Genomic DNA, 69,631 nt, shown 5'->3' on the forward strand with positions numbered 1-69,631 from the left:
GTGGGGAGGCAGATGTGAGTCTTCATGTTAATGCGGAGGGCCTGGAAGGAAGCAGGATTTCAGCGTGATGAGAAGCACTTGAAGAGAAACGCCCTGCGCCAGCCACGGCCAGCAGGACAGCACGAGTCATGGCTGGCAGAGCCACGTGGGGACAGACAGACACAGGCAGGGACACGCAGAGGTCAGGCTTTGGGCTTCTGTTTGTGGCACAGAGAATCCAACTCCTGTGGGCTGGGAGGGTGACGCGGCCCAAGCGCTCGATCCCCTCTGCCATGGGGCTCTCCCAAGCTGAGTCCTTTCCTGGTGGCTGTGAGGGATCAGAAGGGCTCCAAGAGCACCAAAAAAACCAGTCAATGGCAGATGGAGGGCGCAGACCTGGGAGGACGCCTCAGACATAAAGAGGGAGGTGAATCACCAACAAACAGAACCAAAGTTGAGTCAGCAACAGGAAGGCACGCGTGCGGGGTCAGGGACAGCATAGTCACTGCTGCCTTATCTGCACTTGCTCAAGAGGTACAAGCAGAAGAGAGGCCAAATGCCCTCAGACATCACCCAGCTGAAGGATGGGCTCAGTTTCACTGATCAGACCATCACACTTTTTGCCAACAGTGAAAAGCAGCCTCAGACAGCAGAGCCAAGGGGCCCAGGAGACATGAATCCCACCCCACCGAGCCCTCCCACTGCTTGATGCAATCAAGCATTCCATTCTCCTCTCATGTCCACGGCCACATGCTTCAAAGCTGAGGCAAAGTCCTGAGCCAGCAGCCCACACTGCTCAACCTGTCCTGTCCTGCTGCACAGCACCTTGTTGGTAGGCATAAGGTCTCTAATGCAGTTGTAAAATTGAGTTATAGAGCCTAATGCTTAAAAGTGATTTTTAAAAGTGAGCTCATCCGTAGAAAGCCTCCTGCTTACCCCTCTGCCCGACCCTTATGTCTATTGTAAGAAAAAAGTACTCTGATGATCTGAGTTTACTCAATCTTGGGACTGTAAAATTGGTTCTGTTTGTGATGGAGGAAGAAGGAATGGCTTTTCCTAATCATGATGAATCAAAGGGGAACCTCTGCTGGCCACGGGCTTTCCCTGCAGCGAACAGCAGGCACAGAAACGGCCTGAATAGTTTCTGCAAGTTCAGTAAACTTTTTCACATTGCATCACCTGAGACCACAGCCTTGCTTTTGGAAGCACCCACAAACAACGCACAGGAAGCCCCTATGCTGTGTTTCTTTTCCTCCTGCCTGGCAGACATCTCACTCAGAACCCTGCTCTGCTCAATGGCAGTACTGCATCCTTTGCACGTGAGCAGCACTGCTGGTTGGGCTGATCTGTTTTCAACACAGGGCTGGGGCAAAACACTCAGCCCTGGCCAAGGGAAGGCGGCTCATCGCAGAGTTCTCCAGCCTCGTGTTATTTGTCAGTTAGTTTGGCACCAGATCTCAGCAGGAGTCAGTGCAGCATCTCACTGCGGTGAGAAAGAACACACATTCAATGGTTTATTCCTCAGTTTTACCAGATCATTTGCCATGAGGTCTACAGGAAAGACAAACCCAGGGACAGCTGTGCTGAAGGATGAGGCCACTCACTTCCACAGTCCAACGCCTTTTAATACAATCCAAGATTCTACACGGTGACAAAAACAGCATCGACACAGGGCAGCAATTTCAAGAGTAGAGCTGGACACCAATTTGGCAGCACATCACCCGAGAACACGCTCATCTCAGCTCCGAATGGTTCAGTGCAATACCCACGGCAGCAGTGCTGGCAGAAGGGCACCCTGGGCTGTGAGGGGGGTTCCTGGGCCTCCCATCTGCCCCACAGTTGTGCTCCAGGTGTTGGCTGCAGCAGCTGAGCTCCTCCAGGGCCATGGCTGCAGGAGAGCTCTCGGTCCCACTCACTGTGGCATCAGCTTTGCGACAGTGACTGCACGGTCAGCTCACTCCCCATCAAAAACGTGGACATATTTCATAGGAGAAAGAACAAAACTTCAATGCACACACACAAATAGCAACTGATTGATACGTAAGTTATGCCACTTCTCTCATGGCAAAACACAGCTTTGCTATTGGCATTAATCTTTAACTCTTCGGAGAGCAGCACTGTCTGCCCCTTCGATTTGCCTTCAGTTATCTCAACATGGAGGAAGTTGAACTTTTCCTCCCTTCCTCCTGCCTTAAACATCCTTCATCAGAAAACAAAGCATGTCCAAGTGCAGGAATGGCAGCTTGTGGATCTATTGAAGAAGGCTGTCCAGCCTGGCCAGCAGCTGGAAACAGCTCCTGTGGCCTGGAAACCACTTTGATGCCATTTACAAACACATGCAAGTTTCCAGTGTCAGGGATTTTTGCTCTTTTCTGCCTTCAGTAGAGAATTACAAAACAAAACCAGCTCCCCAAGAAAGCAAACGGCTCCCGAAGAACTGTGGCAGCCAATGCTCAGCCTTCAGCTCTGCATCTTCACATCAAACTGTCCCTGCAGTGACAGCCGTATCCCTGCTGTCACTGAAAGCAGCAGGAGGGCACACAGAGTCATCTGTAACGGAATCAAAACCACTTTGCAGCTGGGGAACTTCAGATAGCTTCAACCCCCTGGGAAGGTGCCTGCTGAACCCATTTTCTTAGAAAGCCATTTGTTTGTGGCCTATCTGAAGGGTTTTGCATGTTAGCACATCAACTGTTGGCTCACTTACTTGGACTGCTGATATACTCATGGACAGTGACAATCATTGTCTACAGGGACAAAAAATGCCTCTCTGCTACTGCAAAGAAAGATCAACTCACAATACAGCTCCTCGAGGATGCCTCACAACTATTAACGACAACTACCCAAGGATTTGCACTGGAAAAGAAACAATTTTTACTGAACCAAAGGAATGTGTGAAGACGACAGAGCTTTGTATAACGTATCTGGTTAGACTACTGCAGCCTCTTACTTATTTAGGCTATTCAAAGGCAACACTACATTGCAGGATATCTGCAAGAGGAGAATGCAACAAACAGACTAAAACCACTGCTGCAATACGTGCCTCAAGATTGATGTGAGTAACAAACAGAAGGAAAATCACCTGCCAGCACACCTACCTGCCCCAAACGGCCCCCACAGCCTGCTGTGATCTGCAGAGCTGTGCAGGTCACAGCTCAGGTTGTGCTCCCAGCTGCAAAGCTGTCACTTGGTGTCACGTGTCCTTGGGGGGGATGCCAAAGACTGGTTGGCCATTCAGAGAAGTTACCCGAGAGAGGGCTCTTGTGCACCTCCACCAGAGGGATCAGAAGCTGCTCTTGTTTGCTCAAACGTCCCCATCTCTGTGTGCTACAACAGAGCAGGGAAAGGAACGGGGTTTTGTAGATATGGCTTACAAAGTGGTACAGCACTCAGGCCTTGCTGACACAGTTGCATCCAGTGGGGATGGAAAGGGACAAAAAGTTACCATGAGTGACTGTGGGAACAAATCTGCACAGAAAAACCTATTTGTTACTTTGAGAGTAATTCTGAAGTCCCACAAACCCCACCAGCACGCAGCTCTAGGGAATTTCTGACAGCTTAACAGAGCTGGACATCAATCTCATCATTTTCCTGCGCGGGCACTTCAAAGATGAGCTCAGAAAAGGAGATATGGACCAAGTTAAGAAATCCCACCTCTGTTTAAGAGATCCTACTAAATGCAGTATCTTTTCCAGCTAAATTGTCACAGGAAGATGATGGGATGCTACCTAGTGCAACAGGATACTGCCAGCTTTGAAAAAAAGGCATGAGCAGTGCTTATCAAAACCTGATATGATTGTCAGGATCCTTCCCATTCTATACCAGCCCCTCCAGTTCAATCAAGCTATGAAAACCTATGAAAAGAACACGCAGTATGAGAAATGTTGTAATTGGAAAATATCTGTGGGGCAAAAGATGACACCTTGGATTTGTATATGCAATCAAGTATTCCAAGGAGTTATTCTGAAAAAAATAAAATATTCAAAATGGCTTTTTAAATGTTTTTGTTTTTTTTTTTTTGCCAAGTTTGCTCATACGCTTTGCAAGCAGCAAAGACACAAGGTATTTTCTTTGCTAGCAAGCTGTACAAGCGAACATTATCAACCTGATTGACCCTGTCCAGCCCAAGTGATATTCCATCACTGTAAATTTTTAATGTTAACCCTTTATGGACTTCATGTGTAAGTAGCAATCGTGCTTTCCCCACCCCAACACAGACATTGGATTAAACAGCCAAAAAAGCCACCGGCGCTTTCTTCTTTCCTTGTGATATGGAGCAAGTGTCACCAAGAGTTCTCCTGGGAAACTTCTTCACTCCCAGAGTAAAGCTGCACAGAATATTTCCCTGCACATCCCTCCATTTACTTGAGGAGGGTGCATTCTGTACCCCAGTGCCTATTTCCCTACACATTCAGTGATACTGCACAGTTATTCGTACTGCTAATGCTTCAGTTCAGCTTCCGTGAACAACTCAATCACAAAGAAGTCTAAGCACTCCATACAATCTTGTGCTTTCTGCTGCCTGAAACTTGAGCCAGACTGAGCTATTATACTGATATGGAATAGGAATGTAAACAAAATCAAGGCTCTGAAATATCCCTGTCCAGTCTGGATGCCCTTTGCAGAGGCAGCCTCCACAAAGAGATGCAACTGGAATGTATCAAGGACTCAGAAGGGGAACTAGCAATCACAGTTCCTTCATAGTTGACTCCTAAAACAGTACTGATGGTTCATCAGTGGTACTCATGACTTGTCTGCAAAGTATCTGTTTACACTGGGGCAATGGCTCTGTGAACTACTGCCCTACGTCAAATCCGAGGCCTCCAGTGTTGCTATAAACGAACATCTGATATTTGTGGCTGGGGCCAGATGCTCTACAGTACACCTCAGCCAGATCAGCACCTCTGAGGAATTGTGCTGAACTGCAGAATTGTCCTCTGATACAGACCTGTGCACATTTAGGATTGTTTGAAATAACATAGTTTTCATTTTGCCTACTATCAAACACCTGAAGCCAGCCACGCTGGGTCTCTGGAGGTTCCAAGCTAAGGAGCTAAAAAAGTACAACACTTTCACCTGCCTTAAATAAGAGTAAACACAACTAAGCCCTGCATCCAGGTGCACTGCTTAGTAATTATTAAGGAACACTGAGTCCAGTGGGAATTATGTTCTAACTTGGCTCCTGCATTACAATTTGCCTTGGGAATCCTACCAGAACTGAAAGCTAGTTGAACAACGATAGTCATGTCAGCCATTCATGGTGTCCCTGAAGCCCCACACCTCCAAGACGGAGATCTGGAAGCTTTCAGAACACAGCGGTTGATTGTTGAAGGTGTTGCAGTGGCTGGTCCTCCCATGGTTCAGGTCTGCATCGAGGTAAAGAGCCTGGCCATCACCACCACCTGGGAAGAGAAAACCCCGAGTTAAAGCTGCCTTTGCATGTCTCAGGGTGAGAAACTGCTATAGAAGCCGATTTAAACACCAGAAGCCCTAAATCAGGCACGTCCGACGGGCGGGAGGTTGGCACAAAACAAACAGATGAGGACTTTTTGGTTCAGACAAGTCAGTCACTACGCCTAACTCGCAAGGAAATCATGTCAGTTTTCAAAGATCACAGTTTGAAAAGACAGCATATGCCAACACCTGCTGCCAAATCCGATGGATGTCAAGGAATTCTTCATAAGGCCAGAACAGCAGAAATGAAGACAAGTCTTACCTCAACATCTTTTTAAAGCTAAAACTCAAACAGACTGCTATAAAAGCTTGTTTTGCAGCAGCGAATCTGCCACAGCAAACACACAACACCACGTACCGATGTGGATTCACGAGGCAACGTGTGGAAAGCGTGGCAGATGTAATCTGTCCTGACAAAAAGCACGGATTTTCCTCATGCTGCTTTGCCTCTCCAGGCTGCAGCTGGGCAAACCAGAGGAGCAGCAAAATCTGCTGGAGGAAATTTGGAGACTGAAGCTGCTCATTTCCAGTGCCGTGCTTTGGCGACAGGTGAAGGCATCGATGCTACAGGTATGGCTCAACCTGCCAGTCTTATTACTGGTAACAACCATCACGTCACTGAAGCAATGGCTGCTTTGGTGCCATTAAAAGACACGACCCAATGTCTTGATTTGTATGGAGCAGTAAAAAAAAAAAAAACCACAAAGAAACACTGAAGTGATTTTCTTTATCCTTTGGCAATGTATGTGGTACAGCCACTGATGGTACCCAGCAGTGGTTGGTGATAAAAAGAAAGGGAGACTCAGAAAATTAATAGACGACGATGCAACTGTGGCCCAAACCAATTTTTCTTCCCTCAGTGTGGCCCTGGCAAGCCAAAAGGTTGGACATCCATGTCCTAAGTGATGTTTGCTTGTTGTCTTCAGGTGTAATTGAATAAGCTCAGATTCATTGCTTTTCAGCGATAGTATCAGAATAAGGTTTTTAAAATAGACCCATGCAATTCCTTAAGAACAAGAAAACTGACTCAGCTTCCTCCCTTCAGGCCTGTCTTTCAGTGCTGGATAATCCATCCCAACTGCACATTTTCCCTCTGTAAAGAAAAAGCTGAGGAAACTTAGCAATCAAAATCAAAGCTAGGAGAAGAACAGAACTGGCCTGGTATTCTTAATCATGATTAAACACATCAAAGCAAACTGCATTTTGATCACCTGTGTCACTTGGTCAATGCTCACAGAGCTTATGGCCAGAGATGCAGTAGGGTAAAATAGATTTAGAGACAAAAGTGCTTGGAAAATGAAAGACCTCCCAACTGCCTATAGGGCAACTGTGTAACAAAACAACAAAAAACAAAAACCATCTGAAGAATCAAAGGAGCAGAAAGTCTCCTCTACAGCTGGATTATGTGCAACATTCACTTCACTACTGCTCAAGCTTGTATTTCTTTTATTACTACCAATGGTGAACAGTTCAGATCTCTCAAATACCTGTGATCTCTAATTTTCAGTGCTTTCCAATTCAATTACATATGCATTTCACAAGCCCAGCTCATAGTGAAGCAGCCCAACTTATGGCTGAGTAGTGCATGTGCTGCTAAGTGGAAAACCAGCAGGCATTTGATGGTATTGTTTAAATCATGGGGTTAGTTGCACTCTAATGTGTGTCAAGTGAAGCTCTCTGGAAGTACAGCTACAGCTCTGTATCTGCCACCACTGAGGTGACAACTTTACTAAGCATCACCACAGATCTGATACAGTTCCAGAAGCAGGAATGTCTTTCACATTCTACTCTATGAGTCAAAGTCCTCAGTGCTGAGTTCCCCTTTGAGAGCTACTTCTCATCACCATGCAGGACGAAGGTATTGCTGTGCTCAAAGCTACAAGCTACTATCAAAGATCTTACTTACAAATGCACATTATGCAAGATGCCAAAAGAAAGCTTTTGTTGGTTAATATCATGTTTTGGCAACTTTTCTCTCCAAACAGTAATACTAATAGTACCAACAATACTGAAATGCCTATGTGGTAAATAAATGGGACTCTCTCATCTAATAGTGATGAGAGGTGGTGGGGAATACACACTCACACTCTCACACTGACTTACCTATAATGATGCATTCACTGCTGCCAGCCATGAACATGGAAGCTGTTTTGGATGGTAAGTTGAAGTGCCGAGCTGATAAGAAGGGAGAAAGGCGATCTGATGGGTCTGAGGGGGAGCCTCTGAAGGAGAGGGTGTTGGAAGCTGGCGAGGCATGATTTTCTGGCTCAGAACCACTTGCAGCCAATTCCGGGTGCTTGATGATCACCCACTCGTAGCGTTCCACCTCTGGCTGCAGCTATGCAGGTGAGGAGAAACAGAACTTTCTATTGGTGAGCAGTAACAGTGCTGAGAGCTCTGCAGGGAAAACAACACTCGAGCCCCTCAGGATTCCACCCACACCATCAGGGGTTAAGATCAGACCAAACCGTTGTTAGGTTGGATATCATTTCTTTTCTTCATATCTTTGCTTTTTAAGTGATTGAAAAAAACAACGCAGTGGTTCCCAAAGTTACTTTAATAACACTTGTGAAAAAGAGCTCTGAGCATCGGGCAAAAAAGGCTCAGCACAGAACTGAGAAGTAACATTTCCTCCACCCAACCTGAAGTGCTCGGCAGGCTTTAAGAACAAAAGTATATTAATGCAGCCTCTTCCACTGGAAGGGAAGCGTGAGTTAGTCCCACCAGTCCAGCACAGCCTTACAGCAGGGCAAGGAGCAAGGAAACTGGAACAGGCTGCCCAGAGAGGCTGTGGATGCCCCGTCCATCCCTGGAGGTGTTCAAGGCCAGGTTGGATGGGGCCCTGGGCAGCCTGGTTTAGCATTAAACGTGGAGGTTGGTGGCCGTGCATGTGGCAGGGGGGTTGGAGATTCATGATCCTTGAGGTCCCTTCCAACCCTGGCCAGTCTGTGATTCTGTGAAACCATACTCACCCTAAACACAAAGCACTCCCCAGTTCCAAAGAAACTCAGCTTGTTCCCACCTCGCCTGCGCTCGCTCCAGTCGGTGGACAGATAAGCACCGCAGACCTGGTGGGAACAGCAAGGTGTGAGCAGCAAGGTGGAAGAACAAAGCGTGTTTCAACAACTGAGAGCAACACTGCAGAGTCCAGAACTGAAGCTTTGATTTCCAAAAGCTCTACATCAGTGGATTAAAGCAGCACAAGTACTTATATCTAAAGATAGATTTAAACTGCTTTAATCTGCTGGGGAGAACCCTTCAAATACGAAATGTTTCATAAATTATTTTACATCTGTGAGGCCTTAAAGGAGAAACGTTCCAATGTACCCTCAGTGACCAAAACACAAATGATTCCCGACTTGTAAATCCTTACATTACTTCATCCTTTCAGCATCCAAAGTCACAGTACAAGCAGTTCTGGCTGACTGTCCTCCCTTGCTAGCACACAGTAGCCTTGAGTCCTCCCCATAACAAGCTATAGGTAAAACTGGCTCAGCTAGACTGATTTTAAAACTAGCTCCAACATTTAGAGCAGCCTGTTCAAACAGCATGGAGCTCAGTAGCTTCCATAAGAACAGGACAGCCTTACAGGTCTGATTTTTTCTGTGGATTGCCCCATTTGCACTAGAAGAGTTTCTCAGTACCAGCAACAAGCATTCCTACCAAGGGGAGACAGACCAAACAAACAGCAAAGGTCTAAGAACACCAGCAAAGCAATATACCACATTCTCAGAGCCATGGTTAAACAGTCGTTCACTTGCTGTTTGGACTCTGCCAGCATTACAAGCAGAGCTCCTAGGACAAAAGCTCTCAAGAACAGTTTTGTTAATCAGGTAAAGCACGTGAATGAAGTAAATACCCCAGAATGTCATTGGATGCATCCAAAGTTCACCAGAGTCAGAAAATGAGAAGGTTAGCTTTCTTCTTTCCAAAACACAAAGGATAAACATTGGAATAAAGGATGAATGTGACCCCCACCAAAAGCACACACACACACATTCCCAACAACCAACCAAACAGCAACACCCCACACTTCTCCCTGTTTCCACGGGGGCCTTCTTTTTGTTTGAGAGGTAGGAAACTAAATATGCTGTCAAAACAGCATCGCTTCACCAAGCTGGAAAGGACAAGAAGCAAAATAATGCCTTTTCTATTTGCCTGCTTCTCTTTAGATATAACGGACATCATATGAACCATTGGTTTGTAGCACAGGTCTGGGACTCCCAGAAACACACACAGCTATGAAACAACCTGCATCACTGGCATTAGCTGGATGTGAAAAAGAGCAGTGAGGAGCTTGTTCCGTGGGGCAGCCATTCTGGGGAAACAAGCAGAAATACAAACCTACGGGCTGTACCTACAGCTCCACATCACACACAGCTTCTGCAATTCACGCATGGCAGAGAACAGACCCTCATCACACACGGTATTTATGTGCAGTCCTTCTGAGGGTCTGGGAAACTTTCTTGTTGTAAGCTTTTTTTTTTTTTTTTTAATACCTATGCAATAAAACTAATGTGTTTGTTTTCACGTTATTTAGTCCACTATAATTCCTACCATACAATTTCTGCTATTTTCTCTCTTTGTGTCCTGGAGAAAATGAAAATATCCTCTATGAACCACAAGTTTATACATTTCCACAGCATCTCCTTCTGATTCTGTAACTAAGAGAGTCTGTCCAAGAGCTCAGTGTGTAGCTACTGCCCATCATCTCCCATTACTCACGAAGAACAGCAGACCACAACCTACTTTACAAGACTTACCCACGAACGTCTAAGGCCCATAAGCAACAAGAGGAATAAATTAAAGCACACAATTGTTAAAAACAATCAGAAAATCCCAACACTGGAGCAATTCCAGGCTCCCTGTTTCTTCAGTTTCTTCGAAACTGCTGCATGGAATGCTGTATTAAAACACAACTGCTCAAAACCTAATTTCTTCAGTCGCCTTTTACCTCACCTCTTTTGCTGTGGTCTTGATCAGAACAAGAGTAGGCTCGTGTCCCTCGCTGTGAGAATAGAACCTGAGGTGCAAAGCACACAAAAATAAGCACTCAACAACCGTCGCCAACAGCAGCTCTCCTCTCGTCAGCTTTTTGCAGGGCTTTTTGTGCTCCCTCAGAATAAGCCTAGCTATGGCCACAGCAGCATTTTACATAAGGCAATGGAAAGCAAGTTGCATCCTGAGGGCAGATGACTATCAACGCTTCAGTGCTGTGTGTCTGATACCAAATAATTATGATGCGTTTTTACTTTTCCTCATGGCTCTGGGACAGCTCACTATCTCAGTTTCAGAGTGGAAGTACTTACTAGGAGCTGTACACTCTCGTGTGTCAAGAGCAAGTAAAACTCATGTCTATTTTATCCCACTTTAATTATAACAATCAGAATCACGGACAGAAAGAAACTGTAAGGGAACCACCAGTTTTCACTTCCCTTACTTCCCTCTGATAATCACACTCAAACTAATCCCTCAAAAGAGCAGCCACCAATTTAAATCATTTATAACCAGTGGAGAACGAACCAGTCTCAGAGCAGAACATTCTGATGTACGTTTGACCTTTCCAATTGGTTGCAGACATATTAAAATGGTTCTCCACGTTCTGGCAAATGAGACGCCCTGATCAAATGCTGAAGCCAAGAGGAATCTGCCACATTTGTGTTCCACCTCTGACTGTTTTTCAGACAGCTTGACTACACCCATCCAGTCAGCAGCTCATTAACTGCTCTTTTTTGCCCATAAAGAAGCGCAGGGAAAGCTGTGGTTACCTGCTCAGACTACAGCCATGTTCCAAGGTGGTGAAGAGCAAGAGGGGCTGGCAAAGCGCAAAGCGCTCCGGGATCCACGACCAGATATCTCGCATCTCTTTCACACTGACAATCTCAGACTTGAAGTTCTCTGCGTGCACTGCCAAGTGCACATTCTGCCTGAGAAACACAGCACAGAACATTGAGAGACAACGACTGAACAAAACCAGCAGGCTGATCACTGGACAGCAACAAGAAAAGGGCTGAACGCCTAACGACTCTACAGATGTGTCAGTACCCAAAGCTCCAGCCCACGGGATTAGATTTAGTGAAGAATGTGAAACACAGCAGTACAACATAGCCTGTGACACGAAGCCATCCTTACTGGAACACCTGAAGCAGCTGTGGCCTGCACCTGTGCATACAGAGGGCATAATGGCGAGGCAGCTAGCAGCTAGGCACGGTCTTACCAGTGCTGGCACTGAAGTGCAAAGAACAACAGACCTGCAGAAACAGCCAGAAAAAAAAAAAAAAGAGAGAACATTTTTCCCCTCTATTTTGCTGCCTGTGTTATGGAATTAGGGAATTTGTAAAAAGAAATCTTAGAGGAATCAGCACTACCGTGCTAAGCAGTGCTAATCCAAGGCAAATACTTGAAGCTTCTACAAAGTTCCTCCAACTGGAAGCATTTCATTATGAATGATTTCACTTAATTAAGAAGTGAAGAAGTTCCCAGCCCTGCAGATGCAGACAAAATCTGAGCAGGTGAAGTGAAGGAATGCCAGGGACTCCCACTGGAAACCACCCCCATCCTCCACAAAGGGGCCTGGTACCTTTATGAAAACGGACTCATGGCTTTCAAACACTTGAAAGTACTGAAAGTAGTAATAAGAGCGGAACATCTCAACCAGCCTTCGGTTCTCAGATTAAACAAACACACAAACTTAGAGCCTGGGGATTAAATGAGGGTTATTGAATTCATGAGCGATGTTAAAGACTTTTAAAATGCAAATGTGACAGCCAAGAACATGGGAGAAGCGACAGATGAACTCACACAAGATATTAAGTTACTGAGTGGCAATTAGTTGCACCAAGTTTTGGGGAGTTTGCTCTGCATGCAAGAGTTCAGCTTGTGGAAGAACTGCAAGAGTTTTCCAATTCAGGGCTTCATGCATTATTTTTTTTTTAATAGTTTTGCATTTCCTTCCTCCTGCATTCACAGAACACAGAAGTCCTCAACGCTACACACCTGCACAGCTGGGCTGCTCCCTAAAACACATCACACATCTTTTTTCCTTGCCTGTGGCACAGAGAGATCAGCATTTGCACTGCACATTAGAGCAGAGCTTGCCAGGAACAACTGGAAAATGCTCACTGAAATGTAGCACAGCTGCCTTAATGCCAGCATTTCTAGCCAGGTGACTCCTCAAGTCACTTAAAACAACCCAGCACCACTGCTTCCTTCAGCAACATGGACCAAGTCACAGCTTGCACTGTTGCCCTGCATTATTTGTTAGTAAGAAACTCATTTGGACACCTTCTTAAACAGCCTCCAACAATCAGCGAGCTGTAAAATTTACAGTATTACTCTGCCTGGGATTTTACTTTTGCTTTTAATCACAGCACACTGAGACACCAGAGAGGTCAGCTAGCCTGATGCAAGCCCAGACTCAAATCCACATTGCCAGGATCTTACTGCAGGCCTCAGCCCTTCTGGTCCCATTTGGTCTCAAGGCTTGGTGGAACTGTGGAACACAGCTGGCAAACAAAGGCCTGGTTTGAGCTCATTCAAAAGCAGGGTTTTTCCCACATTTGAGGAATTAGAAGAACATTCAGCACCGTCAACTGGTTTATCACAGTGAACTTCCAGAGGAAAAACACAGTGATGGGGGAACGGCTGCTTACATGGGTTGACAGCGCCAGGACAAGGGGGAATGGTCTTAAACTGAGACAGGGGAGGTTGAGGTTGGATATGAGGAGGAAGTTTTTCCCCCAGAGGGTGGTGAGGCACTGGAACAGGTTGCCCAAGGAGGCTGTGGATGCCCCATCCCTGCAGGCATTCCAGGCCAGGCTGGATGTGGCTCTGGGCAGCCTGGGCTGCTGGTTGGTGACCTGCACACAGCAGGGGGTTGGAGCTGGAGGAGCATCGTGGGCCTTTGCAACCCAGGCCATCCTGTGATAACTGGACTAGCACTTTCCCATGTAGGTGGATATCATCTTTACCAGCAGAGCCTTCTGGTTCACTAAAACACACCTTGCATTCCATCAGCCCCATGAAACTATTCCAGGCTGCCCCTTCAATATCACCATGAATCATTTTACATTTCATGTCACCATTCAGAGAGTGAAACTGGGGTCACTGCTTGGCTGCAGAATTCTGTATGAAATGACTTATTTCCCCATCATAAATCACAGCTGTAGGTGCCTAAGACTGGAAATGTAATCCAGTGTTGAAACCAGTCCCCCTGGACATCAGCCCCCTCCAAACCAAATTCTGCACTGCTTTATAAATCCAATGGCTTTCAGAAAACTGCAACTAGAGTTGCAAGTGCCTGACCTTCATTCCTCCTCTCCTTCTTGGCAGCATTTCTGTTAACTTCAGAAAATATTTGTTAGTGCTGAAAACCATCTGCTTCAGCTGGGCAGCAGTGTTTCAAGCAGTACAGGAGTGAACAGCACACAAGCTGGCTAAACAGAGAGGTTTCATTTGATGCCAGATGCTGAAAATGAAGTTTAGCTGCCATCGCCACCACAAGCCTTTCAAAGTCATCCAGTGGAAAACAAAGCTAAGCACACTGGATGTGGACTGGCAGAGCATGGAGACGTGCCATGAAACCATCACCAGAACTGAACTGGAGTTGACTGAGATCTCACCCCTAGTGCTGTCCTCTGTTGGGGTGTTGGGAAGATACCTTCTTAACCCAAAGGACACAAGATATACTGGGTTAGAAAGTAGCACAATTTAAGGGTGTAAAGGCCTGGTGGAAGCGATAGGTTTCCTTTCAGTCATTAATGGTCAGCTGCAGGTGTTTAAGGCTGAAACACAATCTGGTGTTGCAGGCTGTCTGTTATGCCCTCTCATCCACACCCGGCCCCTCAGCTCTGAACTCCCTGCTTCCCAGCAGAAACTGATTCCTGCTTTTTGCTGCTTTCACAATCTTGTAACAACAGTAAATAAAAGATGGACCTTGCAGGTTTGCTTGGCTGGAATTAAAAGCACTCGGACTGAAAGGAGACAAAATCCACGACATATTGTATCTGAAACATGCTCTGGTGAGTTTGCTCTCAAGGTGTTCTTCCAGACACAACGCACATGGAAATTAGTCCCACTTTGATTTTACAAGTTAGTACAAATATTAGCGTGTATCTCTCACTGAAGTTAACCCAGGGCACCTGCAACAAGGCCAAAGATGGTCCCAGCGGCGTTAATTTGGAGCCACACATCTGTGGGACTTAATGCTCTCCTTCTTTGCAAGTTCTCTGCTTATCGGGCATTACAATCACTGGCTTTTGTTCTTAGAGAAATGCTTTTTGGGCCAAGACTGGATGAATGACTTAATTATCCATCAATGCTAGACGGCTGAGTAACTCTGACCTTCTTGACACAGAAGTATTTCTGCTTAGAAATAAATATAACGTAGCATAAATTGAGACAAGTTACTTTCAGGAGTGTGCCAAGTAGGATTCAGGCCAACAGTTTTTCAATCAGCTGCAGAAAGCTTGCAAAGAAAAAAAAAATAATCAAGCATGTCTTGCATACATTTGCAACAGCACATGCCAGGTCTGAATGTGGGCAATACCTAATGGTACAAAAAGCAACAGGGCCAACAAAAACAAAACCCGACAACAGAACCCCACACCCCTCGAACAAAAACCAACAGAACACGTGCCACAGTTTTTCTTTCAGCATCGTGATGACTTCAATTTGCTCGTTAGCACCAAGCTTTTCCATCCTGGGGCACACAGATTCGCACCACTGCATGCAAACCACCGTGCTGAGCAGCTGTGCCCACGACCCCCAGATCTCACAACTGTGCAGGTGCTTTGAACTAACTTTGTAAGAGCGTATGCAGATGTTATGCAGCAATCTGATGCTGTGATTGCTGCCTTGCTTTTCTTGCCCCAGCGTTAGCAATAGTGACAGCTTCAGAACAAAAGCCAGGCAAAGACAGAGGAAGCGAGCAGAGTGCAGAGATCCAAGTGTTGGAACCTACCTTTTTGGAGATGTAACACTGCAAACAGGAGGGGTGCAGTGGGTATGGAATTGACAGAAGGAGAATGTATGAGGAGGAAGACAAAAAAAGACAGAAAAAGATCAGTGATTTTCTATAGCCTTGACAAAGTGAACGTAAGGAGTCTGGAAAGAAACAAAAGTACAGTTTGATTTGAATCACCAAGCAAGAGGAAAATAAAAAGACAAGCTCTGTTAACGTATTTTCTACATTCTCCCGTCTGTTTTTTCCCCTTTTTGCCGCCTGCCCAGTTATTGGATTGGAAAATAATCCATCATCTCTTTGCACAGGCCAAATATGCATCTGGATGAGAAAACTGACATCCTATCGAGCACTGGAGAAAAGCTCACTTCTCCAGAAACCACATCTGCCGACAGCAGGATCCAAGCTGAGCCTACTTCACAGCAGCACCAAGCCAATGGATGACGGGAAGCTCTGGTACGTTTATGGAAGCAGTTGAGAGAAGATAAAAGTTATTCATTAGCAACACGGTTTGGTAAATCAGTTTCTACAGGAGTTACGTGGATATCAACCAACCAAGTTTTGCTTGGAAGGTACCTCTGTTCTGAGCAATACCTCCACAACACCTTTCAAGGCCAAGCTGGAGGGGGCCCTGAACAGCCTGATCTCGTGGATGGCAACGCAGGGTCCTTAAGGTCCCTTTCAACCTAAGCCTCCCCATGACACAACATTCAGTGCAACAGGGGCTCCTGCTTAACTTTCATTCTGTCGCTGAAGAATATTCTAACACACTCAGACAGATATTTACAGCTCTTCTGAACTTCAGCACGTGAAGAAAAGCTGACATTCCCAGATTGGAAGAGGCAGTGCTTCTTTTCGCAGGTCCTGAACTGAATGATCAGAACTCTGCCTAATGTGACCCTGCAGTTGCTAGAGGCCTTGAGCCTGGCAGAACAGTGTCCTCCAAGAGACAAGCAAAGTAAAGCATGAGCCAGCTGTACACTAAACTACAGTTGTAAAAATATACCCTTGGAAAAGACTGGGAGCTTCACGCATACTCTATACGTGTAAGAAGTTCTGCTATCACTTATGGTATTGCTCTTCATTTTCAAGAGGCTTGCAGTCAAACTGCTTTAAAAACTAACCTGTAAGCATGACTTCTCCCTTAATCTACCAGAGTAACTCTGCAGGTGAGCAAAACATTTCCACCTCAGATAGCATTTGTCTACTTACAGTAAAAGAACAGTGGAATATATGGTACCAGACACCGGGAAATTGATCTTTTATATGAATAATCTCGTATTTAAGAATTAATTATTGTCATGTTTGCTTGGGTACTTTTCTTGCCAATCATTTATTGGCTGTTTTTCCAGCTTTAAATGCTTTCCCGTTTAAAAAGCAGCCTGGGAAAGACCTTTTTGAGATGCAATAATTGCAATTAACATGAACCTCCAAAAAGAATTATAAACACACCATACTTCCCACTAGAATCCCAACAATACTTAATTCGGGGCTGCTGACTTTTTTCCTAATCAAGTGCACAGAAAAGTCAGCAGAGATACCAGGTGTGCAGCACTAGAGCACTCCTCCTTCTTCCCCGTCAGCCAACCCAAGGCTGTCTGACCACTCATCAGTAAGGAAACCTCAGGATCTCACGTTTGAGGAGCTCACTCGGACCGCCTGCAGGGAGACCCCTACCTTTTCTGTTTGACTGTGATGCCCTTCTGCTGTAAAGCTTTCTCATTGGCCATCTGCAGCAGCTGGATCTCCTTCCGTGAGAACAGGCGGATGGCAAAGGCTTTTTCCAGAAGCCTCTCAGGAGACACCGACTTGGCAATGTCTCTCACGAAAGCTCGGATATCCTGCTGCACGCTGTCGGACTCCATGGGCTGCCCAGCCCTGACTTTGTGAAAAAACTTCAGAATAGCCAACGCAACGCGATAGAGGACTTTGTAGCCCTCCACCAGAAACACATCGAAGACCCGAGCAACGTAAACCATGGGCAGCTCTCCAAAGAGCCACCGCTGCCAGTCGGAGTACACCTCCAGCACGTCCTCAGACACTGCCACCATCAGCTTGTGTGCTGCCTGGCAGTACTTGTTCACCAGGTCCCCAAAGGTCATGCAGGAGGACTCAAAGGCCAGGAACGTCTGGTCGATGAGCCGCTTGGACGGGTCGTTGCAAGCAAGGATGCGACAGACCTGTTCAAAGCACTCCGCCTCATCCCTGCTGTAGTGGAGAAGCAGAGCGATCACAGAAGGCAGCGCGGGGCAGAACGATATGTCTGGGAACTGATTTGCAATGCACAGTATAATCTTCCTAACTGCCCCAATGCCTTCTGCGTTCAAGCAGTACGTGGGAACGAGGCTGTCGTCCACAAACTCTGGCAGTGGAAGGGAGCTGCTGTTACGTTTTCCAACTATCTTCACCACAATGTCCCGGTAAACATTGGCATCTGGGGTCACAGTCCGACACGGGATATTGCTGATCAGCTTGTGGTACACCTTGGCTCTCAGCGAATGGCTCTTGGCCCAGTAGCCTTGCCGAGCCAGCTGCTTCAGCTCCTGGAACTCGGTGCAGGTCAGCTCCTTTACATCCTGGCTCTGGACAGTAACATCCATTTTGTCCCAATCCACAAAGCGGTTGTATTCATCCATGGCTCCAAGGGAAGCATAGGAGAAAAGCTATGAGAAGTGATCATTAAATGACTTGCTGCTTTTCCTGAGAACAATAATAAAAAGCAAGTTTGAGTAAGAGATGGCATCCCATTTTCTTCAGGAACACATGCGTACATTTGACTTGCTCTCATACTTCTTTTAATTATTTTTATGCTAAACTTCACTTCCATTCCCATTAAGTACTCATCAGTAACTCATTGATGGATTCTGAGCACATCTGCACATAAAGTGAGCTTCCTGACTGCAGCCCCAAGCAGAGGCATGGGCTTTTGCAGTAACTTCTCACTTAAGAGAACAGATGCATTCCGCTCAGAAATACACACTGCAAAGTTTGTTCTATTTGCAGTCTCTATTCCTAAGTTGCTGGGGGAAGTAACCACTATTTGTACTAAAAGTAGGCAATTTCATGAGCAGCTTAAACTGCTCCAATACTCTGCAGCTAGTGAAGAGATGCTGAACTCCTGCTAGACACAACCATGTACTCCCACATTTGCTTCTCCACATTGGCACTGGCTCTCATGCAGCCACACGGCCACCAAGATTGGTCTGTTGATCTGGTACAGCTTTCCATTTGCAGTGGACAAGCAAGATGTGCAGCCAGCTCAACATCAGCGTGCCAGTGCAAAGATGACTGCAAGGCAGAACCATCCTTTTAATGGCAATACAGGCTCACATCAGCTTAGAACAGCTTCACGAAACTGCCTCTTAAACCCCTTAAGCTCTGCACTGGACATCTGGTTCTGATCTTGTACAAATGTCAGTGAGCAAATCACCCTCTAGAGGGCCTGCTATCACCGTTAGAAAACTCAAACCATGAAGCTGATGCCTGATCTTCCTGCTCCCGTTCAGACCACACGTTGACATGATCTACTAGTTGACTCCTGCTCTGAAGTTTACCTGGGTCCCCACAGCCAGGGTGACCACAACCACTAATGGCCGTACTTGAATTATGTTTAATCAGTTAGTGCAAAAATAGAAGTGGAGATGCAGTAATACATTTTAGTGACAGCAGGAACGCCCTCATCGGCGCCAGGCTGAAGCTGGGGAGCACACCTGCACTGATGCTGCAGACTCTGCAAAGGCAAATAAGCCCTATGAAATGCAACAGGCCTACAACACTGACCTGTGCACCAGTGATATTATGCAAAAAGGGTAAAGTAACAAAACCAATTACTGAAATGCTTCTGAAAATTCTTTTATAACTGGTGTGTCAACAGACTAGCCAATGCATGGAACCTGACACGGCCTTTTGTACAACGGCTGCATTAAAATGATCTGAACTCAAATACTAATTTGGGATTTTTGGACCTCCACGCTGAAACTCCCAAATTTAACTTCCAGTTCAGAAGGTTGTCAGCAGCACACAGGAGCCTTTCACAAACAGCTGAGGGTGAAAATATCTTTCAGGTTATCTGAAAAGGATCTGCTTTTATAAAATCTCTTACATCACAAAATGTAAGAGCAATAGAGAAATGCTCACCATTTCTTCTTGTTGTACACTTATTTAAAGTTAATTCTTGAAGAGGCAATGTGTATTCCCCAAATCACTTCTGCAAGCAGGGTGTCAACAGTGTTTGGAAGCACTGTCTGTCTTCCCTTTCTGCCATCAGCCCTTGAGAGCCCTTTGTACTTATATCAGAAAGTGTTAAGTAAAACCTCTCTGAGTCAATGCATAAGACAGTCAGGTGACACCTGGGCTGTTCTTTTTCCTCATTTTCTATCACTCAAAGTCACAGGCATATTTAGAGCTTGCAACAAACAAACACCTTCCCTTCTGGAAGTTTCAGCCCATTCCAGAAACTAATTACTGCGACGAGCTCCTCAGCAAGTCACTGAGGTCAGCAGCTCGGGGTCAGAAATGAGACTGACAGAAGCTGTGATCAGAGCTTTCACTCTTACACACACTTTGCTGGGATAAATCTGCTGGCTATTTACGCAGGTCTGTCAGTTCATGCTTTTCAAAGACCTAAATTAAAACAAACCAACAAACAAAACAGCAAAGCAAACAGGCTTTGTCAAGGTCACCACAGCAGCTCTTAACGGCAAGCAAAACCAACAGAATCAGAGTGCTACAGTGTAATGGTGCATAGCTCCTGACACTGTGCCAACAGCTACAAGCAGCAGGCCTCCAACTGGGAGCATTTACTTGCCAGAGAAGAGCCTGAAACTTCAGAAAAGCTCTAGCCAGCCTTTGCGGTGTCCTCCTCCCATTCCTTTACAATCTTCTTTCATCCTCCACTCTACTTAGCTGTCACATACAGAGAAGGGGATAAGACAACTACAAGAAAACATTCCAGAACGACACATGCACAAATACATTGGTCCAAGGTCCCCAAAGGTCTCCCCCTGAGACTGATACATCCGCAGCGCAACAAAACCTCTCTCCTACTTGCTAAAGTAACTTCGGAGAAGTTAGCAACATATTGCAGGAGCGTCCTCTAACACAGCCTGCGGATAACAGAAGGGCTCAGCACTGGGCTGCAGAGAACTGGGATACTTTGAAGCACCTCAGAGCAGAACAAGGAGATTCAAAACATCAGCAAAAAAAAACTGGCAAAGCTTAAGAGCTGCACGCACCTCTTGAAGGGAAAGTCCCTGCTCTCCTCTCTAATTAGACTGACTTCTCCAAGCAGGAATCAGCACAGAAAAGAACAAATTTTTCTATCAGCAATTGCCACGCAATTCTGATGTTGCTGAATCTATGGACCTCTAATGGAGCTGTCAGCTCCACCAGCAAGAACAAGAGAGAAAGCAGAAGTGCTTACTGAAAATACACCAAAAATGGCTGCAGAACAGACAAAGGACTTTTCCAAGTTCGGTTTAGAACAGTGAAGCAAACAAATCATCATCATCATTCAAAACCGAGCACTGGCCATGGAACTGGAGCTGGCTTAATTTCAAGTCAGTGACTGCACTGTCAGGAAACATTTGGCTTGCCAGCCCGGCCACATTTTCATTCCATTCCCCTCTTTTTCCTGTTGTTACGTGGGCTACTTTCAGAAGACGTCTGAAAAATGAAGCTGTATAAAATATTGAGCAATGAAGTGAGGCAATCAGAAGTCAGATACTGCCTGCAAAGAAAAAAAATGAAATCAGTTCAAAATACATCATTCAGTACAGAAAAGGTTTGGACTTGGAAGCGGACGACCTTTAAGGTCCCTCCCAAGCCAAGCCATTCTGTGATCCTATGAATTATGACTTCCCTTCGTTAAAGAGAATATCAGGTTGCACTTTTACTAAAGTTAACACATGGACCACTCGAATTTCACTGCCAAAGAACTTTGTACGTTTTCCAAGCGGCACTTCAGTATATTTCAATCACAAACCGAACCAACCCCACCTCCAGTTCACTAAGATCATTGGTTTTTGCTTTCCAAACTGCAGGAATTAGCAAACTGAAGCATGTGAATTACGACTAATTCAACGTACATGCGTTTCTTTCAGCCCTGCACACATCCACAGCAGTGAAACAGCCGTATTCCAAACTTGTAAAAAATAGAGTCCAACTGTGCTGGAAAGCTGAGGTGACGCTGTTTGACATGAATTTAATAAACAGGACGGTTCCTCAAAACAGATATTACAGGGAAAAGGGCATAAGATCAGGAAACTCGTGTTCTCTATTTCAGCAGTCTTGCAGTTCTGCCTTCTGAAACTCTGATGACAGATGATAACCAGGATTCTCTGCCCTGACGCAGCGTTCTGGCCGCATAACAAGAAAGTAAACTCTGGCAATAATATTTAACCGTGCACTGCTACACTGGTTCTAATGAAGACCGTTTTCCCAGCACCTTTTGCTATGTACTGCACATATACACATAGATACAGACAATAAATATGTCAGCATGCTTTCTATAACGTGCTCCGCCATCCCTGGACAACGCTGAATCACACCTGAGGTTTTCACTTTATACACCAAAGAACAAAGCGATGCAGCAAGCTTGTAATGCTGCTGAGAAAAAGCAACCAGCAGGCTCTTAAGTCTTTCCTACCCAACTCTTGGGTGCATCTTTCAGTTCCTTCTGAGTCCAGGCCTACAGCAGTTTACCCTCACATCTCTGCTACATGGATCAGGAAACAAGACTGGAGTCACAGTGCCACCCTTCCTTCCCCCAGCACCTCCTGTCTCCTACTTACGGCTTCAGTGATTGCCCATTCCACAGATTAGCTGAGAAGAAAAAGGTAACAGACAAAACTCAAGCATCCCATTTAGCAACAAAACAAGCCGAAACGATCAGCAATTCGCACCGCGGTGCACTTTGAGCAATGATCCTTTTCAGCAGAGGATATGAGTTGCATGGATTGCTTTGATGAGTTAAATGCAGTTCGATCTCTTCATGCATCGCCCCGGGCGTTGTGTTCAGCACGAGCTGTGCTCCAGCTTCGGGAGCACAACCGACGCTCTAACGGCAGCCTATCAGTAACAACAGGAGCGCCTTTGCTCCCCATTGCATTTTCATACTCTTTTGAACCCTAAGAAGTATTCAACGCTCACTTCGCTGAGAAGAGGTAAAGACCTGACAGCGTTGGGTAGCACTGTTAACAGTACACAACAGGACACATCATTTTAAGCACCTGTATAATTTCTCTTGTTGTACGCCAAGCACAGACACAGAAGGTTTGCCTTGGAATCCTCTGCTTGCATCTTCAGAAAAGCACCACTGTCTTCTTTAACAGGGTCTTTTAATTACCCGTGACTGACCTACGGAGTCCTTTATAACAGTAAAAAGCTCAGAAGTGCAAGGAGTGATAACGGTCCGGTAATGGTCAGCATGCACGTGGGGGACAGCTGCAAGCACTTCCACAGGAGGCAGCCAGCCCTCCTTGCCACCTCCTGCCCTGGGACAGCACAGGCACCTCTCATGCTCACTGCTGACTCCATGAGCTGTGCTGATGGAAACCTTCCACTGAGGTACAACACTCCATCGCTCCCAAAACAAACGAGACAGAGTAAGAATTAAAGACTGAAGACTGTATGTTCACTGTACATTTTCTCTTCTAAACACCTGACTTCCTATCTTTCTCAGTTTGGGAACTGAGTCCACTACATGCAACCAAAGGCAAAGGGCAACCGTCACTGAAAAGCTCTGACACAAGAGCTAATCTGTATGCAATAAAGCAATCCGTTTTCCGCCCTCTAGCATTGAAAGCTTGCCACCAGTTTGACATTTACCACCTCTACATCTTAACCCATTACAAACTTTGAATGGCAGAAAAATCTCTTCAAACATCTCTGCTTTGAGACGTTCTCCTCTCACACACAGTGTCTGCATTTATTTATGCTGGACACAGATTTATTTCTCTTTTTCCTCCTATCTAAACTTCCCCCATGGGAATACCTGGAACCAAGCTTTATTTCTTGCCTTAGGTTCAGCACAAGCAGCTGACAGCACAAATGATGGAAACACAGATTTTTACAAGTAGAAAACAGAATAGGAGATATCAGAAAAGGGCATCACTCAGCTCACAGAATCACTGGGTTGGAAGGGACCTCAAGGATCACGAATCTCCAACCCCCTGCCACATGCAGGGCCACCAACCTCCAACCTTTAACACCAGCCCAGGCTGCCCTTGAACACCTCCAGGGATGGACGGGGCATCACAGCCTCTCTGGGCAGCTGTTCCAGCACCTCACCACTCTCTCTGTCAAGAACTTCCCCTGACATCCAAAGCTCCTGCAAGACATTTGTCAGAAAGCATTTCACAGACAACGGTGATGATTCAAGTGTATGAGGAAAACATCCCACAACACGTAAGATTTTTTTTTTTTTAAAAGCACATATATGTCCTAGATCTTTCCCTCCCCAGCTGAGCAGTTTGAAAGTGTACAGTTTTCATGACCAGGTGTCACAACAGCGAGCCCAGGGATCTCCTCTGAACTATTTTGCTTTGCTCAGGGTCAGCCTGTGCACATCAGTGCACCCCGCGCAGCCACAGAGCTGCAGAACACACTGCACACAAAGCACAGAAGGAGCAGAACCCCTGACCAACACAGCCTGCCTCCATCACTCTGCAAGTCATGCTAAACCATGCTGCTGTGCTTTCCTGTTCCTGCCTTCCTGTTTCACAAAACAGTAGCCTTTGCTGTGCAGGATTGAACAACAGGCTGGCAGGACATTGAGATCCAGGAGTCTTGCTTGCAGGCTGCAGGGAATCCCTGATGTGCAGAACCAGAGCATCACAGTCACAGCCTGCACCTTGTCAATACATTCTCCACTCACATATAGGTATAGTGTGCACACACGCACATAACCAATATAAACAAAAAGCTTTATTCTGGCAATCAAGATTGCTTAGGAGAAACCTAAGTCAGAAGATGGGCAGAAGAACCACTAACTGTGGGCTAATTGAGAACACAAGTCCTTACCCCACAAGGAGCCTGTGGAAATGCTGCATGCCTTCCTGCAGCTTGCAAATGGTAAGGCACACTCCACTCACACCAGTAGCTATCAGCAGATCTTGTTCATTTCAGGGCAGGTTCTACAGCCTCACATTTTCAACTGCCGGCTGAAAAGGGAGCAGGAAAATGCTTCTGTCTCAGACTACCTTATTACCCTCTGCACTAAGTGCTGAAGGTATGGAACTTGGAAAACAAAAGCTGATTTACAGTAGAAGAACATTACGAAAATTACAAAGTTAAAGCTGTCAACTGCAAAGAAACCATTCACTTCCAGCTCTGTAAAACTCTGTACATCTGCTCCAAGGCTGCCCCAAAGAAAAGCTTCAGTGACCTGCTGTCCCTGCTCCTTTTCTGAAACAACACCAGGTAGGCCACCCCACACCAACAAAACGTTCACACACCAACACTAGGAAGCTTACAGATACACTTCACAGTGAAAGGAGGGTCCAACTGCAGGCAAAATGCCAACGGTTCTATTTCAGGGAATTTGAATCACAGAATCATAGAATCGCTCAGGTTGGAAAAGACCTTAAAGATCATCAAGTCACAGCCTAACCATACTGCCCTAACAACCCTCTGCTAAATCATTTCCCTGATCAGTGAACAACACATTGCTTTTGATTCTCACCTCCGTAGCCTTTCCAAAGCCTTACTAAAACCCAAAGAGTAGCAAGTTGCTCTTTTGGAGCAGCAATGGTGTCCATACAGCATTTCACACTGCAAAAGCAAGCACTGCAGAATCCCAAACCAGTGCAACCTTGTTTCAACCCTAATTTCATAACCAAATGGCACTTACAGCAACACAACAGTTGCTGAGGTTTTAATCTCACTGTTACTGCAGACTGCTAATCACTGGTCAGAGCAGTGGGGCAAAGCTTTGGGAAGAGGAGCCCTGTGAGAGGGCCATGGAGATAGATGAGGGGTTAGAAGAGGGGGCAGACGAGAGGCCTTGTGCTGGATGCCATTCTTCATCCACACATTCATTCTGAATAAGCTTAAAGGTACTTAAAGCATCCTACACACCTACTCCTCTGGCAAATGTGGCTGCTCTGGCCCATGGACATCAGTCCCTCAGTGGGAGGAGAGGACTGGGGCTGTACCAAGACACAGAGCAAAGCTGGACCCCTGTCCCCCGGGACATCAGATCAAAAAGCAAACATTTCCTCTAAACGTTGAAGCTATTACACAAAACTAGGAGATGAATGAAAGAAACAGCCCAAACATCCTGCAGACTGAAGCGATCTTACTACTCCTTACCTTAGAACTTGTCCTTGTGTAGATCTCCTCGTGACTTCCACCCTTCTGCTGGGTCTGTTGGGATGGAAACAGAAGTTAAAATCGGACCAGCGATGTGGTGGGCAGCATTAAGTGCCTCAGTGACCTCTGTAACCTTTAAAAGGCATCTGCCTGAAGCTCTGCATGGCTCCCAGCCTCCACAGAACAGAGAACAAGGGGACAGATCCCCTCACAGTTCAGATGAGCAGCTAATTAACCATATTATCAAAGTGCTCACAGCATAAACAACTTCCAGTCTCTCAAACCACAGGCAGGATTCCTGCTGGTGGCACCTCTGCAATAAACACTTTCAGCCAACGTTCCCCTTGCAGTTCATTTCTGACTCTCCTGCCCCAGCGCTGCCCAATGTTTTCATCTACAAAGTTACAGGAAGGGCCAAAATTTTTTATGTGAAATGGGCAGCTCCCAGAAAGTGAGCCACATTTTGGACGAGTCGCTTCTTCCTTACGTTGTTTCCCCCTGAATAAATCCTAAGAAAGCAATCCAGCACCGGTGCAGCCACACACAGGTTACACCTATTGCCAGCACAACCCAGCACGCTCACTAATACAGCCAGCCTATGGAATTCCTTCCCTGAGACAGCGCACGTCAACAACCCGTGGTCTTCTGCAACACCTTAGAGAGCTCAGGAAGCCATCCTCAAACTTGGAAAGTTTAAGCAAGAGGAGAATAAATGAGATAAGGTGAAGCCTGAGCGCAGGTGCAACACAGATAAGAGCACATTCACGCATTAGCTCAGAGAACTTCCAACAGCTGGGCGCCTTCAGCCCGTGCTCCCACCCAGCACACAGACTCCACACGAGTCAATCATTAATATTGTGCAGGTAGCTCTATTTTTATATCAGACAGGTCGTGTGACTGCCTGGTCAAGTGCAAGGGGACGCAGCGGCCAAAGACCAGCATTACTTAAACTCTCCTGCAAGCCACCACTCTAAGCTACACAGCATGCAAATCTGAGTATTTGCACAGGACTTCTAAGAGAAACTTTGGTGCTCAGCCACAATTCAAGGCTATCTATAAATGGAAAATAGCCACTTTTCTTCCTGACAATCAACACAGCTTATTTCGAGTTCTACCACACTGTCTGCTTCACAGCAGGCATCCACACAGCTACACAAGCAACTTCAGCAGCCTCTCCATCCTAACAGAGCAGGATATGTTCTAAAGAGCTGCAAGAACAGCAAGGACCGAAATTTTATGGTCTGTAATTTGCTTGCCACCAACTCCATGCAGCTTCATCACTGAAGCAAAAGCACTTGTGAGCTAAACAAATGCCAGGGCAGCATTATCAGATTGCAGTAACCTTGTTCTTGGAGACACTGAGAGACATAAGCAGTGCAGACTGGTTCGCTTTACCTGCTTGCTTGTCCTGAATTTATGGGCACGTTAATTTAGTGCAGCCATAGCTTTCACCAGTTTACAATCCAAATAACAATACCGATGGAGTTTGGGGGCTGTGCCAAGGCTTCAAGTTAGCAGAATGAAGAAAAAAACCAACCAAGGGGAGTAACCAAAGGCTGCGACAGAAGGAGAGGGCTGGGATGCGCAGAGGTGCTTAAAGATGTGCAAGGTTCACGGGCAGCCTGCTACAAACATTTACTTGGCAGCATTTAATTATTAACAGCGAGAAAGAGAAGCAGAAAGCGCTCTCCCTCGCATTCAAACTTGAGCCGCACAAACGCCTGCAAATTTTCAAATATTAATGAAAGAAAAGCCATTCGGTAGCAAGATTCCTACCTGCTGACCGTTGTGCAACAGAACCCACATCCAGCTCACTAACGAGGAAGGACGTAAGCACCACGCATTGCTCGGAAGCACCAAGAAGCCAACGCAGCACCTGCCCGAGTCCTTACACACAAATTATCAGCGCTGCTTCTGCAAAGCAACCATCTGCACGAGATGCCTATTTACCAGCGGCGGCGAGAAGCAGGGCGTTCCAGCAGGGAATTCCTTTTTCTGGTAATACCTAGCTGCGATCTGCCTCATTTCTGCGCTCGGAGCATTCCCGGACACTCCAGCAATCCAACCCGGCCCGCCTTTGAGCCAGAATCGCCGTCGGACGCGGCAGCTTGCTGCAGGAACCGGCCACAAAGGCTCCCCGTTCCGGGGCTGTAACGCGGGGTCCCGGCGCCGCTCCGCAGGATCGCGTCCCGCCGGCCAGCAGCCGCAGCAATCCTCCCCCGCGGCCGCGGCGCATCCACGCCCGGAGAGCGGCTCCCGGACAGAAACAACCGAGCAGCCGCACGGCGCTCGGGGCATCCAAGGAAACCGGCCGCGCTCAGAGCAGCGCAGCCCCGCGTCCCGCCCGCACCCCGCAGGCGGCGGCACCACGGCGACGCCGCGGCCGCCCCGCTGCCACTCGCGAGCCCTCAAGGCGCCCTCCGAGCCCCAGCCCAGGACGCCGCTGCCCAAAGAAGCTCAGCTCGGCCCGCCGCCCGCGCCGCCCTTACCGCTGCCGCTCCCGTCAGCGCCGCGCGCACGCATCCCCACCCACCCGCTCAGAGCGACGGGGACGCCGCGCGCATGCGCACAAAGCGCCAAAGCCTCGGGCCAAGAGCGCGCATGCGTGAGCGACGGACGGGAGGACCGATATGATGCGATGGGTGTTGTGTGCGATGGGTGTTGTGTGCGATGGGTGTTGTGTGCGATGGGTGTTGGTGTGCGATGAGTGTTGTGTGCGATGAGTGTTGTGTGATGGGTGTTGCTGTGCGATGGGTGTTGTGCGATGGGTGTTGTGTGCGATGGGTGTTGTGTGCGATGGGTGTTGTGTGCGATGGGTGTTGTGCGATGGGTGTTGTGTGCGATGGGTGTTGTGTGCGATGGGTGTTGTGTGATGGGTGTTGTGTGCGATGGGTGGTGTTGTGCGATGGGTGTTGTGCGATGGGTGTTGTGTGCGATGGGTGTTGGTGTTCGATGGGTGGTGTTGTGCGATGGGTGTTGTGCGATGGGTGTTGTGTGCGATGGGTGTTGGTGTGCGATGGGTGTTGTGCGATGGGTGTTGTGTGCGATGGGTGTTGGTGTGCGATGGGTGTTGTGTGATGGGTGTTGTGTGCGATGGGTGTTGTGTGCGATGGGTGTTGTGTGCGATGGGTGTTGTGTGCGATGAGTGTTGTGTGTGATGGGTGTTGCTGTGCGATGGGTGTTGTGTGCGATGGGTGTTGTGTGCGATGGGTGTTGGTGTGCGATGGGTGTTGTGTGTGATGGGTGTTGGTGTGCGATGAGTGTTGTTGTGCGATGGGTGTTGTGCGATGGGTGTTGGTGTGCGATGGGTGTTGGTGGGTGGTGGGTGTTGGTGGGTGGTGGGTGTTGGTGCGTGATGGGTGTTGGTGGGTGGTGGGTGTTGGTGCGTGATGGGTGTTGGTGGGTGGTGGGTGTTGTGCGATGGGTGTTGGTGTGCGATGGGTGTTGTGTGATGGGTGTTGTGTGCGATGGGTGTTGTTGTGCGATGGGTGTTGTGTGCGATGGGTGTTGTTGTGCGATGGGTGTTGTGTGCGATGGGTGTTGGTGTGCGATGGGTGTTGTTGTGCGATGGGTGTTGTGTGCGATGGGTGTTGTGTGCGATGGGTGTTGGTGTGCGATGAGTGTTGTTGTGCGATGGGTGTTGTGCGATGGGTGTTGGTGTGCGATGGGTGTTGGTGTGCGATGGGTGTTGGTGGGTGGTGGGTGTTGGTGGGTGGTGGGTGTTGGTGCGTGATGGGTGTTGGTGGGTGGTGGGTGTTGGTGGGTGGTGGGTGTTGTGCGATGGGTGTTGGTGTGCGATGGGTGTTGTGTGATGGGTGTTGTGTGCGATGGGTGTTGTTGTGTGATGGGTGTTGTGTGCGATGGGTGTTGTTGTGCGATGGGTGTTGTGTGCGATGGGTGTTGTTGTGCGATGGGTGTTGTGTGCGATGGGTGTTGGTGTGCGATGGGTGTTGTGTGCGATGGGTGTTGTGTGCGATGGGTGTTGTGTGCGATGGGTGTTGTGTGCGATGGGTGTTGGTGGGTGGTGGGTGTTGTGTGTGATGGGTGTTGTGTGTGATTGGTGTTGTGTGTGATGGCTGTTGTGTGATGACTGTTTTGTGTGATGGGTGTTGTGTGATGTTTGTTGGCTGTGTTAACTGTTGGGTGCAATGACTGGTTGTTGTATGTGATGGTTGTTGTGTGTGATGTTCGTTCAATTGATGGTTGTCAGGTGTGATGGCTGTTGTGTGTAATGTCTTCTATAGGGACACCTGTGGGTCTGAGTTGTTCAGTGCTCAGTGTCAATGCGATCCCTTTGCAAAGCCTGAAAGCTGGGTTGGAAATCAGTTGCTTTTACAGAGGGGCGGCTTTGCGCTGTTTGTTTGCCTTTGCTTGGTGGCAGCGTGCTGTTTCACGGCCGGGTTACCACTGCCAATCTGAGGTTACTGGTGCAGGACGCTGAAGTGGCCAATAAAGCTCTAATCTTTTATATGCACCATAATGTACACAGCGTCGTGGCGCAGGCCCTTGCCAAACAGATAAGGAATCCTTTCCCAGAAGGTTTACAGTCTGGCAGAAACCGCAAAGGCTGTGAGGAAACAAGATGTGATAACAAAACGGGAAGCACAGGGGAGCTGTGTTGCTGGCAGCTGGGCTATAAGCAGGGCCTGAAGTGGGGGCTTCTCTCATTCCTCTGTGCTTCCCCCATCAGCCAGCTTTGTCCCCATGGCAGGGAGCAGCAAGGTTGCAGAACTGTGCCTCGTGCCAGAGGCAGCGCTCCTGATGCTGCAAACAGCACTCTGTGCACCCTTTGCTGGATGCCAGTGAGGTCCTGTTTGCTTTCTGGAAGCCCTGAGCAGCCTGCCAATCCCAGAGTCTCTTTCTGTGCTGAGGCCACCTCAGGATGCTTTGCTTTTTAGTGCAAAACGGGATTTTTTGTTGTTGCATGCATCACTTTCTGTTTATCTACGTGCAATTTCATCCGTCACATTCTTAGCAGCTCAGTCCTGAGGTCCTCCTGCTATTCTTCATAGCTGCTTACCTCCCTTGCCTCGAGTGTCATCACCAGGATGGATGCCTGGGTGCTGCTCGCCCACCTCGCTGTGCAGTTAATGTACTGCAGCCTGATCACTGCAGCTCTAAATCATATTCAGTGGAGGAAGGGGATTGAGATCTATGTGACAGTGAAGGGCGAGGGAATACTGTCACTTTAGGAATCAGCAGGGAAAAGCCTCGGAGTTGTCCCAAAGGATCTTGAGAGGGCTCCTCTGAGAAGGTAACCTAGCTGATAACCTAGCTGACCACAGCATGGGAAACAGGCAGGAGGATTTGGAGGCCACAGCACGCCTTGTGAAGAAAGGCTGAGAGAGCTCGGCTTGTTTAGCATGAAGAAGAGAAGGCTCTGAGGAGACCTCATGGCAGCCTACCAGATCTTAAAGGGAACTTATAAACAGGAGGGAAATCAACCTTTTACATGGGAAGATAGTGAGAGGACAAGAGGAAGTGGTTTTAGACTAGAAGAAGGGAAACGTAGAATAGATGCCAGGGGGAAAATTTTCATTTAAAAAGAGTGAAAAGTTGTTGAGGTGCTGGCACTGCTGCCCATAGCTGTGGGTGCCCATCCCTGGAGGTGCCCATGGCCATGGATGGGCCCTGGGCAGCTGAGCTGGGGGCACAGCCCATGACAGGGTGGGACTGGGGGCTGGGAGGGCCCTTCTGACCCCAACCGTGCTCAGATTGTTTGTTTGTTGCTGAAGCCCACAGCAGAACCACTTCCAGAAGCTGTGCTGGGAGATAGCTTGTTTTTCCAAATGTCACAAGTGTCCTCAGGGCATTTACACACATGGCAAGGATTACGTTCCTGTGCCAAATTAAGTTGAGCTAGCAAAGGAAGTGGGGTTAGAAAAGGATGAGAGTAGATAGAGAGCTGTAGGAACAGAGAGAGGTGTGGGCACTGCTAGATAAGGTTCTGTAGGAGGATGAGAACCTTCCGTCTGTCCTCAGTATTTATAGCTTCTTCTCCCTGTCTATGCATGCCCTGAGTAGTGTGTGTGTGTGGGCAGGTGGCAGCCCTGAGGTAGAACAGGGCAGGAGTTCCTGAGATTCTCAAGGGAAACTGAGGCAGGGAGAAGGTGTTGATGTGGTGTGTGCACAGATCAGGGGACTGATGGGCTGTGAGGACACAAGTCAAAGCACACAGAAACATACCAGGCTGCAGGAATGTGCCAGCTAAAGTGTGAACTGTGATTTGAACTGAGCGTACCCTTTAGACAAACGTTCTCAGTGTTCCGTGCAAAGAAGTAATTGAAGACTGCCATCAGATTTCTGTGCTGATGCTCCGTGGTTCTTTACTGAGAGAGCTGGGAGGAGTGTAACTTTGGTCACCAGAGCCTCTGTGCTGCCTGACAGTGTGACACCGCCCTGGTAACCCCAGCCTGCAGGCTGCTGGCCGTTGGGGACGTGGCAGATGGTGTGGGCAATGTGCATGCCATGGAGTGGGCAGTGTGCATGCCATGGTGTGGGCAGTGTGCATGCTATGTGCTGACTTAACACGTGCAGACTGCATGGCTACATGGATGCCCTTCCTTTCGCTGCACTCAGGCTGTCGTGCCATCTGTGACTGCGAGGAGAGGGCAATACTCACACTTGGCTGACTGCCTGCTTGCTGATGGGAAACTTGTTGGAGTGCATCTACTTTTGTTCCTGCAGAAAGGTGCTCCTTGCTGGCAGCTTTTCACAGAAGCCAAGGAATGTTCTGAGAACTGCAGTAACTGAAATAAAGAGCAAGACAGAGTGACTGTCTGAGCACTGGGGGCACTGAGCCTGCAAAGTCTTTGTAGGGATTAATAAAGGGTATTACTTTGTAGGGCTGCCAATCAACAACTTCCCTGAGCTTTGGAGAACTTTCACATGGCATGAAATAGCTAGTTTCACAAGCGCAGTGTTCAGTAAAGCCTGGTTTCCTCTGGGTTTGTGTCTTGAGGGTGGTTTCTGTCTGTATTTCTAAAGACCGATGGCAGATGAGCTCCTGCTGAGCCATTTATTTGGGTCACAGTGCAGGAAAGCCGTCCCTTGGGTGTCTGTCAGCTTGGGAGAGGGGCTGGCACCCTTTGAGTGGGGACATCAGCTGGAAAGGGTGTGCAGGAGGGGCAGCAGCCAAGCTCTGACCTGGGCTGGTGACACGGCGGCCGTGTTGGTCCCCAGTGGCGCGTTTTGCACGGGGCTGATCGCCCTGAAAACTGATAAGCCCGGCAAAGTGTGACCTCCTGTGGGTAAAACTGGGAATTACCATGGGATAATTAAGCAAATCCTTTTCCTATCACATGCTGGCATCTTAACAGGATGCTTGCCCAGTGGTGTACATCACCCTCTTGTCCACCTGCAGCAGCCGGACCTGCAGCCCTCCCATGGGTGTGCTGTCGATATTCCAGCATGGATTCAAACCTGCCCGACTGGGAGTGTGCGGGTGGCCGTGCCAGCACAGAGCCAGGAGCACTGCTTGTGTGGGCAGCACCCGCTCCTGTGGCTCCAGGAAGAGATCCCTGAGCACCGCGCTTCCCTTTAGCCGGGCAGGTCGCAGCCCTCTCGTTCTGTGTCTTCGTCCCTTCCCCCTCTGCCGGCTCCTCCCTGTGGGGCAGGCGGTCCTCCTGTCACACTTCAGATGCTGGTGGGACTGAATGATTCTCTTGCCTCACACAGGGGCTCATCAGGAGGGACTCAGGGCCTCCCTTCTGCACGCCTATAATTCCCCTCCACGAGAGGAGCAGGATGTAGCTGTGGGTGACAAGTATGGTAGGCTCTCAGCGTATTGTGTCAGAGATTACAAAATGCAGGATGATTGCTCCTTAAACATTTGGCTCTGGCTGTAGGTGTTGCTGTTGCATTGGATACTGCGCAGTGTTGGATCCATGCAGATAACTTTGGCTGCACATTTGGGGCACTCCTGATGGCCTCTGCAGCATCTGGAGAAGGAAAGCTCATTGCACAGAGACCTTGTACACGGCTATTTGCTGCTGCCCAAGCAGCTGCTGCCTGCTGGCCTGTGGGGTCTCAGGGCAGGCCTGTTTGTTTTCTCAGGGTTTCCCAGGGCAGGCAGCTTCACACCCAAACCCATAGCACTGCGTGCTCTCAGACCTGTCTCTTTTCCCCCACAGAGCAGAGCAGATCCCACCATTGGTGCTTCCAAAAGGTGTGAAACGGAGCCAGAGTGCAGGCAGGCTGGGTGGGTGCTGTGACCTGGGTCTGCTCCGTGCAGCCCTCACACCTGTGCTGGTGGTGAATCGCTGCTCTGTGCCGCTGCCCCTCTCCCCCTCCGTGCGCTGTTTTCATTAGCGTGCGCTCTTGGGTTAAGGGCCGTTCTTGCTTCCAGCTGAACAAACACTTTCCATCGCGTGTAAAACCCAGCCTGGTGCTAATAGGCGTCTCCCCCGCCTTCCTCCTCCCCTCTGCCAACCTTTTGTGCGGTTGGCAGGACAAAAAAGTGTTGCTATTACCTGACTTATTATCGGCACGGGACCATAATTTATGGCCTGTGCTTGGTAAAGTGCCATGCTGAAAACATTTACAGCCCACTTAGAGCCCTGCGGGGCAGCGGATGGGAGATGGTCGCGGAGGGGAAGCCAGTTGTTCCACCCTTACAGCACAGCGTGCAGCCCAAGAGTTTCCCCTGCCTTCCGAGGGCAGCGCAGGGGGCTGCGGGCTCAGCAATGCAGTGGGGAGACAGCAGCAGTGGGTACAGGTGTAAGACCCTACTGTTCTTAGGATAAACACTTTGGTCTGCAGCTGGGCACTTATCTGGTTCTCCAACTTTGTATCTCCGGTCCTGTCTCATCCCTCAGATCTCATATCTGTTCCACCTTCCCCTATCCCCAGGGTCTGGTGCTCCGGGCTCTTGTGGACAGCCTGCACACAGCAGATCTGGCACAGGAGCCCTGGATGACTCCTGGAGGAAAGTGTGACAACAGCTCAGTTGCTCTCCAGCCAACAGGTCTGTGCTCTGAAGCAAGCATCCCCAACATTTAGGTCACCACTGCTGGATTTGACTGCATGCACCCCATTCCTGGAGGTGCTCAAAGCCAGGTTGGAAGGGGCCCTGGGCAGCCTGGTCTGATATTAAATGTGGAGGTTGGTGGCCCAGCCTGTGGCAGGGGGGTTGGAGCTTCATGATCCTTGTGGTCCCTTCCAGCTCAGCCTATTTTGTGTGATTCTGTGTGTGAGAGAAGAGGGCAAGTGAATCATCGCTGCTGCAGGTAGGCTGGGTAGGAAGACCAACCTTGGGTCAAGGGGAAAGCCATTCCCAGCAGCAGTGACTTGTCAGAAACAGAAACTGGTCCTACAGAAGTTCAGCATGGAAAAAGCGTTTTTAACACCAGGTAATTTGCTGATGACCCAAATGTTCATGTTTGTTGAATTTCTCTCAAGAAAACGTCATCATTCATCATTTAAAGGAGTTTGGAGTTTGTCTGCCTAGTCCTGCTGTTCTGATACAAAGGATGGGAAGTCAGAACATTGTCCAAATCATTTTGCTGGCTTCGTGAGCGTGCTTCTACTGATCCTGAGTCAGTGGGGAGAGATTGGCATTGGCTGGCAGTGAGCTGGGCTCCCTGCACTCTGTGCAGAAGGACCATGGAAGTTTGTCATTTTTCTTCAGATTCTGCCTGCTGGGGAAGAACAGCTTTGATGAACCTTCAGGTTCAACTGTGCAGTATGTGCATCTGTGTGCTGGTCTTAAAGGGGATGTTCTGGCTGGGGATGTGGGGCTATGCAAGTTTTGGGTGCTCTCTGCTTGCTGGAAGCTTTGAAAGATTGAGCTTTGAGTCTGCATGATGCCCACAATGCCAAGCTAACGCCACTTTCAAATACATGTCACCCTCTTGCTGTGGTTTCTGGCCATCCTGTCTCAAGGGTATCGGGGCTGAGGTTTTGGTCTGGGAGACTGCCTTGAGCTGGAGTTGCATCACTCATGCCGCAGTTGGGGAGGGACATGTTTTGGATGGCATTCATTTCTCCGAACAGTAGCTGTCTCAAAGTTTGCCATCTGGTGTAATTTTGTCCTTTAAGCTCCATCTGTGCAATGCAGCAGGGAGAGACCACAGCCTCCCAGCTGGACTGGCTCATTGGTCCCGAGTGCTGGAGCCGGTTCTGTTTCTGAAGCAGCAGAGCTGTTCAGGTGCCAAATTAGAGGAAGGGGAAAGCCCCCCCTTGGGCTCCAATCGAGGGATGGTGGGGAGTTCGCATTGCCGGTAGGATCTGAGCTCCCTCTTAGCCTTGTTCTGCTCGCTCTGATCCAGATACCCTGTGCCTGGGTCAAATCCCCACCCAGGTCCTGGGGGGAGACCCCTGGTTCAGATGGTGAGCAGCAGAGCCGGGCTGGATCCTGCGGCGCAGAGAACTGCTATCCCAAAATGTCTCAAGTGTGTCTGCTGGGTGAAAGCAGCTTGGCTGACAGCAAAACTCTGCTGAGTGTGAGGGAATTCAGCGGGAAGGGAGGCGGGGAGATGCAAAAATACCTGTCTTCAGAGGGTTCACTGTATGTGCACCTGATAAAAATCACAACGTGGGATCAGCTTTCTTCTCTGCTTGCTCGGCTTTTGGCATGCACAGCCAAGCTCTGGCAGGCAGGGCGAGTTTCCTTCTCCCCAGGGTCGTTAAAAAGGACCATTTCCCCATTTAAAGAGCGGGAGGTGGGGATGGAAAGCAGAGCAGAGCCAGGCAGCGGCTCGACCTGCCTGCTCAGCCTTGGCTCTCCCACTCCCACCTCTCTCTGCGGCATTAGGCACGTGGGATCGAGGGGGGCTGGACGGGTATGAAAGCAAACACACATCTGGAAGTTCCTGCAGTTAATTGGGCAATTATTCATACCACTCTCGCTGGAAGCAGCCTGCTACCGCCGAGCCAAAACCAACAACAACAGGCTGTGGGCGTGCTCCGGCCGGGCGCGTGCGGTGAGCTGGGCTGCAGAGGGCAGGCGGAGCGTGGGCACGGCTGCCCTGGGCTGCGGGGAGGTGGGAGCCCCGCGAGGTGCTGGGGGTGTGGGCCCCAGCTGGGAGGGGGGAGCAACGGGAGAACCCCGGTCAACCTGTGTTGGGTTTTATTAGGAGCTTGGCAGGCCGCGGTGTTGGGGAAGGCAGTCCAGGCCCAGCTGTGCTCTGTAACACTTTGCTCCTCGTAAATAGTGGATTCGCTGCCATTTCTGCCCCGCTCCACCTGAGCCAGGCTCTGGCAGCCACCGTTCACCTTTTCCATCCCTCCTGCTCTCTCCGCCTCACGTCCCCGTCTCCTGCGCAGCTGACAGCGGTGGTGCAGCACGTCTTTGTCCCCTGCTCGTCCCTGCTGAGTTGGCTGCAGAGGAAGGGCGCTGCTCACTGTCCCTGGCCCTGACAGCCATTCCTTGTGCTTTGCCCTCAGTCTGGGGCTGTGTGAGTGCTTCAGGGTCCCACGGTGTCCCAGCCGTCCCTGCGGACCTCTGCAGCTCCAAAGGGAGATGACCTGGGGATACCTGGGCACCATCAGCTCTGAAACACTGGCTCTTCTTCTTGTCTCTAAACACAATGGGATATGGCGTCGTTCCTGGGGCTGAATGCTCAGGGGTGGCCTAACGGTGGGACAGAGACACATCCTGCAGCCGTTCCCCTGGCACTGTGTCTGAGTGCCATGTGGATGCTTTGCCGTACTCTCTTCTCGCTGCAGAAGCCCACAGGCAGCTGGCCCTCTTCTAGCAGCATCTCTGTTAGGGATAAAACCCATCTCCCGTCCTCGAAGCCACACCAGGAGGTGGGGCCCAGCCCTCCTGCTTCCCGCTCTGCCCTGGGGTGCATCTTTGGCACTGGGATGCTTTGTGGCAGCCTCAGAAGCACACGCAGTGTCTGTTCCACCACTGCAGCTGGAGCCAGCCCCAGCCAAGCTGCCATGGGGACAGAGAAGAGTTCCTGTTTTTCCTTCTTTCCTTGTCTTTTTCCCCCTTCCACGAGCTATGTCTTCTCTGAAGAACTTTACTGCCGTTAACTCTAGATCTTCCTTAGGATAACGTCAATCAGACAGTTTGGCTCCAGGGAATGTAAGCAAGGCTACACTGAGTCACAGCACGGGGCTGCCTGTGCAGGATCCTGTCCCCAGCATTGCTGGAGTGAGTGCTCTAGGAAAAGGCTCGAAACAATGCATGCATGGCGTGCCTTCTCCTGCTCTTTCCTGGCAGTCCCCAGATGTGATGAAAGGTTTATCTAGTGGATGATCAGCTAATATTTTGTGTCTTTGTTTGCCCATTTTTTGAAGTGTTTTAGAAGCAGTAGTGGTGCTCGCTTGGGAAGGCTTGGGGATGCGTAGTTCTCTGCGTGCGATCTTAGTAGTGCTCTCAGAAGTACCACGAGGACATCACACCATGAAAAACCACTGGAGAGAGGAGAGCACGATTCCCAGTTTCACAGGAGAAAAGAATTTGAGTGGCTTGACCAAAGTCACAGTGGGAACCCATAACAGAGTGAGGTGTTGAAACCGGATGCTTGGACTCCTGGTGATGGTCCTGCCTCCCTCTTTGATAGTCACCCGTGCAGAGATCTAAGCTAGGATGGGAAGCGCTTATTGAGGAGGTGATGCAGAAATGCAACTAACTGGAGTGAAAGCCTTCCTCACTGTCCAGGTGGGTGAGTGAGCTGTAGGATGATGAAATCATCTCCTAGGCGGAGAGGCCAACCAACAAAACTTATTTGTCAGTGTTTAAGAAGTGGAAATGTTGTTGAGGGTCCAGTGGAGATGGGGGTGTTCAGAAAATCAAGATAAGACACATAGGATGAATGAGAGGGGTACAGCATCAGGGAACGAGGAGTGAGTCAGGACAGGATCTGTGAGCCAGGATGAAGAGGCTGGAGCCGCCAGCTGTGCTGAAGGGATGGGAAAGGTATCCCTTGGTGTAGGAGGGTGTATGGAGCTGGGCACTGAAATGAAACAGCCAAGATACAAGCACCAAGGGACAGCTCTTGCTCTCACTGAAGGGAATGGACTGACTCCCATTGACGTCAATGAGGGCTGAACTGGGACCCTTGTGAGAAATATATTGAACACAGACAAATCCAGCAAAGTCAAAACAGATGATGCAGGCCGCTTAACACAGTCACAGGGAGCTTGTTGCGAAACCTCCTAACGAGGCACTTCTGTCAAGCAGCCATCTCCAAGCCCAACAGCCTCCAGCCTAGGAAGGGAACATGGGAAGCTGTGGTGCTGGAGGAGGCACACCCAAGATGGAAGGCAGGAACGCCGTGGGATGGGTTCTCGTCGTGGTGGAGCGTTACCCCACTGGCTTCCACACCTACCTGATTACGGCCCAGGGAGGTTTTTGTTCAGGCTTTGCCGTTGCACTGATGAAGCCTGTCATGGAGCTGGAGGTGCAGACAGACTGGACAAGTTACCGCGGAGGAATCTCTGCCATATATCAGCTGACAGCGGGGGGCATCTTTGTGCACGCCCTTAATCCATGGCACATGCAAGTCAATTCGAGTTAGCCAACATGACGGAACCGCACTAAGCTGGCTGCAGTGACCTTATTTGCACGGACTAAGCGAATGCACATGGACTGCATCGCTGACGCAGTTACCGCGTGATAGCCTGTTCCTGTGCCGCGCTCAGGCTGTGACTCATCGCCCCATGCTCTTCCCTTGCTGGGCTTCTCAGTCCCTCGTTCCAGGTTCCCAGTTCCCGCTTTCCACTGTGTCAGCGATGTCTGCTGCCCTACACAGCCCTCGTCTCTCCAGAGAATGGTTCTGGCAGCTCTGCAGGGAAACAGCTGCCCCCGGGGAAGGCTGTCCTGGTCCTCGGCATGGCCGAGGGCACTCGAGCATCCTGCCTTGGAGATGCTGGCTGTGGCCTGTGCTCAGCGCACAATATCTCCACAAATATCTGGCTCTTTCCGACCCAGCAGGCCGCTTTCAGCACCGTGACCTGCCTTTCTTTCCTCTTGTTCTCTCCTCTTGGGGAAAGCACGCAGTCAGGACAAGGTGCAGGCCTGAGAGAGCCAGAAGATGCTGAGCACTCAGGTCACGTTCATGGGAAGATCCTCTCTCTGACGCTATGGGACTTTGGAAAGGTGAAGGAGGTTAAAGCAGAGACAAGAAGTTACTGGTATGGATTATTCCACTGAAAACAGAAGGAGTTGATTTTCTGTCTGCTGCTGAGAATGTGGGCTCTGCAGGGCTTGTCTGCAGCAGAGCCTGGCTCTGTCTGTCCCACTGAGATGTCGGTAAAGCTGCCTTTCCTCTACACCATGTCAAAACAGAATCCAGTCCTGGAAGATCCGTCTCCCCTAAACGGGGAAAAACATGTCTGGGCTGTGGCACGATAGAGGAACAGACCTAAATCTACTGATTTGCAGCAAGAAAATGGAATGGAGAGGTCTGGGATGGAGACAGGCAGGGGGCATTGTTGCTCTTTAAATGGTTCTGTGGTGTACATACAGCTGTGATATTTTGATCCCCTCCAGATAGATAGGGCCACAACTTTGCCTTCTTTTCCTCCCTGGATCCACTGAAATAGTCACGTCATCAGCAAAGATGGGCTTCCTTGGTGTAGGAGCAGGGCTTTGGTGGGGAACTCGAGGGGAAGCTCCCAGAGGAAGGTGGCACAGGGATGAGCTGCCTGCAGTGACCAGCAGGGCATTGCCTGAGCTCTCAGGGATGGAGTGAGAAGAGCCAAAGCTCAGTAGTGCTGGAACTAGCTGATGGGACAGGGAAGGGCCTCTTTAAGTGTCCCCACAGCAAAAGAAAAGCTCTGCTTTTGGAGTAGAGGAGCCAGAAACAAAGGACATGGAGAAGGCAGAGATATTCTGTGCTTTTGCAATGCTGGAACCAATGGTGTTTCCCATCTTTATTAATGACTTAGAGAGCGCTCTCAGCACACTTGTGGGTGATGCCAGTCTAAGGGCGAACGGCGATATGCTGCGGCACAGCTGCCATTCAGAGGTTCCTTCACAAGCTGCCATCTGTTTTGTGCTGCGATGTGCATTTCAAGGCCTGGCTTTTGCCTGCTGCCTGGGCTGCTCATTTTCTTCTTGGCTGCATTTTGGGCAACCCTCTTTCTCTGGAAACAAGCTTCCCTTCCCAACACAAGCAGCTGAAGATTGTGTCAGACTCGTCCAATCTCAGCGAGTTTCTCCTCTTTTTTCACGAGCACATCGTAGGGTGAAGTGTTATTATTTATAAGGCTGATTCTTCTCTTGCCTCCTTCTAGCAAACACTATTCCCCTCCATGTCCCACGACCATTCACCTCCTTTAGATATCTTTGTGGGGATGTTTATTGACATGACAGCATGTAGCAGCCAGTGCTTGCCAAAGTCAATGCATCTCATCTTCATTCTGAGCAGACTGGGGCTGTTGGCTTCGAGTCCCCCGAGAGATCCCAAGGCTGTTTGTTGACTTTGTCCTTGGCCAGTGTTAGATAAACAGAGAACTTGTATTATTTTGGTGCTTCTTCCTAGGAGCAGCTCAAGCACGATAGTGGCCACAACACTCAGTGACATCAATCCTTTTTCCTGGGTTGTGTTCCAAGCGTTTAGTGAAGCTGGGAAAAAGCTATCACTGAAATTTGCCTCAAAGGGTGAGAAAATTGTGGTCCTTCCTGCAGTTCTGGGGCCTAGGCATGCTAAATGCTACCTGGCATTCTTGGATGCTGCTCTCCCAAGACAGAGGCTACTTCTCTGCATTAGGTATGGTGTGCTTGGTCGCTGTGTTGCTGGCTGTTAACCTCTGTGCTTTGTGCAGTGGGAGTCCCAGTGCCAAAAGAAAGGCAGCAAGAAGCAGCACGATGAGTCCTGCTGCCCCAGGTCTGCCTCCTGTGCCGTATCCTCTGTAGCCCTGGAAATCACACATCCTCCCTAAACTCCAGCATGAGGATGTATTTGCTGGGCTCATTCAGCCTGGAGCAAAGAAGGCTGGGGGTGACCTCATTGCAGCCTGCAGTACCTAAAGGGAGCCTACAGACAGGAGGGGAGTCAACTCCTGAAAAGGGTGGATAACAGCAGGACAAGGGGAAATGGTTTGAAGCTGAGGGAGGGCAGATTGAGGTTGGATGTCAGGGGAAGTTCTTTGCTGTGAGAGTGGTGAGGTGCTGGAACAGCTGCCCAGAGAGGCTGTGGTGCTCCATCCATCCCTGGAGGTGTTCAAGGCCAGGTTGGATGGGGCCCTGGACAGCCTGGGCTGGGATTAAACGTGGAGGTTGGAGGCCCTGCGTGTGGCAGGGGGTTGGAGATTCGTGATCCTTGAGGTCCCTTCCAACCCTGTGATTCTGTGATTTTTGGGGAGCTTTCTGTACTGGCTGTGTTTACTGTTGTCTAACAGAGGTGAGCTCTCATTCCAGTTTTCTGTGTGGGCTCCTCCCATGCTGTCAGCTGCAGAGATGGACCTCCTATCACTACTGGGTCAGACCAAGAGCTCCTTGACCCTATGTGGGTTTTGGTGATGGGGCCGGTGGGCTCCCAAGCCATTGGAGATGGATGAGCAAACAGAAATTGCGTGATTGCACACGTTTCATTTCTCTTGGAAACCAGGCTGAAAGAGCCAGCTCCACCATTCCCTGTGGAAGAGCCTGAGACCAAAAACATTGCAGAGGTAATGAGAGCAATGCTTCCTGGTTCCTGGATGGGATCTTTTGATGGTGTAAACTAGTTCTTTGCCATTGGAACCAGCCGTCAAATGCTGATTTGCAGCAGCTGGCCTGAGATTGCTGCTTGTGCTGTGCTGGGGTTTCAGTGGGCTCTGCTAAGGCATGCCCAGGTAGCCAGAGGGAAAAGTGGATTAAGAAATGCTGAATTTTGATCTCAAGCTTCTGCTAATAGAGAGCAAGCCCCAGTGAACAAAATGGGGATGCAGAAGGGAGACCAGGTCTTTTCCCAAATTTTGGGGACTTCCAATGTGCATCACAGCAGAGTGGAGCAACCTGGGATATGCTGACCTGTGTGGGGTGGGTTGCTCTGATATAGGTCCTTCGTGCTGGGCAGGGTCTTGCTTGCAGACCAGAGCCCAGACTCTGTCCACCGTGGGATAGAGATGTCAGGAGAGGTGACCCGAAGTGTAGTCAGACTGTTCAGCTTTCCTGCTTACCTGGAATTTTTCGTTTGTGCCTGTAAAGTAGAAGCTAAGAGCCAGCCTATCCCTGCAGCACCGGGCTGTTCTTTGGTTCTTCACTGTACGTCAATAAACTGCCCCATTACTGGGTTGGAGAATTTCACTGCCTTCCCTTCCGTGTGCCCGACTGCCTTCCCACAAAGCTCGGGGAGGAAAGGAGCAGCTTGAACAGCCTGTGGCTGCTGTGAGCAGCGGTTGGCACAAACAGCATGTTGTGAACCACAGAACCAGGGAATGCAGCAACTGTGCTGGTGTGATCCGGGACTCTGTAAGAAGAGAAGGGGAGATAAGGGAAACCAGAAAAAGTGTCCTTGGAAAGATAAACAGAACAGAAGAGCGAGTTACAGTTGAGTTGGGATGAAAAACCACGGAGGGCAGCAAAGGTGTATGTGAACAAGGAACTGCAAACTTTCTAAAAAGGAATCAGAATACCCCCACTGAGCCTGAAGGTGGTGAGCTGGGGGGATCCCTGCTTGTCACCTCCCCCTCCTAATGCTCCACGAGTGTCTGTTTGCCAGCACCTAAGATCAAGGCAGTATGTGTGGCTGCTTGGGGCTGTGTGAGCCCAGGACACGTGCAAGCTGCTCGGCTCCTGCTGCCCTCACCTGCCCACTGGCACCAGGAGCAGGAAGGGTGGCAGTGCTGTCATTGGGCTGTGACTGACTCCCACTGAATGCTGGTGCCACAAGGGGTTCCTGGGTCCTGCAGTTTAGGCACCATTGCTGCCTCTCAAAGCAGTGTCATTCCTCTCAGTCTTCAGCCCTAAAACCCTCAGCAGTGGCAATGATGGAGAGCTGAGACCCTCTTTTTACATCACCAACAATACCCTTCCTGGCTCCTTTTTCCCATTCACCCACCTTTCTGCTCCATCTTCTCATCCCTTTCTGCTGGAAAGCTGGAGATTGGGTCTGCTCCCAGGTGGGGGTGGCTCCTGCACGCAGCTGCACTTTGTGAGTATGGTTCCTCCTGCAGAAGCTGGCACAAGGTCCTGCATGGCAGTGTGCACCAACGCTGGGTGCACTTTTACAAGGAATAAAATGTAAAAGCTGCCTCTCCACAGCAAGGGTGAGCCCACAGAGCTGGGCTGCCATGTGGAACTGCACTGATGCCTGCAGGGCTGGCTGGAGGGCTTAAGTGTCAAAGAGGAGAGCATCAAGTGCTGAACCTGGAGCTGAGTTGAGTGTACAACTGCCTCTGTGGCTGAGAACCATCTGAGTAGGAAACTCATCTGCAGAGGGACAGCGGGAAACAGACATGCTGAGGTAATGCACAAGCATGGCTGGAGGGAACACACCGTGCCCCTGGCTGTCCTGCCCCGGGCGTGGGCTGCAGGCAGTGCTGGGCTCTGGATGCTCACTGCGCCCACAAAGCTGCTGTCTCCACTTGTCCTCAGATCTGCTGTGACTTTTGCTCCCTCCCATCTGAGGCTGTGCACTGCTGCAGTATTTAGCTGGATCCTGGGTCACCTGCAAGAAAGAGGAGGAGGCTGCAGCTGATGGGGCAGAGGATCACAGCAGGGCTACTTCCTGCCCCCCAGGCAAAGCCATGCATGAAGGCTGGTGGGGGATGTTTTGGTGCCTGAGCAAACCCAGGCAGAGAGTGCCAAGTTGAGGTGAGGGATGCTTGAATTCTCCTGTGCTGTCTCAGGAGCTGATGGCTGACGTGCACTGATAAGACCTGCTCAGCTGCAGGAATCAGCAAAGGATTCTGTCTGATGATGCAGGGCTCAGGGTCCCACGGTGTGTGCACATGAGCTGGGTAGGGGAACAGTGCTGAGGATGCAAGGTGACAGATCAAGAGCTGCACAGAAATAGGGCAGTCCCAGAGCAGAGTGAAAGAGACAGCAGTGAGGAGCTGCTTTCGAGGAGCCTGCTGACATGTGGGCCTGCGTGGTGACTGAGTTCTCATCCGGTGTACTGATGTGGGCACGGAGCTTCTCGGGGACCCCAGCATCTCTCAGCACACCTGGCCCAGGCTGTGCTCCATGCAGTTATGGGGCCCTGGGAGGGAGCAGCATCCCATACCGCACTGCTGGCAGCGCAGCCTGCCAGGGAATTAGGGATTAATGTGGAACTGATCTGAGATGAAACACTTTGGATCAGGACCACGACCAAAAATATTTTGAGTCGGATCAAACTGAACCAAACCATTCTGTTTGTTTCCTGCTTTCCCAGCAGACAGTCAGCCTTAAAGGTCACAGAGCTGAGAAGTATGGCTGGGCACAAACACGTTTTTCTTTAGGAAAATGATGATGACAGAAAATTCCTAACTAGATTTTCCTGAGGGGTGAGAAATGAAGAATTCACTCCCCCTCCCTGCCCTGATTCAGCCTGTTTGTGAGGATCTGAGGTTGGGGACAAGGGGAATGGCTTTGCACTAAAAGAGGGGAGATTTAGGTGAGATGTTAGGAAGAAATTCTTGACTCAGAGGGTGGTGAGATGCTGGCATTGCTGCCCAGAGCTGTGGGTGCCCATGGCAGTGGATGGGCAGCCTGCCTTATGGAAGGTGTCCCTGCAAATGGCATGGAACCACACGAGCGGTGAGGTCCCTCCCAACCCAATCACGCTGTGGTTTTATGGCTCTGTGGTGCTATGATCTCCAGAAAGGAACCCTGCAGGGATTCTGTCTCCTCAGTGCCGTGGACAGCAGGGGGAGGTGGCAGCTGGGACCCCCGTGTCCTCCTGGATCCCAAGCAGAGGCTGGGGCTCCTTCAAACAATTTCTGAGCCACTGGCATCGGGAAGTGGGAGTTTTTCCAGGTTTCAGGGACTTTGTCAGTGGAGTGTGAAGGTATGCAGACAGGTTTAGGCAGACAGGGACAAGAACAGTCAGACTCAGCCTTTTCAACATCTGCTTTTTGATGACTCCCTGTATGCTGGCACCAGGCAGTGACTTGGGAGCAGACCCCGCTTCTGCCTCAAGATCAGAACCCCCATACTCTGCCGGCACCCCAAGGGGATTCAGAGCTCCAGGCCAGGCTGGTGAAGGCCAAGCAACCTGGGGCTGTTCTCATCCAGAACTCTTCTGGAGGAGCTGCTGCGCGGTTGGGAAGCTGCTGGCTCTCCCCAGGTGCAGGTCCTCTCTTTCCCATACTCAGCTCCGTGCTGCGATCTCACACGCAGAACTGTCTGCAGGTGGGAGCAGCCCAGAAGAGAGCACGGCCGTGGGAGAGCACGGCGCGAGGAGCGGGCTGTGCTGCGAGGTGCGTGGCCCCGCACGCAGCCAGCTGCAGCCGCCGACCCCACAGCCGTCCCGGTTCCGGTGAGGGCTCAGCTCTCCCAGGCAGGTGCTTGGCTGAGCGGCCCTGGGGGCTCCTCGCTGCAGCTGAGCCTGGCGCGGCCGCTGTGCCGAGGATGCTGCTGCAGGAGGAGCAGAGCAGGAGCCAGGCACGTCCGTGTGCAGGCAGCCGTGCTGCATGGAGCTGAGCGCAGGGACCCGGCGCGCCCCGCGCCCTTCGCCTCCGCTGCTCGACGCAGCCTGGTTTGTGAGCCGGGGGCCGGGAGCGCACGCTTGGAATTCGGCAGCGTCTCTTTAATTCGAAGAGCGCTTTGAGATTCTCGGATGTGTTTGGCAACCGCGGTCTGTTTTCATTAGTAAAATGATAGCATATGATAGCGAAATCTGTTTTCGTTGCCCTTGTTGAAAGAGATGCCAAATGCAAATCCATTTAGAGAACGGATTTATCAGCTATACCTGCGATCGCGGTGCTGAGGCCGGGCCTTGCAGCGTCTCCCTGCCCAGGCTGGCAGCCGGGCGGCAGCTTTGCAGCAGCAGAGGGTGCTCTTCCCCTGCCCGGAGCTCGAACCGCGCAGCTCTTGGTGCCTGGAGCCGGGAGGGGAGCGAAGCCTCGTGCTTTCCCCGTGCTCGGGTGGAGGTGGTGAATGGGAGCCGCGCAGCCCGGCTCGGGGCGGCTCTCTGTGCCTCCCTGTACCTTCTCATGGGATTACCGGTGTTATCGGCATTTCTGGCGTCCACCTCGTCCCCTTTTAACGCCTCAGCAGCCGCTCCTCAGAAGGTGTGTGAGGAGGTACTGACCCCAAACGCCCGAGGGCTGCACACACCCAGCACAGCGGGCACAGGGGCAGCACCCCAATGGCTGTGGGTGCAGAGCCTCTGTGCTGAGCGCGCAAGCCTAGAAGATGAAGCAGTGCAGCATTAGCAACTTGTACTCATCACAGTAATCTAGAACACTTTTATTTCTAGCACGGCTCTCTCTTTCCTGCAGCATCTGCAATCCTGGGGACACCTCTGCTGAGTCTGACCCAAATCTCTTGATGGAGGCACGTGGTGCAGAGGGGGGAATGTGAGAGCTGCTCTGCCCTGGTCGGATGGTCTGTATGAAGGTGCCTGAGGCGAGCCCCAGGGACCTGCAGACAGGAGGGGGGGGTGGCACAGTGTGCTTTGGGCAGGTGGTGCATGCAGCCTGAGGAGCCAGGCCACGTCCTGCCCTGTGCGGGTGCTGTGCCCTGTGCAGGGCTGCAGGCAGCCAGGTACATCTGGGGGCGGCCGCTGCCCCGGCACTTCTCAGCTGGAAATACAGGCGGAGGAAGTGATTCACTCGAAGCCACCCAGTGAGTTAGTGGCAGAGCTGGGAATAAAGCGCAAGTCTTCTCCTGCTCAAACCACGAACTCAGCCAGCTCCTCCAGGGAGGTCGGGTGCGTTCAAGGGGACCGTGAACTATTCTCTCGCCTGCTTCAGCAGTTTCCAAAGAATCGGGGCTGTGGAAATAACCCAGTCCCAGCTTCACAGCAGAAGCTCTGCTCCAAAATGCACTTGTGAGATCAGTTGTTTAGAAAAACATCATGAGCCCAAGTAACAAGGCTGCAGCTCCTGCCAGGGCATAGCACGAAGGTATTTGGGCAGAGGAAAGTGCAGTGAGCTGGCTGTGCAGACCCAGGCTCCAGCGTCTGTGCGGTCTCATGCAAATCTGAGGTGCCTGGGGGCTTCAATCACAGGCTCTAGCAGTGCATTAATGATTCACTGCCCTTCCTCTCACCACTGCCCTGCATGCAGTCTGCTGTGTGGCCCCTGATGGAGCTGGCTGCGATGCGGGGCACAGAGCTGCTCCCTGCTGCCTGGCTGGGCTCAGCCTCACAACACAACTGGGCACTGTGCCCCAGGGCCCACAACATGACCATGAGCGGGATGCTGCTGCTCCTGCCCGTGGGCAGACACTGTGGCTGTGCTACCCTGAGCTGCATGCCTTGCTCTGCTGACCAGGAGCTGGCAACACTGATCTGCTATGGGCTGAGGCCCAGCAGCCAGTGCTGCTCAGGGAAATGCAATGCAGGCATGGTGCTCCCCACCTTCTCCTTCTCCTTCTCCTTCTCCTTCTCCTTCTCCTTCTCCTTCTCCTTCTCCTTCTCCTTCTCCTTCTCCTTCTCCTTCTCCTTCTCCTTCTCCTTCTCCTTCTCCTTCTCCTTCTCCTTCTCCTTCTCCTTCTCCTTCTCCTTCTCCTTCTCCTTCTCCTTCTCCTTCTCCTTCTCCTTCTCCTTCTCCTTCTCCTTCTCCTTCTCCTTCTCCTTCTCCTTCTCCTTCTCCTTCTCCTCCCCCAGCCAGCACACAGCAGTTCTGCCGCCCTCTCTCCTTGCTCTGCTGCCTCCCTGGGACCCGACTGTTGGAGCTGCTTATCTCTGTTTCCCATGTGTGGGCCTAGCCAAGCCGTACATGTTTCTTGTTTGTTTGTTGTTTCAGCCCTCTCTCCACCAGCCGTGATGGCAGACAGCGCATGCAGCTGAGCCCACAGCAACCACAGGGCCGGAGCTTGCGGCACCTCTCAGTATGGCCGTGCCAGCCAAGTGGCCATGGTGGCAAGCAGCCTTGCTGGAGGGGCTGTTTGTTTACCCTGAGCCGCAGGCGTGCTCACGGGGCACAGGCCAGGCCGCAGTGTCTGGCGAGCGGCTGCGATGAGATGGAGCACGCAGGACGTGGGAGCTGTGGTTTCTGCAGGCAGAGGAACTGGTGCACGGCTTTGGCTGCAGCCTGTTTTAGAAGCAGCCTCTGTGTTTGGGAAGGAGGGATGGGGACAGCCCTGACTTGTGGAGGCCTCTTGGGTTCCAGCAGCTGCTCCCCTTTGTGCACCGTGGTGGCAAGCACCTGGCCTGATGGGTCCCGCTGAGCATCTCCCACCCAGAAAGCCCACAAGAGTGCTCTGGTGCTCAGTGACCCTGATCAGACATCCCTGAGCCTATGTCCAGTGCTTTGCTCGTCTGGAGGACCCAATCCAGCACAGCAATAGCAATAACTCCCCTGTGAACCCTTAAGAAATGAACCTGCACACGTTCAGCCTTGTAGTTCCCCTTGGAGGAAAAGAGATGTCACCATCTCCCTTTCACTGGTAAAACAGAAGAGCAGCTCTGGTGCTGTGCTGGGAGCCTGCTGCTGTCCCTGCCGCCCTGCCCAGGGTGCCCTGTTGGCATCCCATCCCCTGCAGCTGCCTGGTTCCTGGGGCTGTTGTTGGACAGTCCCTCCTGCACTGCTCCAACACCCAGAGAAAATGCTGGGGTGGCGGTGGAGCCAGTGCCCTTGGGGAGAGAAAAGATAGAAATCTACATCCTCTTCTGCCTCCTCAACAACAAGGTGTCCCATCACCAGCTCACCACAGAGCCCTGCATGGGATCCCGCTCCCCCTGGGTCGCCACGCTCTGTTCTCCCCCAGCTGCTGAAAGCACTGGAGGGTTTGCTTGCCATGCTGCCAGGCCAGCAGTGAGCTGGGAGGGCTCCAGCTGGCGTGCTGCTGTCAGCCCAGGGCTCGTCACTCTTCTGACACAGGAACCCCAGCGGGAAAGTTATTCCTACCCGGGCAAGCGGTCAGAAATTGGGGCCAGGCTCTGTTCTCTCACCCCGCGTGCTCTCAGTGTCAGGGTATTGTTGCCATCAGTGCTTAAGTCACGGTCACCCCCCAGGGGCTGGTGACAACAGCTCCAGTTGTGCTTGCTTTGGGGTGAGGTGTGGGGCCCTGACCTGTGGGCACAGCTGCCAGCCCCCCCATCCGTGCTCCAGAGATGTGGTTGGTGGCACATCCCCAAGCACCATTCACTGCAGTGCCAGCACCTACTGTCTGCTGTGTGGCTGTGGCAGGATGGGACACAGCAGCTTGCTGGCTGTGTGCTGTGGGGCCAGCACCATTCCCAGCAATCTCTTTGTGCTGATTTCATGCCCTGGAGCTGCCCAAGATCTGCTCTTTTCTACATGGAGAATAGCACGCGAGGGGCTCCTCCTCTGCCTGCAGGCGCTGGCTCTCTGCCACTGCATTTGGAGGCCGTGGCAAAGTCGTGCCACACTTTAATTACACCAATTAATTCCTGAATACCATCCTTGCTGTGGCATGGGGGAGGTCAGGGGGGCCAGCAGTGGGGAGCATAAGTGGACCCTTGTATTGTCCTCCATTCTCATCGCCTGCCAGGCCCCGCTGGCTGTTCCTGCCCTCAGAAGGGCTCCAGCAACCCTGCGGCTGCAGCTCGCCTCCATGTGGGTGCCCTGCACTGTTCTGAAGGTTCCTTGTACTGGGAGAAGGGAGAAAAAGCCCTGGGACCCGTGGTTGGATTAGGGAGGGCTGGGACAGAAGGACCGTGCTGTGTTCTCCTCCCCACTCCCTCTATCCCCAGGGCTGTGCTGCTTCCTGGGACTGCTCTCAGTGATGTCCCTGTGGAACCATCCTTCATCACACCCAAGAGCTTTGCCCAGAAACTCTCAAGGAAATCCTTCTCTGCCTCCACTGCTCCCCAGATAGAGTTTGCTGTCAGGAACTGCAGGCAGTGCAGGATGGATCTCCACCCATTCCAGTCACTCTGGGTGAGCCGGGCAGGTTAAGGCCACCCCTTGCTGTGGCCAACCCTCTTTTTCTGCGAGGATGCTTTATCTGCAAGGCCGTGAGGATTGCCAGCAGCCAGCCTGCGCCATGCGGAGCTGGGAGTGCTGCGGGCAGAAATGGAACGGCAGAGCTGCCTGCTGGGAGCCGTGCTGTAGCACTGCCAATGCCGTGGCTGCTGGTGGCCTTGCTCCCAGCAGAGAGCATTCTGATGAGGCAGCCTCATTCAGCCCATTGTAACGCTATCTGCCGGAGCGTTTTTGAGGAGGGTTTTTGCTCGTTGCACAGGGGCATGTGCGGGCATTTCCCAGCCCCACTGCTTCCAGTGCTATGAGGCACCGGGAGCTGAGGGTTCTGCTGCTGCCCTCCTTCCTACCCCATAGCACAGCCCCATGAGCTGCTCTGCCCTTGTGCTGTAGCCCCACTCGCAAACGGTGCCAGCAAATGATTAACGTGTGTGTGAAAGTCAAATGTGCTCTGTGCAGATTGCAGACAGCTGGACCAGAAAGGAGGGGGAGAATGAGAAGAGGAAGAGGAGGAAGTGGAAGAAGAAGAGGAAAAGAAGGAGAAGGAAGGAGAAATAGAGAAAGGAAACAGGGAAAGGGGAAAGGAAAAGGGAAAGGAAAAAAGGAAGAGCTCTTGCTCCTAGTGGGCCAGCAGCCTGCAAGCTTGGGGCCTGTGTATAAATGGGGAGGTGTGATCCTACACATGAGCTGTGGGATCCTGTGTGTATGGGGAGCCCCAGGGACCAGAAGAGGGGACATCCTGCTGCCCAAGGCCATTGCCTGCTCAGACCCAGCGCCGTGTGTGGAACAGCCCTTTCCCTGCACCGCTGGGAAGCCCCAGTGCCCTGCTGTGCAGGCAGGACTCACACCGGCTCTGATGTCCTTTCCCAAAAACATTCATCCCCCGTGGTTTCCTCTGCTCTCATCTCTCAGAGCGGATGCTGTGTCAGCGCGCGCAGGCGCCGGGTCGCTCACAGCTCACAGCTACAATGTTCTGTTTGCAGCAGAGGCTTAAAAAACAAACAACTTTTCCAAAACAAATGGGATTTGTCAGCCCAAGTGATGGAGACAGAGCTGCCAAGAGGTTGCTGGGAGTAAAAGGCCACACAAACATTGGTTTAATCCCTCTGTCCTCCCGCTGTCAGCAGGGATGCTCCAGCAACATCCCTGCAAGCTCATGCCCTAAGCTGCTGCAGGTTAACGGGGGCTGCTGGAACTGCTCCTTGGTGGATCTCCTGACCCCTACTAATGCCTTTGGAGGGGAGCTGCCTGCTCAGGCCCAACAGTGAGGCCAGGGGCCCTTTTCCTCTTCCCCTCCTGCCCCCCTGCTCAGTTGCGTTGTAGCATGGGGTGCTCAGTACTCCTGGGCTGCCCTCGTCCCTGTGATGTGTCCATTCATACAGGGATGGAGCTGGGAGCAAATTGGCTGAGAGGAAAGCACGGGTTGTCCATGTAGGCCTGACCTCAGGCTGCACCACTGATCTGCAGTCCTGTGCTCAGGGTCCTGGGAAGGGCACTGTCAGGAAGGACAAATAAGGGATTAAGGGCCTGGAGTGGAGTCGGAGTCTCTATCCTTGGAGATATTCAGGTCTTGGCTGGGGCAGACTGGGAGCATCATTCTTGGAGCCAGGCTGGAGCAGCGGGGCTGGAGCACGGACCTTCACAGGGAACCTGGCCATCTCTGTATGGTTACTCCTGGAGGGGGCTGCTCCACACTCACAGGGTTAGGAGTAGGTGGGTGCTGGGGCTGCTGCCAGCCCTTACTGCCCAGCTGCATCCCCATGTCCTGGTGACACGTCCTCATGCCTGGGTTCACACGTGGCTGTCGTGTGCTGGAGACCATCCTCCTGCTGCTTCTCCTCATTCCCTTCCAGCATTTTGCTCTGTGAAGCCCTGCAGCGTGGCTGCCTCACGTGCACAGTGCGTTGTGCTGTTTGCTTCGATCTCAACTTGAGTCTTGATCATCAGAACCACAAAAAAGGCAAATGTCCTCTGCAGAGCCCAGTGTGAGGCTCAGCAGTGTCTGGCAAAGGTGGGGTCTGCTTAAAAAATGTTTATGGAAGAGGAATAAAAAAATCAAAAGGTGGAGGAAAGAAAGAAGAAGACAGCTCAGCAGATAGATAGCAACCCCAGGAGACCCTCCCCTCGGCAGCAGGAAGCAGGGAACATAAGGAGCCGTTTATTTTAAGTAAACTATAAATATTGGACTACAACAAACGCATGTAAGAAAAGAAAAGTTGGTCCGAATCCAAAGATTTGCAAGAGGTCGCGAGCAAACATGTGTGATTGAGTCTGGCAATTCCGCGTGTGCGTGTGCGCCGGTGCACGTGCTCATCAAGGGCTGCAGCGCTAGAGACAACATAATCCCCCCAAATTAAAACCAGAGCAAATTAAAAATCGAGACAAGGCTGTGGCGGAGCCTCGAGGCTGCTGATAACATCAGTATGCTGATGGCAGGAGTGCCCCAGCAGCTCCAACCCCGAGCATGGCTGCGCTCTGCTGCCCGTTCCCGTGGATGGTATCACAGGACTGTGGCTCTGCTGTAGGCTCGGGGCTTGGTGCAGCAGCTTGTGGGGCTGGAGCTCCGATACAGCTCACCCTGGATCTCTGTGGGGCAGTTGGGGGGTGGGAGCAGCTCCTCCTGATGCCACTCACGCAGCCCTGACCAGCAGGCTTGAGGAGCAGTGCCCAGGGCACGGAGCTTCAAGCTTAACAGCAGTCCTGCAGCTCAGTTGCACCGTATCAGCTGTGGTCACACTTGGGCAGCTTTCAGCTGATGTGACCAACTCTACGGCGCCTGCATGTGCTCAGGCCTTGGCAGCCTGCTCACAGAGCCCTGCTTTGACCTCGAGCAGAGAGTAAATCTGATGGGCACGAGGCGCTGGCCCTTGCCGCGCTCCCAGGCTCGATGACAGTTAACATATTGCTCCGTGAGCAGCGCCTGCTTTGTGTGACTGCCCTTATCGCAGCGAGCTGACATGTTTTGCCCTTTATTTTTGCCCATGTGAAGTATCACCTTGTCCCTATGGGCTGGTCTGGCTCTCACACGTCGCCTTCCTGGCAGTGGGACACGCCGGCATTTCTGCTTCACTGTGCCGCAAAGCTTCAAGGCGAGCATGGCAGGGGGACAGAGACCCCTGCAGCACCCCTGGGGACCAGCCTGTGCACCCACAGCCCCGGATCATTGCTGCTGGATGCCACCGGCTCCCAAATCGAGTGGCCAAAACTGGGCCACCACTCCACTTCTAATGGAAGCCACTCGAGAGAGGTCCCCATGGCTCTGCTCATGGCCATCAGCGCTGCCTGTTTGATCCTTCAGGAGAAGCAAAGTGTGCTCAGTGCCAGCTGCGCCTGCGGTATTACAAGTAATCCAAGTAACAGATTACTGTGTCACCACTTGTTTGCTCTGTGTGCCACCAGCATTGTCTTACATCTCTGTGGTCACCGTCGCCTCTCCAGCTTGTCACCATCAGTCACACACACTACTCTCAGGCTTGGCTATTAGGCAGATTAACCTTAATTGATATTGCCCGTCATCACTAATCACTATCTTCATTGTCAACTTCAGCACCACCCGCCGCCTACCATTCCCACTTATTAGGAGCACGGGGGAGTCACTGACACATGCTGCCTCTGATCCAAGATCAGATATCCCATCTGAAAGGGCCTTCCTCACTTAAACACACTCTGAGAGCGCAGCTCCTTGAGTGGGTTCTCCCAGTGCTCACGGGATGCTGAGCAGCTCTGTCCCCTCGGCTTAGGAACTGCTGCAGTGATGCACCTCTGGTTTGGAGGAAAGAGGAGATGCAGTGTTGGGGTGCTCTGGAATTGGGGTAGCCCTGCACACCGTGCTGCTCTCCCCATGGCAGAATGCACAGCTCTCATCTGATGTGAGGGGGGAGCAGCTGCAGCGTGTTTAGGAGAGACCCAGAAAATATCGGGGTGGGCTGCGGGGAAGGTCAAACAAACCATTTATTTTCAGTCAGAACAGTCAGATGTGAGCGTCTCTGTTTAGGAATCACATCCAGATGCTGAAGTTAAACATCTGGGCTTCACCTCTGTGTTGTGTCTACGCCCCATGAGTGTGGCACAGCCTTTGGAGCCATCTGCAGAGGCGTTATCACCTCGTCCATCAGCTGCCCCTCACCTTCAGCCGGGACTCCTAAATCCCCTCCATTTCCACAGCTGTCACTGCTGCAATGAGCCCACAGGCCTCATGTTCATCAGTATTTCAGCCCTTTCCCTGGGGAGGTGGGGGAATAGCAATGTGGGAACCCTTTTGGTCCAACTTTAAGGCAGTCCTGAAGAAGAAGAGGGCTCTCCCTGCCAGGAGGACCTGGGGGATGGATAAAGCATTTGCACAGCCCTTCTGTGGGATCTGTGTGCTGCTCTCATCCTACTGAGCAACTTGGCTGGCACAAACAAATCGCTCTGCAGGAGGAGGCCTTAAAGCCCTGAATATAGCCAAGGCCAGGAACAGAGCTTGTGAGCGGCTGCAGTGCAGCAAGGCCAGGAGCAGGCTGACCTCAGCAGGAGCTCTTCAGGTATGTTTGCTGTACTCCTGGTTATACAGACTGGAGTCCTTGCTTTTTTTAGATGGCCTATCTCATACAGCAGTACAGGAGATGGTCAGGATTGTCATACTGATATTTGGATTCTCCATGTATTCCTGCTTGGTGACAGTCCTGCCTTCAGAAGCAGAAGCCCAAGGCGTGTCACATACGACAGTCTTGCTCCAAGGATGCTCACCACCTCTGGAACCAGATGTTGGCTGGATAGGGAAGCCTGCCTTCTGGAGGTTGGCCACCACTGGGCATCGGAAGAGCAAGGGCTTCAAAGCAGAGATAAACAAATGCAGCACCAACATCCTCTGGGGTACCATGGAATCCTGAAAGCCCAGATTTTCATTTGAAAATCCCTTGTTCAGAAGGGGCTGGATGGCAAGAAGCCTGTTGTTCAGCTGGCATCCCTCGTCCTCTGAGCTTCCTGGTGCTGAAGGACCCTGTGCCATCTGTAGGGACTATGCTACATGCACAGGAACCCCATGCTTACTGCTTCCCACCCAGAGATTTGGAAGAGGCTCACCAGGAGATGACCATTCTGTTTTGTGTAGGGGAAAAAAACCAGCACTGAGGCATATCATATCCCCTTGCCTAAGGTAGGCAGCAGTTGGGATCAGCCCCCAGCTTGCAGGGTGAGGGGTTCTGTGCTGCTCCCTGAGGGAGGGGATGAGCAGAGATCGCAAACCTGGACGTAAAGTGCAGCTTCATTCTTGGTGCTTCTTTAGCTCAAAGCAACAGGCACATAAAGATCAAAGAGTTTCCCTTGTTTTCTTTCATTCTTCTGCTGGGAATGTGTGTCCTGGCACAGATGGCCTTGGAGCACCTTCTCTGTGAAGATCAGATCCAAGGTCGTAAAAAGTAAAAATCGGTTCCTTTCAAGCTTTCCAAGGGGAAGGGAGCCTGAATTGGATGCAGCAGAGCTCGGTGTATTGGCAGCACCTCTGCTCACAGCTCCTCCACTGGAGGTGGGGCAGTTGCTGGCCCCATGGCACGAGGGCTCCATCCCAACACTGTGTTTCTGGCCTCTCACTCAGGCAGGCCGCACTGAGACATTTGGAGCCGATTAATTAGTCAAAGGCAAAGGGCTCTAGAAATAAGGAACAGCTGGCCACCTGGAATGGAGACCAGCAGCAGGTTTATTGCAAGGCCAGAGGCAGCAAGCAGGAGCTGTGGAGGGCTCAGGGATTCCTTGCAGCTAATTGCCATCTGACAAATTCTTCTTGCCCCTCCTCACCCCCCCTGGGCTGCCCCGTGGTCTGCAATACCTCCGTGCTGCTCCTGTTTGAGCAGGCCTGAATGAACCACGCTGTGTGCTGTGTTGGATTCAAAGTGGGATCAGTGAGCTGTGCTGTGTTGGTGGCTGCTGGGATTTGGGCATTCTGAGCAGCTGACTGCTGCTGGGAAGGCCTCGCTTCAGCTCCTGTGATCTCCACTAAAACCCATGGTCAGGCTGTGCTGGGCAGCCCCACCACGCAGCCCTCTTGCAGGGCATCCCAGCAGCACATCACGGGGCCTCGTCCCTCCGCTGTGCGCTCTGCGGGACGGCGAGATGGGTCATGGGAGGTTAGTGCCAAGCTGACCTCAGAGCATCCTGGTTTGGCTCCGTGAGGCACAACTGTTGGAGGAAAACCAGGACTTTATTGTGGGGAAAACAGGACTTCTACAGAAGCTGTGATTTCTGCCTAAAAGCTGCTGAGCAGCAGTGCTGTGGGCAGATGAGGCTGGGTTGGCTGCAGGGCTTCCCTAAAGCAGGGAGAGGCTCTGCCCAGCCCTGGGGCTCTGCTCCCACCCTGAGCTCTTTGGCTGCAAAGCACGGAGTCCAACCACCCACCCGCCTCTGGGCAGCAGCTCTGCTCCCATCTGGTGGAACCACATCTGCTACCATCACACCGAGTCTCTCTGGCCCAGCTTTCCCATGCAGAGGTGATGCTTCCAAGTGAGTGTGTCTGGTTAACCCAGGGCATCACCAGCGAAAGAGGAGGAGGGCAGCTCCCAGCCTTCCTCACACAGTTGGGCTCCCACCAGGTGCCACCCTCCATCCCTTTGTGGGAAGTGTGGGCTCTGCACTGGGGCCAGGTCTGGCTTTTCTTCACTGGGAGAAACAGCAGAGCAAAATATCTTGTCTCTTTGACTCCACCTTGGGCTGCTGTTTCCACAGCCTCCTGCACCCTCTCAATTATTAGGGCCAATTTGTGCAGCAGATTAGTTGCCGAGGTTGGAAAGATGTTCCAATTTTTCTGTGAAAACACATTAATTAATACCACTGGAGATGTGATTTTGCCCATCTGTGGAGCAGTGAGGTCTGGCAGAACCTAACGCAAACCAGCTGGGTTTCGAGCTCAGGCAGTGGTGAATGGGCTGGAGATGGGCTGCAGCAACTTGGGTTAGGGTTAGGTTTAGGGTTTGGGTTAAGCTGTGAGTCAAAGTTAGGGTTGATGGGAATGATGCACAAAGTACCAGATATGGGGCAGGATGGATTCCCATTTTGGGGAACACGGATTTGGACAACATGGCTGCACACGGATGAACCTTGTGATGGAATGAAGGCTGTTGGACTCTGCTGCTGGTGGGACAGATGCCCCAAAGGTGGGTGGGCATTGTTTGTGATGCCCATGCAGCAGTGGGATGGGGCTGTGCAGTGCAGTGCAGTGCAGCGAGGTGCGGCTGCATCGCAGTGCTTCCCAAACACCGACCGCCTTTGCAGGAGCCGCAGACTGCAGAAGGAAATTTTCCAGCCGCCGTGGAAAACCCAAAATCATGAGTCAGAGGGCTCAGAAACCAGGAGGTGAAGAAACAGATGGGTGTTTATTAAAAATTTTTGCAATCTTTCAGTTTTTAAGCCCATCTCGTAGTTTTTCTGGCTTTCCGAGGGAGTTCTGTCGGAAAGGTGTGGGCACGTCTTGTCTGGGTGTGTCCTTGGGGACTTTTTAATGGCTTGGCAAACTTTAGACCAACTTTGACACCAGATCCTACAGGTTATGCAGCAGGATGCTGCCGCCTGTCTGGCTGAGACCATTGACCAGAGCAGCTCCTCCTCCCCACCAAGGGATGTGGTGGGAGATGGCTTCAGCCCGGCTCCTTTTTGGCGAATCCTGGAGATGTGGCTGCTGCTGAGGCTGGTGGCATTTTCTAGGGGACTTGTATCTCCTGTTTTCTGGGCACATGGGCTGGTGCTGTGCTGCCCTAAGCAAGCAGAATGCATCCTGCCAAGCCTAGGGCTTTGCTCCCATGCCTGGAGCACTACTGCAAGCCATGCAGATCGCTGTGTGAGCAAGTGTTCAGCGCAGGGAGAAAAGTGTTGGAGCTCTTCCAGGCTCTCAGTACTTCAGGGTGAGGAGTTCCCTGCTGCCTTCCTGGCTGCTCCGGGGCAGCCACTGTGCAGAGCTGGCCTGCGTGGCTCGGTGATGGCAGGGGTGGTGGCGAGGAGGGGGTCTTTTCTCTCAGCAGACTGCCACTTCTAAGCCCATCTTCATAGCGCGGGCTGACTTTGAAGGAAAGCTCCCAAGTATGTGTTTCATTAAGATTTAATAAAGCAGCTGCCTGCTCCTGAAGCACAAAATGATTATTAGGCCCTTTATTGAGGATTAATAGCTATGTAATCAGCACGTATCTGGTTCCTACAGGCATCTATTACATAGCTTCTAAACCTCAGTGAATATGTTTCTAATTGGCCTTTAAGAACATGCTGTTGCTTTATTAAACCCTAATTAAATGCATATTGGGTGAGGTCCATTCAGAAGTGGTTATTGTGAACTACTTGTCATTACCTAATATGTGCGACCTAATGTGCGTTCAGCTTATTTGCTCTGTTAATTATTGCATTTTATGGCCTTTGTTTGGGCTTCGTGTCCGTAACTCCGATCACGTATGTCGCTTCCCTCTCCATCAGAGGTGTTCTGAAGACATCGGTGCTACTGGCCAGGCAGGGAAGCATCAGGCAGGCTCCCCAGCTGTGCGTTGTATGGGTCTGCAGGCTGGGCTCCCTGGGGGCATGGGCTATCTCCTTCAGGAACTGCTGGGGTGAGGAACCTCCATGCTGACCATGAGCAGCTTTCCTCCCTGGCTTCTTCCCTGCCAGCTGGGGCTGTCAGGACTGCTTTGCTGCCTTTACTCTAAGCTGTCAGACATCTCCTACACATACACAAGCCTGTGTCTCCCATTGCTGCGAGCACAAGCCTTGGTACAGCGAATACAAGAATTAAGGGATGTGGAGGAGAACAGAATATAGACTGGCTCATCAGCAAAATGATGGATGCTGATGGAGTATCTCAGTGGAAATGAAGTGCTGCAAGGGCAGCTGGTCAGCAAAGTGCTGATGGGATGATGCTGGGAACGGGGTGGTTTGGCTGTGAGCAGAGCGCTCTGGGAAGCAACTCAGACTGGGTTTTGGTTTGAAACCTGTTTTCCATTTTTGTTTGGCAGTGTCAGAATATCTCGACTCAGCAGGTTCAGGACAGGACATCGACAGCGCAGGTTTGGGAGGAAATGACACTTAGCTGCAATGTGCCATTGCATCATGTTGTTTGAGGCAGAATGGGAAAGTCAAAAATCAAGGAAAGTCGGAAGTGGAGCAAAAAGGCTTCAGTTTGCCCAAAACAAGCTTTGATTTTTTTTTTTTTTTTTCCTTTCTTTCTTTCTCTCTTTTCTTTTCTTTTTGGAGGGAAAGAGGAAAGAATTTTCCATTGTTGTAGAATTTCAAAACTCCCCAGAGCCTCCGGGAGGGGGACAGTGCCAGTTGTGAGTGCTTTCCCAACAGCCAGCTCCTGTGCTTTGCTCAGCGCCGCTGCCATTTGCAGCGAGTTGTGGCTGCAACCCTCCACGGGCAGTGCCATGGGAGCACACATCTGTGTGCTCTGCGTGGCTGGGGACACACAGTTGGGTGTTTAATGGAAACCACATCATTCTGGGTTCATCCCAACAGGCTGCCGCCATCTGCACGGGGCCAAGCTGGTCTCCCGGCCCCACGCTGCCCTGTGTGAGGGCTGGCAATGCTCACCTCCCACCCCTCCACGCTGCTCCTTGGGCCTTGGTGTGGCTTCCCACTGCGATAAGTACAGATGGACACTCAGATTCTTGGAGAACCAGCAACTTGCCCCAAATTCCACCTCCGGTTTGAGCCACCCCCAAGGCAAACTTGCTAATGTTTGGAAACGTTCGGTTAACTCCCCTCCCCTGCTTTCATTTTATTTTATTTTATTTTATTTTACTTTATTTATTTTTTACGTTTTGCAGCCTTTGTACTTTCTACATCCCTTCTGGAAGCAAAGGTGCCAAAATACTTCTTGAAAGGCTGTTCTTGCAGCGTTTCCCAGACCTTCCCGCACCAGGAAATGCCGGAAATCGTGGGAGCAAGGCTGCTCTCCGGAGAGCATTGACACAAGTTTTGCAGACCCTGAAGATCTGGAGAAGCCTGAACTTCCTGAGACATGGACTTCTCTCCAAAGCCAACAGGAACTCGGAAACTTTGGGGCCTCCTGGTTTTGCTGCTCTGTCGACCCTGAATCTTTAAGTTCAACCTTTGTTTTATATTTATATGTTGAGGAATATACTCTCGTTTTTCTGATTAGGGAGCCTGGGTCATAAATTCGTCATATAAGCCATCTTTGGGTCAGGGTTTGTCTTGCTTGACTTGAAGCCACATCACAGATGTATTTGGTCTCAGGGCCGTATCTCCTTGCTTGCCTTCAGAGCTGGTGGGGAACGCCAGCCAACCCATCAGTTGGCATGGGGAGAGCAAAGGAGTCTTTGTGGGACTGTGCAGCATTGCTGAGTTATCAAGACAGGCCGAGAAGGATGTGTTCTTGCACCCGAATTTTGGTGAGAGCCCCATCTATCCCCCCCCCACAGGACCTCAAGTTTGAAAAAGAGATCATTCATCTCCCGCAGAGAGGTCACCTTCTGCCCAGAATGCAGCAGGGGATCCGTTTGTGGGGGCAGGGCATGGGTCAGATGCCTGGGTCAGCTGGGGACACAGGGCAGGGTGCACTGGGAGGCGAGGAGCAAGCAGGATGCGCTCTCCCCAGGAACGCTGGCTCTGCAGGGCCGGTTTGAGTTGAAGTTTAAGAAGAGCAGCAAACTATTGTTTGTTCATTTAACAGACCATTTCCCAATGACTTTGCTCCAGGCTAATTCATTTCAATGAGTTTCCCCTTCCTGTAGATTTATCTTGCCTTTCTTCTCCTTCCTAGAAAATGCAAGGCAGAGGGGAGAAGAAGATACTTCATTTTGGAAATGTCATTTCAGTGCTTACCTGCCCTATGGGAGGAGAGGGAAGGTGCCATGGGAAAGCTGAGAAAGGAATCTTCCTTTTGAAATTTCCCATAAAATTAAAAAGTAACAATTTTGGCAAAGCCTTCTGGCTGCAACCTTTTCTTCTTCCATTGCCAGACAGGGAGAGACATCTAGGGGGTCATTTTTCTGCCACACAGATCCTCCTTTCAATTTTTTCCTGCTCCAGTGCAGGAATGGAGCCAAGCTCAGGCCCAGGGCACTCCCAGGCTGTGCATGGGTGAACCCAGAGCACTCCAAGCCACCAGCACAACTCCCTGCCCTGCCCCCCACTGCTGACCATGACCGTGGGCAGCTCTAGGATGGCCAAATCTTGGCCAGCTCGCGCTGCGCGTGGTTCCCATCTGCGCATCTGTGGCAGCCAAGAGCTTGAGCAACGTGATTTCCAGAGCTTTCCTGGAGTGTCTTCTCCCTGTGGAAGAGATCTGGGCTCACACATCCGTGCTGTGATGCCTTTGCCTGCCCGACCAGTGTGTGTGGGCAGCAGCACCCTCACCGTGTCCCTGCAGTGCCCCTGTGCCTGCCGGTGGCCTCACACAGGGCAGAGGTGGCAGCAAGGTTCCACCTCTGAGCAGAACTGGAGCCCTCCCGGCCCCCTCCCTTGACGTTCCCCTTGGCTGTGGATCAGCTGGCGGGAACCAGCGAGTCTTGCAACAAAGATGAGCAAAAAAATCCCTTCATGCCTCTAAAAGGAAGAAGGAGAGCACGGCAGAGACAGGGCGGCTGATACAGCTCCGCTCTCCGCTGCGGAGGCGGGAAGCCTTTCGGACAGGATTTATTTTGTATAGTCTTCCATGCAAACTGGATCCCCCTCCCCTCCCAGCCCTTCCCAGCCCTAAATCATATCCTTTGTAATGACATTTCATGCTTGTGTGGCGCCTCGCTTCTGAGCATCCCCAAGTGCTCCATAAATAATGGATGTCTCCGGGCACGCCGAGAGGATGCAGCACCACCCTCTCCATGTCCCTGTCACAGAGGGAAGGTGACAAACCCTTCCTGCAGCCTCACCTGGAGGCTGGGCGGGGATGGGGTGCACCTCTCCTGCCTTCCTCCAGGCTCTCCTCCTGCCTTGGCTGCTCTGGGGATGTCTCCTCTGTGCACATCCAGGTGAGCTGTGAGCGGTGGCTATGGGTGCACCACCATGCCTCCTCCCTGCAGGCTCAGGAAAGCCCTTGCCATGCAGCAGGGCCAATGGTAGAGCCACACTCTGTTCTCCCAGCCCCATTTTTTAGGTCAGGGATGGATTTGTCTGGCACGCGGGGTCTTGACGCTGGAGCAGGGCGGGTGTTAACCGCATGGAAGCCCTGCTGATGAGTCCAAATAATACAACGTCTCAGATTCCCTCTTCCCTGTCCAAGCCCTTTGCTGTCATCAGGTCCTTCTCAGTCCTGTCCAGAGGTTTGTTCGCAGCTGCAGCATCCCAGGAGATGGGGTGGTTTTCACAGGACACCGCTCTGGCGTGGTCTGGCATCCTCTGTTTGCAGATGTGCTCCGTGGCCATGGGCTGCCTGCACTCCTCCCGGGGGCGGCGGGCAGCGAGAGCCACGAGGCGCAGCCTGCAGTGGGTGTCACATCTGCATGCAGGCGGCTTAGCACAGAATTTTTGCTGTGCTGGATGGTTTTGGAGGCCGTCTCAAGCTGTCTACTGGATTCTTCTGAAAATCACTCCCCTGGGAAGAGGCTTTCTAACTTGCCTCACAGCTGCAAAGCCGCAGCTCAAGGTCCGACCCGTGGCGGTCCTGGTGCCAGCTCTGCAGCAGCTTGCAGGGCTGCCCTCAGCCTGAGTGGTGGTGGCTGTGAGGGGCCTTCACCAAAGAAACTGCTTCCCTATGGCCTGATCCGTGTCAGACCTGCAGGGTGGGTGTGGGAAAGACTGTGCTGGCTGTGGGTGCATTCTGGAGGAGCTTCCTCCAACTCCTGCTTGTCCTGTCCTGAATGTCCACGAGGGTTGGCTCTGTGTGCTGATGGGGCACTGCTGCAGTCTCCGTACAGAGTAGACCCCATGGCCCACTCAGCCCCAGGGACTTGGCCATGGGTCTCTGGGCAGCTCTGCCAGGTTTGGGTTCCTCTTCCCAAAGTATCCTGGGGAAAAAGGTTGAAATGAGGGAAGGTGGGTGGCAAAAAGGGGAAAAGCAAGTGATGTTATCACTTCACCTCATCTTACCCCATCCCCCTCCATTCAGTTTCATCCCATTCCAACCTGTCCCACCCCATCCTGTCCTATTCCACCCACCCCATCTTACCCTGTCGTACTACATCCCATCCCATCTCATCTGACCCCATCTCATCTGACCCCATCCCATCCCATCTCCTCCAGGCATCCATGCCAGCCACCCTTAGAAGAGCTTGCTGCTGCAGACCCATGGATGGTGGAGGTCCTTTGGAGCATTTTCTTATCCAGGATGTGTGCTGGTGAAAACAGAAACCTAATAAGTAAGATAAGGAGACGATTTATAATGGAGTTTGTGAACTTTAGGAGAGAGCTTTACAGCCAGTTTTTGCAGACCACACAGGAAGAGGTTACACTCTCCAAAACCTTGGAGATTTTTTAAAAAATATTTTTATATTTAAAAAAAAAAAATAGTTTCCAAGAATTAAATAACACGAAAGCGTATGAAATATGATGTAGGGAATGTTCCCATTGCACTCACATCTGAAGTTAATTTGGGAGACGCTCTGAATAGCTTTTTAAAGAGTGGATAAACATTGGCATCAAAAGTGTAAATAAAGTTACCAGACAAAGCGGCCGTTCAAAGAGAATTGTCTCTGGGATATTGGCCGGGCAGTTTTAATGGCTGCATGCAGGAACATTTGAAGATAAAATAAGGGCCTCGCTGATTAGCTTGGGGCTGAGTTTCCCTGCTTGCTCTCCCTCTCATGACGTCACATCGGAGCAGTGCTGGCAGCTGCTCATCAGCGGTTTCCTACCCGGCCGTATCTCCGCTCAGGCTCCCATGCCCACGGCACCCAGCAACCCGGCCATCCCACTGCTGCTCTGCACCTGCTGGTGGATCGCCCGCTGTGCCTCAGCAGGAATGTGGTCTCTGCTTTTTTCCTTGTTTTCTTGTCCAAGCAGGAGCTGTGCAAGGTCCAGGTTTTCACGTGGTGAGCGCTGCTCCCATGGGGACCCACGGGGCGAAGGGCTGAAGAGAGCTCAGAGCATCTCTGACAAACCCGGCCTCTGGATCGCATGGAAAAAGAGTGTCCTCCTGGCACGTTGTTTCCCTGCATCCAGGAGCTCCATGTTAAGGGCTGATGCTACACTTGAATATATGGAGCAAAGCCAGAGCTCCTTCTTCACCCGAGACCTTGGTCATGGTCCTGTGGACAGGGTGCAAGCAGTGGCAGTGAGAATGGACAGAGTGTAAATCCATCTCAGTGTTGTCCACGCGCAGATCACCTACTCTCATGGCTGGATATATATAGCAAATAACCATCTCTAATTTTGTCTTAATGACTTCGTTTTGCTTTCCAGAGGGAAAGCACTCAAATTCCGGTACGATGCTTCAGCCTGGTGGTCTTCGGATGATCTGTACTGCTGCTCCATGCTTTTTGTGGGACTTCACAAGGAAAGCACGTCCATTTTCAAGGTTACTCTTGACAGGATAGCAACCTCTCCCTGCACGGTGGGTGTGCTTCCATTCACCTCAACTGCAGGAGAGTCCACCCACGGCCACTGCTGACCCAGCCCTGGGGATATGCGCCTTGTCCAAGCCCAGCCTGGGGAGCTTCTTGGATCCAATGGGATGGCACCGACCTGTCTCCCTGTGGGAAGGACCTCCCAGCCCAGCCCAGGGCAGTGCACACAGCCTGCACTCACTGTGAGCCCACGGATTTTCGCCTCTTTGCTGAGCTGACTTCACTTGGTAGGTGTTAAGATGGATAAACCTGGGAGGACCAGTTTTCTCTGTCCCTCCCCTGGATATAATAGGGGTTAAGAATGTTCATAACTCTTCTGATCTTTTTTTTTCCCAAGTGATAAAGAGCAAACCTCGCTCTGGTTGGTCCCTCAGCACTGCTGCTAACCACAAACAGCAGCAGCTCTCCACACTCCCACCACATGCAGAACCCAGCACAACAGGGATGCTGCTCACCCGGGCATTGTCCAGAGGGAGTGCCATTCCCCCAGAGATTGTGGCATGAATTTTGTTGCAAATAACTCAATAATTACACTTGAACTCCTCCTTTGCCTAGGACTTGCCTGCACTCTGTGTCAGATTCCTGCTCAAACGTTGGAGGGCCGGAATCCCTGATGGAGGTTTCATGATCACCTTTGGGGTAGAGGACCTCCACACCACAGAGCTGTCCTGGAGGAGGAAGAGGAAGAGGAGGAGGAGGAGCTCAGTGCAGGCTCTCACAGCACAGTGCCATCCCGGGGTGGGGGGACAGGAGCCCTCCCCACCCGCCCAGCACTGCGAGCGTCGTGAGGCATCGGCCTTCGTGCCACTTGTGTAAACTATTACAGCAAAGGGCAGAGGTTAAACGCAGCACATGTGTGGCATCAATTAACAGGATTTCAAGGTCTCTGGTGGAGTTTCTGCTCAAATCTCTTGTGGCAGGTTTGGTTTTCTTAACCCCTCGGATGCCGTGCGGTTGGCAGCCACGGCTCTGCCCTGCTCCCTGCTGCTGCGGGGGTCCCCTGGGGCCATGCTGGGAGCAGCCCCTGTCAGTTTGGGCACAAGGGGACAGCACACAGCCCATGGGGCCGGGGGGGTGAGTGGGAGGGGAAGCGCTGTCCCCATAGGAATTGATCCTCTGAGTGCCCCAGGGCTTTGGGTCTGGCTGTGCCTTTGGTTGCTGCATGTAAAACGGACAGAGCGTCCCCACATCTTTTGGGGCAGCAGGAGGACAAAAGTGCTGTGAGGGATTTGGTGAGATTTGGCATTTGGGGTTGTAGTGCGTGAGGGGGTTCCCACTGTGCTTGGCTGGGGGGTTTTGGCAAGGAAAAGGAAGGTTTTAGCTCCTAAGGCTGTGGAGGAAACCTGAAAATGTGATACTAGCATGGCCTGAAGGCTCATAAACTCTAAGGCAATAAAAAGAAATCAAAAAAAAAAAAAATTAAAATTAAAACCAACGCAAACCAAAGTGCCCCAGCCTGGTTGCACGAGCAGCTTCTTCCCCTGCACGTATGAATTGTTCATCTGCCAGGTGTGGGTGTTGCAGATGGGAAGCCTGCCTTGGGGTTGTGCTGCAGGGCTGGGGACGGTGGCAGGAGCAGCACAGAGCTCTGCCTGGGCTGTTTGCTCAGCAGTGTCCCGGGGGCAGTCCCCACGCTGCAGCAGGATGCACTCCTGTGTCCGTTTGCCTGTGTACACTTCTTCTTTATGGAAAGGAGTAATTTCAGTCCTCTGAGTCAAAACCAAACATTCAGAAGTGCTACAAAGCTACACGTTTTAGATACCATTTGAAGAGAGATTTACATGTACTTTTAAGCACCCGGATCCTGTTTAGGTGACCAAAAGGCTTTTCTAAGAGAAGGAGATAATCAGCTCCCTGATTCCTGGTGTCAGAGCTGTGGGGAGACTTCTGGATGAAAGATGGGTTTGGTCCAGACGACTCCACACAGATATCCACTGTTTGTTAGCAAACCTGTAAAAATCTTGGTAATCCCCTTGATCTGAAACAAATGGGCTTTGCTGTCTAGTGCTGATTTTATTATCAGACACTGCTTAGTATCATCACATGGCTTGGACTCGTGCCTAAGACTCAACGTCAAGTCAGTCGTGTGTTGGCCAGCGAAGGTCTGTGCTTTGCAATGGATCAGTTCTGGTTCCTGGCATCCGTGTGCTGCCTGGGTGGTGCTCAGAGCTGCAGGGCAGAGCTCTGTGGCCACCACTGCCCTTTGGGGACATGGTGAACCCCGAGTGGCTGCAGGCTGGGCCAGCTGTGGGACGGCTCAGGACGTGGGCTGCTTGGTGAGTGGATGAACCCCTCAGCCAGCACAAGTGTTGGCCCCTTCCACTTTCTGGGAGTGTTTTAGCCCCCAAGGCTGCACAGGGAAGGAGTGTCCTCAGGTTGAAGCCCACAGTCTTGGTGGTTACACATGCTGGATGCAATGTTGGCCTGCCAGCCGTGCAGAGGGGTCACCAACCTTCGTATAAGGTGGCCTTGCTGGGGAAGCAGAAGGCTGTCTGCTGCAGAGCTCCTGTCCCAGAACTGAAGCTGTGGTGCCAAACTGAGGAGCAGAGTCTCACTGCAGCTCAGCTCTGAAGGATCTGAGGTCACTGCCTCTGGTCCCAGGTCACCAGAGTCGCCCTTCTTCCCCAATCTGCAGAGAGGTGGGGGCTGAGCAAGGTAGGCCCAGGCTGAAATGCCCACATTGGGCTGTATGGATCTCAGGCTTCTCCCATCAGAAGTGTGGAGCACAGGGAGGGTCTGGCCAGGCTGTTCAGGACCCTTTGCTTCTGTCCCCGAGTGAGGCACTGCAGTGGGCAGGACGTGGGGAAGAGGTCTCCGGAACCCAAGCTGTGGCTCTTTCTGTGGGTGCAGGCAGGCTCTCTCCCCATGTCCCATTTTGGCACAGGCACGAGTTCCTTCATGTTGGAGGAGGAGTCCTACCCAGGTGGGACCATGGCACACACCGTGTGTGTGTCCTGCAGCACCTGGTACCTGCGGGCACAGCCAGCACCCTCCTGCTGCCACTGTGCTGCTGCTGCTCCCCCATCCCGCTGCTTCGCCCACAGCACGTCCAGCAGCACCACCCCTGATTTTGAAAAATGCATTTATTTCTTTGTTTGGGAAGAAAGGTCACCCCTCGCTAGCAACTCATTACACTGGAACAATGGAGATGGCAGCGGCCGGCCGGGATCCTGGCGCTGGGATCGGCTCCTGCGGGCGTGTGAGCGGGTGCTGGTGGGGCGGCACAGTGGGAGAGCCTCCCCAGAGCAGTTCAAGGCATGGCTGGAGGACCTCCGTGTGCATTTGGGCTTTTGTTTGTTTGTTTTGAGAGTGTGTGTGTGTGCGCAGTGTGCGTTAGCCCCGCTGTCGTTAGGAGAAAAAGGAGTATTTAATGAAGATTTTCTCTTTGCCCCCTCCCGAGCTCCCCGGCTTTGACCAGTTCTGCTTCCTTCATGTGGGAGGCAGCTGAGTTTTCCTCAGTAATTGCATTTCTGTACCACCGCGGGCTCAGCGACACAATGAAGATAGGAAGCACTCCTCGTTCCCAGGCCTGGCACTGTGCAGGGCCGTCCTTTCTCCCTTCTCTCCAGCACGCAGTGGGGTTTGCTGCCCATGGGGCGTCTGTGAGGGATGCCACCGGTGGCACTCGGGATGGATGAGGAGCTGGAACCGTCGCTCGGGGCACTGCGCGTGGTGCAGCCTGTCCCAGCAGAAGGCGTGCCTCTGCATCCACCTGGATGTGATCCTCCCGCAGGCCTCCGGGCAGCCCAACAGCCCCATAACTCCCTGTGCGCAGCGCTGCCCAGCTGGCTATGCAGCCCCTCCCGTCCCCTCGACTTCCCCAGCCGTGTCCTCTCTCCCCCCGCAGCGCACAGCTGTCCGTCGGGGCTCTCGGGGGACGGTGGGTGACACGGAGCCGGAGGGATTCCCCGCGGGGCTGCGTTTCTCGAACGCGCGGGGAGGTGGCAGCAGAGGCCCTACGACGGCGGCGCGGGGCGGCGGGGACGCGCCCAGGGCGAACGGAGCGGTGCCGCGGCCCGACGGCGGGGGTGCAGCCGGGGCACCCCGTAAACCAACTCCGTGCGCTGCCCGCCTGTGTCCGGAGCCGGGCCCGGCTGCAGGAACCTTCACAGGGCAGCGACGAGGAGTTAGAATTGTAGGATCAGAAGGTCAAAATCTGCCTTAGAGCCGTCCGTGCTTCAGCATCCCGTTCCTTGCTCGGCCCCAGGCTGTGTCCCGGTGAGGGTGTGGGGAGATGGGAATGCCACGAGAGCCGCCCGTGAGGCTTCGGGGCTGTCAGAGCTGAGTTTGAACCCTGATCTCAGGTTGGCCCGCTGCCCGCAGTCCAGCCAGATCTAATCTGGGGCTGTACGCTGCCCATGTTTAATGAGGTATTGTATACAGATGTGTCTGACTGTGTATATGCACATGTCCCCAGCTGCGGGTGTCTCGCACAGTGTTTGCATCTGTCTGTTAGCGAGTTTGGGCATCTGGGGCTCTTCCCCTCTCCTGATTAAATGTCTGCCCGGCAGCATGTTTGTGTATCTGCGGATCTTAT

At 51.4% G+C, this 69,631-nt stretch overlaps 1 protein-coding gene across 9 annotated transcripts; it reads right to left on the minus strand.

Moving 5' to 3' along the window:
- Positions 1-1,583: 1,583 nt before the first annotated feature.
- Positions 1,584-28,273, minus strand: TBC1D24 (TBC1 domain family member 24). Of its 9 annotated transcripts, none has more exons than XM_052679941.1 (10): positions 28,195-28,269; positions 25,706-25,759; positions 20,817-21,122; positions 17,072-18,094; positions 15,395-15,412; positions 11,202-11,360; positions 10,393-10,456; positions 8,406-8,501; positions 7,537-7,771; positions 1,584-5,381 (listed from the first exon to the last, which is right to left on the minus strand). In XM_052679941.1, exons 4-10 carry the CDS (start codon positions 18,028-18,030, stop codon positions 5,227-5,229), a joined length of 1,686 nt encoding a protein of 561 aa, XP_052535901.1. In that variant the 5' UTR covers positions 18,031-18,094; positions 20,817-21,122; positions 25,706-25,759; positions 28,195-28,269; the 3' UTR covers positions 1,584-5,226. The 9 variants fall into 9 exon arrangements, with proteins under 9 accessions (XP_052535901.1, XP_052535900.1, XP_052535899.1 ...); XM_052679940.1 differs by lacking the exon at positions 28,195-28,269 and adding an exon at positions 27,656-28,147; XM_052679939.1 differs by lacking the exon at positions 28,195-28,269 and adding an exon at positions 27,482-28,147.
- Between the last annotated feature and the right edge of the window lie 41,358 nt (positions 28,274-69,631).

This window comes from Tympanuchus pallidicinctus, unplaced genomic scaffold (genome assembly GCF_026119805.1).
Source record: "Tympanuchus pallidicinctus isolate F22 unplaced genomic scaffold, pur_lepc_1.0 scaffold18, whole genome shotgun sequence".
NCBI classification, from domain to species: domain Eukaryota; kingdom Metazoa; phylum Chordata; class Aves; order Galliformes; family Phasianidae; genus Tympanuchus; species Tympanuchus pallidicinctus.

Coding starts and splice junctions, on each gene's coding strand:
- TBC1D24 (XM_052679935.1), bottom strand. CDS start 18,030: ATGGATGAATACAACCGCTTTGTGGATTGGGACAAAATGGATGTTACT. Junction 10,457..11,201: donor CATGGCTGTAGTCTGAGCAG/GTAACCACAGCT, acceptor TTTGCACCTCAG/GTTCTATTCTCACAGCGAGG. Junction 8,502..10,392: donor TCAAGACCACAGCAAAAGAG/GTGAGGTAAAAG, acceptor TGTTCCCACCAG/GTCTGCGGTGCTTATCTGTC.